Source organism: Pyrus communis, chromosome 2 (assembly GCF_963583255.1).
Source record: "Pyrus communis chromosome 2, drPyrComm1.1, whole genome shotgun sequence".
Taxonomy (NCBI): domain Eukaryota; kingdom Viridiplantae; phylum Streptophyta; class Magnoliopsida; order Rosales; family Rosaceae; genus Pyrus; species Pyrus communis.
Genome location: NC_084804.1, coordinates 307186 through 368133, shown reverse-complemented (window position 1 = coordinate 368133; position 60948 = coordinate 307186). Strand labels below are relative to the sequence as shown.

The window sequence follows — 60948 nt, the reverse complement described above, 5'->3', positions numbered from 1 at the left end:
TTCAAACATTTAAATGTTTTTTTATATTTTAATTTATTTGGTTTGATGGTTAAAAATTAAAAAAAAATGTATGAGATAAAAATAAAATAAAATAAATGAAAATTATTTGAAAACGTTGAGTTTTAACAATAAAGATAAAATAAAAAGTAAAATAAATGAACTTTCTATGTAAAAATATAATTTTTAATTAAAATAAAGAGAATTGTACGAAAAAAGAAAGTAAAAAAGAGGGGTTCCCAGCAGACACTACAGGCGGTCATATGCAGATGACATATGACAGAGACCCTTGAAAATAAATAAATCCCACTGCCCCTCTTCCATCTTCATCTTCTATCCACTCTCTCCTCCACTCTCTCCCAGACTCCCTCCCTCCCAATTCCACACTTTCCCACACCATGAATTCATTTACTACTCCACACTTGTCCTAATTCAAAACCCCAAATTCAAAATCCCAACAAAGTTCAAATCACTCTGAAAATTTCTGAAATTTGCTGTAAAGCTCCGAGCTTTGAGAATGGTTTCTCTACAAGATTCCCATTCCGGCTCCAGCCACCACTTCCCGCCTCACACACGCAACTTCTACTCTCCTTCCTCCACCAAAATCCACCGTCAAACCGGCCGCTCCATGCGCACCATCCGCTCCAACATCTACCAAGACGACCACTCCCGCACCTCCTTCGCCGCCGAAAGATCGCCTTTTGTCTCCGAGAACCTGACTGATTCGGTCGTCGACATGCGCCTCGGCGAGCTCGCCCTCCGCACCCACAGCTCCGCCAGCAAGTCTGCGTCTTCCGACGAGGAGTACCTCCAGCTCTCCCAAGCCTTCAGTGATTTCTCCGCCTGCAGCAGCGACATATCGGGAGAATTGCAACGGCTCGCAAGCTTGCCGTCGCCGGAAAACGCGCCGACCTCCGAATTATCCGAGGCTGCGCCGGAACCGGAGCCATGCCAGGGGTTTTTGCAGAGGGAGAACTTCTCCACTGAGATCATCGAGAGCATTTCGCCGGAGGATCTTCAGCCGACGGTCAAGATCTGCGTCGACGGCCTCCAATCGACGTCGCTTGCCGTGAAGCAATCTGCAGCGGCCAAGCTCAGGCTTTTAGCGAAGAATCGGGCTGATAATCGCGCCTTGATCGGCGAGTCCGGCGCCGTTCCCGCTCTAATTCCTCTACTGCGGTGCAGCGATCCATGGACGCAGGAGCACGCCGTCACGGCGCTGTTAAACCTCTCGCTGCACGAATCTAACAAGGCCATAATCACCAATGCCGGAGCTATAAAGTCGTTAGTGTACGTCCTCAAGACGGGGACGGAAACCTCGAAGCAAAACGCCGCCTGTGCGCTGCTGAGCTTGGCGCTAATTGAAGAGAACAAGAGCTCAATCGGAGCCTGCGGTGCAATTCCCCCGCTGGTTTCGCTGTTAATAAGTGAATCCATGAGGGGCAAAAAGGACGCTTTGACTACTCTGTACAAGCTCTGCTCGATAAAGCCCAACAAAGAGAGGGCGGTGAGCGCGGGAGCTGTGAAGCCGCTGGTGGCACTGGTGGCGGAGCAGGGAACGGGCTTGGCGGAGAAGGCGATGGTTGTGCTGAGTAGCTTGGCGGGAGTCGAGGAGGGGAAGGAGGCTATTGTGGAGGAAGGCGGGCTGGCGGCGCTTGTGGAGGCGGTTGAAGATGGGTCGGTGAAAGGAAAGGAGTTTGCGGTGTTGACACTGTTGCAGCTGTGCAGTGAGGGTGTGAAGAACAGAGGATTGCTTGTGAGGGAAGGAGGGATTCCGCCATTGGTTGCGCTTTCGCAGACTGGGACTGTTAAAGCTAAGCACAAGGTATCTTGATCATTTCATTACTTGGGTATTTGGTACCACAATCTTTTTATGTGTTAAATTGTGTATAATTGTGTAGACGAAATGGTGCTAATATTGTTTATATTGTAGACCGAAACCCCATCCCGCAGTTTAGATTAGATTAGAATATCGCTCGAATAAAAAAGAGATTGTTCGTTTTAAATTGGCAGCTGAAGCTGTTAGTTGAAGGAAGTATACAATGAAATGCGAATTGTCATGCATATTGTAATTCCAAGTCTGCATGTGGATGTTGCAAGTATGATCATGTTCTTAATGGAGCTCGCTTGGTTGGTTTATAATGGGGGTTTGGTTGTTTTTGCAGGCTGAAACGCTTCTTGGGTACTTGAGAGAACCGAGACAAGAAGCGTCCTCTTCGGCTCTTTAGAGAAGCGAAGGGAGGTACTTTCACTACTTAGAGAGGGAACTATACTATGTGTCTGTGTATGTAGTTTGAGTAGTGTTTGATTGCACTTGTATATAGGAAGTGTTGGTGTTTCATGGTTTGTAACTTTGTACAGTGTGGTTGAGAAGCTAGGAAGAAGAGTATGATATGATTGTAAGAAGGGAGAGAGATTATAGGAAGCTAGTGAGCAAGACACTACGGACTTCTTAGCAGTTTAGATGTATGAATTCAACTAGGGTTTTTTGGATGGGTATTTTCTTTCTTTCTTGCCCTCTTTTTCTGTCATTGACTTGGTTTTTTGTAGGAGTGGAATACTATTACTTGTTTGCCTTGTGGTTGTTTTGTGGTGTTCTGTATGCGTAAACCCGAATTTTGCTAAAAGGGTTTTACCGATTATCCGGTTTTAGTGATCTGCTTGCAAAAGTATCGTCTCTGTTCCTTCGTTATTGATTGTGTTCTAAGTTCTGTATGATGGAAAATTGGAAATTCATATGTTGTTGGAGATACTGTGGGAGGGAGGCTGAACAAAATGTTCTCTACTCCTTCAAAGCTCTGTGTTTAGTTTCTGTTGGTGGTACCTAAATTGGAATCTTGAACTCCGATGCCAAGGTGGCAGTTTTTCAAACCAATCATGCGGCGCCATATGGGAAAACTTAAAGAACGAAGTGACTCGTGATAGGTTAGGCGTTTCTATTTCATACAACTCTCCCTCCAACTTGTGGTGGTGTGTTCTGGACCCCCTATTCGTTGTCCGGTTATTCGTTGCTCATTAGAGAATGCAACTTTAATGCTTTATTCTCCACATCTTTTGTCAAATTTCTCGGCTACCAAACAGCAAGTGATACTACACCGTTTGGGAGCATTATAAAGCAGGTGAGCTGCCTTGGGTTACCCCATCACCTCTCTCTCTCTCCCACCCCCGCACCACCTGTCCAACTACATGCAATTCATCCAAGGCAAAGCCGAAGGCCACCAACCAAAAAGATTTTTCAAAAAATTGTCCCGCTGCTGATGTGTGCACTGCACAGTGTGTACATATATTATCTTTCTTCAAATTGATGATATTATGTGGTTTGTCGATACGTAGTAAAGAAATGGTGCATTAGCTGGCGGAGGAGCAGGTATTGTTTTGTCCCCCTGTCCGTTTGGATTGGATGGTTGCAATTTGCATTTCTTACATTGCAACGTCTGTCGGTGCGCCCTTTTTTGACAACTTTTTTTGAGCGTCACAAGTGCACACGCGTCCAAAAAGTGTGTGCTATTATTTTGCATGACTCATAATTGCATGACTCATAATTGCATGGCTCATCAATTGCATTGTTTTTCTCGTACAACCATGCTTGATTTGTCTGGAATATTACCCGCCTTCTGGGGTAAAATGAAAGGAGTTGGTGGGAATGCTTCTATAGAATGCCCTTTGTGCTCATAATTCGTAGTTGTTCTAAAAAGCAGTTTCAAATGCTTTGTTAATTCAGAAATACGCAATTTTTATGTTAAAACATTGCCAAAATTTTTAGTTATTCTTGAAACACTTTAAGCAAGCTCAAGAAGTAAAACCTAATAGAATATTGATATATAATAGACCATATTATAATGACATGACATGTACATATTAATTGTTTCGTGATATCAAAATACGGGCTCTGACAGTATGGTCATCAAAATATGGTAATTCCTCGCCAAATGTCCTAGGCTTAAAACACAAACGATCTAAAACATTGGTCCCTATTCGACTATACTATTCCTCAACTTTGGCTTTGCCTTTGGTGTCCTTGGGAGCAAATAGCTTAGGTCTGAAGCCTTTCTGCAGCAACTTCTCAACCTCTTCAAACTGCATTCCTTTGGTTTCAGGAACTAGCAAGTAAATGAATATGAGTCCAATAAGAGAAAACCCAGCAAAGAGGAGAAAGGTTCCCGCCGAACCCAGCGCTTTCGTCAGAGTCAAGTATGTCTCGCTCACTATGAGATTGGCCGTCCAGTTTGAAACTGCTGCGATTCCTCCACCCGTCCCTCTGTATCTCAGCGGGTATATTTCCGAGTTCACAATCCATGGCACTGTTCCCATTCCGGGTGCATACGTTATAATATACAATCCCAATAGTATCACCGCAAATATTCCGATTTTACTAGGGCAGCCTTTGCTGTACCATGTCCTGTGTTCTCCACGACATATGTCCCTGATACTATCACTGGCGGCCAAGCAAGCTCCCGGAGCGAGCTGACAACAATTAAGGGGGAAAACAGATTACTTAAGGTTAAATATTTAATTTCTAATGATTAAAGACTCATTAGTTATTTTGTAAACTTACATCCTTGACTTCACTAGCACAGAAGCCACATTCTTGTTTCAAACACGTCATGCAGTTCCATGCTGTAGGATTGACAGCCGATACATAAGTCGGACATGTTGAAGAGTTGCCGAATTTAGCAGATTCCAAATTACTAATCTTCGGAGAATGTTCCGCGGCATAGAAAAAAACCCCGGCTAACACCACAAGGCAAGCGATAATACCAAACATCGAAATGATCATCAGCCTTCTCCTTCCGTATCTATCTACAAAGCACATGCTCATTAGGGTTCCAACAACGTTGAGACCGGAGGTGATGAGAGAGAGTGCCATAGCGGTCTGGTTGGACGCAAAGCCAGCGAATTGAACAATGGTCGGGCTGTAATACATCACGGTATTAATGCCGACAAATTGCTGAGCTACTTGGACCGTGATGCCTGCGTAGAGTCCTCTTCGAACCACGGTGTTGCTCAAGGCACCCTTTAGTTTTTGGATCATGCCATTCCCAGCTGCTGAGTCCTCGGCCTTTTCAAATTCGACAGATTCATGCAAGGCTTTCAATTCATCCTCCACCTCTTCTTCAGGATAGATTTTCGCCAAAATTGCCCTAGCTTCATCCACCTTGTTCTGTTTAACATCAATACCAAGTTATAAGTGACATGTTCCCCCGTCAAATCTTACGTTAGACTGTGAATTTGAACGGTTGATTGGTCATGTCTGTGACATGCACCCTCAGATTCACAGTTTGACAACATAAGCATTTACGTCACATATAGCAATTAAATGACATGTAGCTAGCTACTATGATAATCTCACCTCTCTGTAGAGCCATCTTGGAGACTCTGGAAGCGACAACATCAATATGAACTGAACAAGGGCTGGAACTCCGGCCACTCCAAGCATCCAACGCCAGGTTCCCGGGGCTTTGGTGAAGGCGAGATTGATGAGGTATGACAAGAATTGTCCTCCTGTAATTAACATACCGTTGCAGCTAACAAGTGCTCCTCTGATTCTATGAGGAGAAGCTTCTGAGATGTAAAGGGGTGCAGTCATAGAAGCCATTCCAACTCCCAAACCAACTACAATTCTCCCAACTATGATCACCCACGGAGCTGGAGCCGCTCCCATAACTATTGCACCAATGAAGAAAACCACGTCCGCGATTAAAATTGATTTTTTCCGGCCGAGTGCGTCATTCATCCATCCACCAAGAGCAGCCCCAATGATGGCGCCAGCAACTGCCATGCTCACTATGGTCTCCTGCAGCCATGTTTTTTTGTCAACTTCGCGAAAGTCCTCCCGAATGTATAGCAATGCCCCGGAGATCACACCTGCAGCACCACACTGTTGAATAGTGGCCAAATTAATGGCCAACTTGGCATCCACTCTCGGTTAGTAAACAAAGGAAAAGAAAAAAGGTGGACATCATTCCTTGTTTTGGGGAAGAAAATATGGGTTGTTTTTTCTTTTGTCTACCACCCGTGAGTTTTGGCTAAAAGGAAAAGAAAAAGTTGCTTTAAGAAAGGGAGCTCATTATTCGGTTTTGAAAGAGAAGAAAGAGAGCCTTTTCTTTTTGGTATATAGGGAGAAGAGCTCATTGTTTTCGGGTGTGGGGGGAGCGGCAGATGAGAGAAACCAGGGAGAGCATTCGGCTCTCCCATTTGAATATGAGCTGCTCCTTCCCACCATTTGTAATAATCCCATTTTGTTAGTAATCACTCAATCAAAGATGTTGGTGCTACTTGTGTAGCTTTTGGGAGAGAAGGATTTTGATATGTGTTTCTTCTTCTCCATTTGTTTCTTAGTTTGAGTGAGAGCTATTGGTTGCATGTGGGATTTGGGTTTGAGAGTTAAAACTCTATTTGTAATCTCCTTTTGACATTAGTGGAATTTCCTCGCCGTCTCGGAACTGGATGTAGGCTTACGCCGAACCAGTATAAATCCTTGTGTTTTTTTGGATTATTTGTCTTGTCATATTTTGCCGTATTAGCTTTGGTTTCATATTTGAAGCTTCCGCACAACAAGTGGTATCAGAGCTCTAGGTTTTGACTTGGAGGCTTTGTACTAGTATGTCTATGAAATCTTCGAATGACGGTGAAATATGTTTTTTTGAAAAAATTCGACAGGAGGAATGACTTTGGCATTTGGTCAATTGGAGATGCTGGCTGCAAAATGCGTGGCGTTGAAGAAAGATAGTAAGGGACTATGTTGCAGTCACTAAGCTCGCAGATTGGATAATGGTTTCAGAAACAGCGTGTCTGCTGCAATGTTGCCGTCGATGTTGTTGAAGTGTTGGTGTTCGACAGCTGCAGGTGTAGTGTACTGCTTTTGGTGGGTTCTCCGTTGGTCATCGCTGCACCAGAGGTGTTTGTGGGCTGTTGTCGACGAGTTGAGTGGGAAGGAGAAAAGGTAGAAGCAGTTGAAAATTGAAAAGAAAATGTTGTTCTTTTTCTTTCGGCATTTGTTTAGGCAGAAGGACATCATGATGACAAATGATGTTGTTGGCTGGAAGAAAAGGGAAAAAGGCTAAGGCTAAGTTTTCTTTTCTTTGGCATTTTTCAACGGCAGAAATTTTTGGTTGTTTTTCCACTCCCATTGGTTGACTTTGGAGCAAGTTGCTGGAAACATTGGAGGAGTTTGTGAGGGCCAATTTGTTGAGTTCTGCAAGTTTGGATAGTGAGGCACCACACTATTTTGGATACACCACATGCACTGCAGAACATTTGTGTGGAACCCTCTTGTAGAAGGCAAGTTATATGCTTTCTAACTTTGGTCTATGGACATTTGGTTGGATTTGTTTGCCACTGCTATTTGGTCTGTTGGTCTCCATCATCTGCAATTAGTTTTCTTGAAGACTCCAGTTGAGGTATGGTTTTGGATCTCCTACTGATTATTTGAATTTGAAATTTTGGTTGTCCTGTTGGTGCTCATGTGATGATGGTAAACTTGAGTGAAGGGCATATTTTCGTATGTGGTATGTGAGACTATGTTGCCAAATTTGTAATCAGTTTTGACTTGGAGAATATGCCATGCTATGTGAATGAGTCTATTGGTGCAGTTTCAGACCATGGTGTTTGTGAGCAGGTGGAGTTCGTTGTGTGTCCAACTTTGGTATGGTGTGCTTGATCTTTTGTTGGTGATATTGAAGAATTTCAGTTCTTCGTTTGAATCACCTTTTGTTTTGATCAAGGCACTTATGGTTTGCAAATTTGGAGAAGACGGTAGAGAAATGTTCACTTTTGTTGGTTTTGGTACAATTTGGCCAAGGTGGAGATTGTTGAATAGTGGCCAAATTAATGGCCAACTTGGCATCCACTCTCGGTTAGTAAACAAAGGAAAAGAAAAAAGGTGGACATCATTCCTTGTTTTGGGGAAGAAAATATGGGTTGTTTTTTCTTTTGTCTACCACCCGTGAGTTTTGGCTAAAAGGAAAAGAAAAAGTTGCTTTAAGAAAGGGAGCTCATTATTCGGTTTTGAAAGAGAAGAAAGAGAGCCTTTTCTTTTTGGTATATAGGGAGAAGAGCTCATTGTTTTCGGGTGTGGGGGGAGCGGCAGATGAGAGAAACCAGGGAGAGCATTCGGCTCTCCCATTTGAATATGAGCTGCTCCTTCCCACCATTTGTAATAATCCCATTTTGTTAGTAATCACTCAATCAAAGATGTTGGTGCTACTTGTGTAGCTTTTGGGAGAGAAGGATTTTGATATGTGTTTCTTCTTCTCCATTTGTTTCTTAGTTTGAGTGAGAGCTATTGGTTGCATGTGGGATTTGGGTTTGAGAGTTAAAACTCTATTTGTAATCTCCTTTTGACATTAGTGGAATTTCCTCGCCGTCTCGGAACTGGATGTAGGCTTACGCCGAACCAGTATAAATCCTTGTGTTTTTTTGGATTATTTGTCTTGTCATATTTTGCCGTATTAGCTTTGGTTTCATATTTGAAGCTTCCGCACAACACACACCACCAACAACAACACATACAACTAATTAGCACAAAGAAAGTTTGTCATATAAAGTAATTAATTGTTCGTGTTAAGATATTGTTTGGAACCAATTTGCAGATATTTTTTTAGAACAATTTGCATCTATTAGTTACCTGTATCATATCCAAAAAGGAGGCCTCCGATGCCAGCTGTGAGCGCGAGGCGCATAATGTATGGCGTCCTCCATGTTGTCCTCCAACACTCCGTGAACTCAGTTCTGCTAGAAGGTGGGGCTCCCCCCTCCACCATTTTCTTCTTCTTCGTCTTCGTCCAAGCAACTCTACTTTCGCTGAGAACGAAATCAATGTATGCATGCACTCATTTACTTGCCAACGCACTCTTAGTTACATAACGAATGAATGGGCTCAGACATGTTCTTATTTGTCTTCAGTTTTTACCTCACAAAAATAACTATTCAATCTCCGTAACACTAATTTCTATTTGATTCGAAATTGAAAGCAATACATAACATTAACTTTCGAATGTTCCACCATATAGCAAAGTATATATATGCATGAATATATAAACCAAAAATTTTCTATGCAGCACATTCCTTAAGAACACGCGTAAATCCATATTGTAACAACAAAACGTGCCTTCCTAGCGAAGCGGCTAAGTTTTTGGCGTCGTTATGCACTTGTATCCTACGGTCTCTAACAACTTTCTGCATAAGTAACACCTAATAAGTTGTTTCTTCGACAATTACTGAAGTTAAATTTCGCCAACGAGATTGCTGATGTTGAAAGGCTTATAACAACTTTAGTAACGGTCGGACATGGAAGAAAAGGGGTTTGAAGGATGTTGCTAATCTTTATATACTCTTGACCTAGTCTTCTAAAAATGTGGAATTCTGTAGGCTCTACACTTTTTTCTCCATCGCCTCGCTCTTTGTTTTTCTTACACGTCCTAAAACGTAGCCGATTACTGACCACTGACCACTATATATACTGCTTTGACCGGTTTATACGTTTTTGATTCTCCATATGCATGCCAGATGTTATATAAGATAGCCATGTAGTTTTGATAAATATGCAGACGCATGCATGCGCAGCAAACCCTAAATCATACAGACAGATACAAATCAATCTTTTCTACTCACCACTCCCTGTCGTCAAATTTCAAGGATGAATTGCATTCCACCAGACTATAACATGTATTTATTTATTTATTTATTTTTTGCAGTAAGCATGGTCGTTTTGTAAATGTTTAAGCTCATCACAATTAGAAATACTGATTTCTCTTTCTGGTTAAATAGGTAGAAGCTAAAGAACAAAGCAGCTATAAAACAAAAAATAGATACAAATGTCAAGAATGGGATTCGAACCCATGCCCTTTCGGACCAGTACCTGAAACTGGCGCCTTAGACCAACTCGGCCATCTTGACTTTATATGATCTCAAACCAATGCAGGATTAAATCTCAAACCAATACGTTATAATATACAAGTGAATTTTTCTTTTTCATTTTCACGAAAAAATAGATGTGCGGAAATTTGACATACATTATTCAATTTAACAGATAGAAAAATGGGTTCGAATTAAGCTCAAATAAAATTGATTCTTACACTGTAAGTAACAAACACCAAAACTTTGAGTTTTCTTGGTAAAAAAACAGGAAATATAAATAAGCTCCCCTTTAACATGGTGGGATAATTAAAAAAAAAAGAAAAGAAGAAGCAATTGTGCAATCATGAATTATATGGATTACTTGGAGCTGATCAGTTAAAAAAATGAATAAATAAAACAAAAATTATTTACCAAAGGCTTTGTATAGACCGACTTTATTAAGAAAGAGAACAAAAATGTCTCTTTAGAACACCCACGAGTTTCAGAATTCATACAAGAAACTCAGGAAAGTTCAACATTTTTGCCGACTTGCTTGCCCTTTGAAGCAAATGGCTTGGGCCTAAATCCTTTCTGAAGCAACTTCTCAACCTCCTCAAACTGCATTCCTTTCGTTTCAGGAACTAGCATGTAAATCGCTATGAGTCCAATGACAGAAAACCCGGCAAAGAGGAGGAACGTGCCCGCAGAACCTAGAGCATGAGTCAAGGTCAAAAATGTCTCACTCACAATGAGATTGGCACTCCAATTTGCAACTGCAGCCATTCCTCCACATGTTCCTCTATATCTGAGAGGGTATATCTCCGAGTTCACGATCCACGGCACAGTTCCCATTCCAGGGGCATAGACAATGATGTATAATCCCAACAGGATCACTGCGAAGAATCCGACTTTGCTTGGACAACCTTTGGTGTACCACACACGATGTTCTCCCCGACATGAGCTCCTGATATTGTCATTGTAAGCCAAACAAGCGCCCGGGGCAAACTGGCAGTTGCAACAATAGAAAAAAAAAGTAAATTTATAACGTCACTCTTACAATTATATGTCAAGGAAACCGGGAAGAGACAGGGAAGTGAATTCTGCACTTCTCTTGTCTTCCCCTGCAATTCTGACATACGTAAATAGACATTTGTGAGATGGAAAAAGTGTGTTTGGATATCATTTCCCCAAAGTAAATGAGGTGGGCTTACATTGACTTTATCAGCACAGAATCCACACTCTGCTTTCAAACACGTCATGCAGTTCCATGATCCGGGATTAGGATCAGAAACATAAGCAGAGCATGTAGAATTGCCACCGAAATGTGTGGATTCCAAGTTACTGATGCGTGGAGCATGAGATGCTGCCTGGAAAAACACCCCGGATAACACCACCAAGCAAGTGATGATTCCAATCATGGAGATAATCATCAGCCTTCTCCTTCCGTATCTATCTATGAAGCACATGCTGATGACAGTGCCAACCACGTTGAGTCCAGAAGTGACCAGAGAGAGTGCCAACGCCGTCTGGTTGGATGCAAACCCGGCAAACTGAACAATAGTTGGGCTGTAGTACATGACAGTGTTGATACCGACAAATTGCTGTGCCACTTGAACAGTGATGCCTGCATAGAGTCCTCTTCGGACAACGGGGTTGCTGAAGGCACCCTTTAATCTTGCTAGCACACCTTCTCCAGCAGCTGCTCCCTCCTTTTCAGCTTGAACGGATTCATGCAAGGCTTGCATTTCACGCTCAACTTCTTCGGCAGGATAAATTTTCTCTAAGATGGCCCTAGCCTCATCTGCCTTATTCTGTTTAGCAGAAAATTATATGCGCCATGGAAATTGAATGATCATACAAAAATCTAATGGATGTAAAATTTCAGCATGTTGGAATAACTACGACCATGATCATACAAAAAATAGGACACAAGACTTCGATTATAGATCACCTCTCTGTAGAGCCATCTGGGAGACTCTGGGAGTGACAACATCAATACAAATTGTACCAAAGCCGGAACTCCTGCTACGCCGAGCATCCAACGCCATGTTCCTGGAACCTGAAGCAAATTAATTTACAACAACTAATTACGTCAAAATTTAGAGATAAGGAAATTGAAACCATGAAAATGCTATTGGACTAAAGCCTCAAATCTATTAGTTGGTACCTTGGTGAAAGCAAGATTTATAAGGTATGACAAGAACTGTCCTCCAGTGATTAGAAAACCATTTGTACTGACCAGGGCACCTCGGATTCTAGCAGGAGAAGCTTCTGAGATGTAGAGCGGTGATGTCATGGAAGCCATTCCAACTCCAAAACCGACCAGAATTCTCCCGATTATGATCACCCATGGAGCTGGTGCAACAGCCATTACTATTGCTCCAATGAAGAACACAAAATCTGCCGCTAGGATTGATTTTTTCCGGCCTAGGGCATCGTTCATCCATCCACCAATTGCAGCACCAATGATGGCTCCTGCAACTGCCATACTCACTATGGTTTCCTGCTCATCAATGTCAATGAAAAAACCACAAATTTAGCTGACATAAAGATAAAAATGAGCTTAATTATCCAGACTAATTAGTAATTAACATGAGGAGAGCAATGTAGATTAACTCACTTGCAGCCATGTTTTCTTGTCAACATCGTGAAAGTCCTCGCGAATGTACAGTAATGCACCAGAAATCACACCTATAGTACTCCAACAACAGACAGAAGAAAATGAACAAAATTAATCATGCATGGGAATTGTCCTTTGAATTACAAACTAATTTCTGGGTTTTAACTGTGATATGTATGATTTTATGTACCTGTATCGTATCCGAAAAGGAGGCCTCCAATGCCAGCAGAGAGAGCAAGACGCATAATGTAAGGCGTCTTCCATGTTGTCCTCCAACACTCTGTGAACTCTGTCTTGCTAGCAGGCGGGTGTCCTCCCTCCATATCATTCACTATTTCTTCCTACTAACTCTAACCCTGAAACGCTCAGGTTCGAAACCCCATCTCCGCAAATTAGAGTAGTTTAAAATATATCACTTAATTACATTTTCAATCATTAGCCAATCCTCTGTCTCTAAAATCCTCCAAATTTTCTTGCAACGAGTTAATACCATAAAACAAATAAGACATGTTTAATCCTTTCAAATTCTTTGGTCGCTCTTCAACACACAAGCAAAACAACAACAGAATAAGAAGAATGGCGGTGTTGAAAAAGCCATTACCTTATTAGTATGCCTAATGGGGGAGCTCCTTCTGCTGTTCTTCAGCCGCCTACTTTTGGCTTTTGGATGCTGCTTTTTTTTATCTGTATTTTGAATTTTGGTGATGAAAATTAAATAAATTTGGTTTTGTATTGAAATAAAACAATTTTGTAACAGATTCCTTTATTGTTTCAATTTTTGAGAGTTTCTATGCAAATGGAACAGAGACATTTAAGGAAGAGTGAGAGAAATTAGTAGTAAAGGATTCCAAATGGATAAAAGAAAAAAAAAGCATTGAGAAATCAGATTTTTCTGCAATTAATATATTTCCTGCACAAAGTCAGCAGAAAAAGGCTGACTCAAAATTTAGAACAATACTTTGACTACTTAAATATGAGTATGAATTCTTACTTAAAATTTCTTAAAATTGTTTGTTGTCAATTTATAGAATTTCGTGTATATAATCAGAACCGTTCATATTATAAATCACCCTATAAAGATCATCTCTGCAAAAAATCAATTAAAATTAAAGTCGTTTAGTCATCAAACTGTTTAAAAGCAATTGAACGGTATTGGTAAAAGCATTACGAACTGTCTATATATTTGCTACAATACATTGACTAAACGACCTTAGTTTTAATCTATTTTTTGCAAAGATGATCTTTATAGTGTGATTCATAGTATGAACAATTATGATCATAAGTACAAGACTCTGTGATTAAAATACTAAGAGTTTTGAGTAAGAATTCCTACTCATCTTTGAGTAGCCAATTATCGTTCCAAAATTTAAGGCCATTTTCTGTTAGTTTTTTTGTTTTCTCGTTTCTTTTTTCAGTACAATCAATGACTCAATTCGACCTCAAAATTTCAAAGCTGCAATCTTTGGTACCCGATTGAGAATACGATATAGGTATATGATATTTGATTCGATTTGGAAGATGACCTGACTTTTTTCAGTTTGTTCCCTTGTGTGACTATTTCCCCAAGTAGTAAAAGACGCTTCAAAGTTGTGACGAGTCTTTAGTTTTCGCCCAACTATGTATTTTTATGTTTATTTTTTTTTGGCAGGTTCCCAACTATTTTGTTCCAGGTGACTTTGCGGTGACAAGGCACAAGGATAAGGATGCTTGTAGATGGAAATAAGATTAACATGGCAAGAAAAGAAAAAACCGAATGAAATTATTTCATCATATATGTTAGCCGGCGCTAATATGATAGGAATTCGATGTGAAGAACAAAGTGTCGACTTTACCTATTCTTCCTTCATCTTTATTCAGATTTGGGACCGTCAACCTAAGATAAACATACACATGCAAAATTATTATAAATATTGTTATTATTTGTGAAAAAGGTACGTAATAGTATGAACATAAAAAAATGTTCGTCTTACCATGCATCTAGTACGCACAAGAAATAAAAATAGGGCATGAGTAGAGTACCGATAGTTTGGTTTGGTTGACATTCCATAGATTTGTAAAAACATCTGTAAATTTGAGTGCTACATACATTGAAATCATATCTGTAAATTTAACAATCACAAATATAACAAAGAAGTTTTTATCACCTAGTATAACAATCTGTAAATATAACAAAGAAGTTTTCTTTCCTAGAGGTGACGAGCCCGCTAGCCCAAATTCAGCATGAACCCGTCCCGTTTAAAAAAGTAAAAACTAAAAATAATTAAGTTAAAATAACACGAATCACTCGTATAAATAGAGCATAGAAAGGCTGCGTAGAGTTTTGAGTTAAGAAGATTTGAACGCCTCTGATTCAGTCCGCAGATTGGGCCTCTCTGAAAATTTTACTTTATGCAAAATGCCTTTTTTATCTTGGCCCAGCATTGGACCATATAACTGTTTTACCGTTACTGTTTTCACGTTGAACTAAACGCTTAGACGAAAAAGCCCTCATGTGTTTTATCATATTCCGAAATTACCTTGGATATCGTCCTCCTGATCCCCGTCATTTGTCCGATGTGTGCTTCTGACGCTCTCTCTGTGCCCTTTCATCCTCTCACCTCTCTCTCTGCTGGCCCTCCCCTCTGTTATCACCGCCCTTCACCGCCGGTATCCACGGCTGATTGCCCTCCATCTCATCATCCACGGTCTCTCTCTCTCTCTCTCTCTCTCAACCTTGTACATTTTAGAATTGTATTCCTTACGAGTTACGGCTCGTTTGGATCTCCAAATTCCGATTTCGTGTATTTGTGAAATTTTCGATTGATTGTATATCATTTAATTTGTTTTGCGTATTGGGTTGATATTGAAAAGTGTTTTTATGGATCGGATTGTTGCAGGTTTGGACACGTCCAAGCTATTGATCCGTTGTTGACCCCCCAATCTGGTAATTTCTGGATTTTAAATTCATTATTTCTTTGTGTCGTACATATTATTGCCAATAAATGTACTAATTTACTGTGCAAGTTATTATCTTTCAATAGGATTTCGGGCCTGCGTGGTGGATATGACAAGTGATTGTTACTCGGTTTGGTTTTTAGGCTTCCACTGTATGATATTCAATTGGGTAGATTTTTAATAGAGATTCGATCAGTCGAAGCTATGATATTTTTTTTTCCCTCCTTTGACTTTCAGCTATATTCGAGAATTGGGTCCGAGTTATACAGTGATCATGCTGTTTTCTTAAATAGTGCAAATTTACTTTTACTCCCAAAAGGAAAAACTTATGTATATTGCCCCTCTGATTTTAGGATTGTTTTGGAGCGAATGGGGATCATTCGGTTTAGCTCTTGCTCGGGAAGTAGTTGATCAATGTGGTTCTTGGTTGGAGTCCCCCTTTTGTTTAATTGACTTTGAAGATTAACATAATGGTACTAAGTAGTTTACTTCGTGAGTTGGGTCTGTCAGTGTTTAATGGCAATTATTGCAGTATAAAGTTGATATTCTGAATAATGCAGCCTTGTGGACCTTTATGTTTGATCACACCATAATGTTTCACATTGGGAACTTTCTTGAAATCTCAAATTTCATGTTGTTTCATCATCATTACTTTTGCATTCTATTACAAGAATAACTGAATGAGGTAAATCATTGTCATTATTTCTAGGTTTCAGAGGGAAAGCTGGAGTGAGAGGAGGCTAAAATTAAGGCAAAGAAGGCATTGAGGTATTACTTATAGCCTGTGTGAGGATTAAACTTTTTGGAGAATACGGACTTATGTAGATTGCAATCACAAGGACATTTGCTTGCTGATTGGTTAAATTGTTTTTCTTTTACATCTTATGCTCTCGTTCCAGTCCCATAATTAAAATAATAGTTGTAAAAATCTTTACAGTGGAATAACTTGCCTTTTAACATTTCAAATCCAGGTCATTGTTAGAAGTCTGTAACTCCTGATGCTTTCTTGATGCTGCAGGATTTGCACTTTTTTCTGTACGGCTAGATTGTAATTTGAAAAGGAGAAAGCTTCCCAGATAGATTTACATATGTAGAAAGCATCTAAGAGAAGGCATAGAGGCCACAATCTGTAATCCTACGTTAGCTTTGTAAGGAAGTCTCGGATTCTGTAATTGCTGAAAAGCCTTTTTCCCATTATATACCTTTCCTGCCTTACACGGTTCATCTGCCAACTGTTTTTTCTTTTTGTCCAGAGAATCATTTGGAGAGGGAAAAGTAGATATTTTGTAGGTTATTAGTTTCTTAAAGATCCACCCTGGCTACTCATTATTAATATGGTTCATTAGCTTAAAAATCTGTGGAGTTTGGGCAATGGCTTTTTATTCCGAAGAGGAAAAGACCGAGGATTATCTGTTCAAGATTGTTTTAATTGGTGATTCAGCCGTTGGAAAATCCAATTTGCTTGCAAGATTTGCTAGAGATGAGTTCTACCCTAATTCGAAGTCAACTATAGGAGTAGAGTTCCAAACCCAAAAGGTGGATATCAATGGTAAAGAAGTCAAAGCACAGATCTGGGACACAGCCGGTCAAGAGCGGTTCAGGGCTGTCACCTCTGCATATTACAGAGGTGCCGTTGGTGCTCTTTTGGTATATGATATCAGTAGACACCAGACGTTTGATAGCATTGGCAGATGGCTTAACGAACTCCACAGTAAGTTCTTTGACAGTATTCCTAGAGTTTTTACGTATAATTTTCTTTTTGAGTACGTTTTTCTTCTGGGGCTGTTTGTTTGGTCAAGTGGAGACTTTTGTCAACATTATACAATATTTGGCTTACTTTCGAAGTAATCTCAATGAAGAATTCTCAATATTTGGATTGTTTAGTGGACTATCTTAAATGAAGTAATGGCTTTTAAATATTGATTCAATAGTCAATCTGTTCTTCCTAGACCCCTGTGGATTCAAAAGATTTCTTGCATTTGTCTCTAATTAATGTGATGAACTGAGGATTGATCAGGTGGATATACTGTTTAACAGCTCATTCTGACATGAACGTAGTTACGATACTTGTTGGCAACAAGTCCGATCTCAAGGATGCCAGGGAGGTACCCACTTCTGAGGGCAAAGCCTTGGCAGAAGCACAGGGTTTGTTTTTTATGGAAACATCTGCTCTTGATTCGTCCAATGTCTCTGCCGCTTTTCAGATGGTTGTGAAAGAGATCTATAACATACTAAGCCGCAAAGTTATGATATCTCAGGAGCTCAAGAAACAGGACCCCAGTTGGGTAGGGAGTGGAAAGACGGTGGTTTTGCAAGACGGGAGCCAAGAAGCAGCAGTTGCAGAGCCTAAAAAAGGTGGGTGCTGTTCATCTTAGGGATACACAACACGAGGTGTGGACGGATCATTTTGGCGGGTCCTGACAACCCTCTTCTTCTTTTTTTGTTTTGTTCCCACTAATGTTCCTTGCATTCCTTCTCCATGTGCTCTAATTTCTTGAATTTGTTTAAATGTTCACTCAAGAAACATGTTTTCACTCAATCGGTTGAAGATAAGAAATTGAGGTAGAAGATGTAAATGGCCTGAAAGGTGGATTAGAAAAGCTTATACAATGTTCAAAATCCAGTTATCAAAATGCACTGTACTTCTTAGCCAGTTTGTGTTTTTTCATTTATTGGTTCCTTATTCTTAATGCAAGATAAGATGGTGTTTCCCTCCGTTGTGCTTGCCTAGGTTTGTTTTCTTGACCTTAATGGCTCATTTGGTGCCTAGAATTGGAGCAGATTGGATAATTCACTGTATTCAAGGTACGTTGCTGCCTTTAAAATGCAAAATCATTCGCTACCTTAACATTCCTTTACTATAATGATGACTAATGACTTAACCAATCCGATCCTAGGCACCAATTGACCCCCTAAACCTAAACGTCTGCTTTTTTCTTGTGACTTAATGTTGATACAAGATGGGTATTTATCAAATATAGCCAAAATTTAGTCCTTAATTTCAAATGTCAATTTTTATAAATACTTTCAGATATATCCAAAACTCACATAAATAGACACAAACACTCTCAAATTTAAAAACCAAATAAACAAAGGAACCAAAACCCTATTAGATGAAGATTACAAAATCTGACAGCAAAACCCTAAACGTAAGAAATGGTGGAGACCTGTGCATAAGAGAGTGAAGGCATCGGTTACTATTAGGAAACTGTGGAAACTTTTGCAGCCGTAAACGATGGTGAGTGTAGATGGTTAGTTATTCCTTACGTTGAATATTTATTAAAGAATGAACTCCCAATTCTTGTTTATGTTTTCTCTTTGCCAGACGTTGTACCACAACACTTGCAGATAAATTTTTGGAACCCTTTGGACTTTGTACTTGTCTGTGTTTGCTTTAGATGTGTGGTAGACCTCATGGAGTAATTCATAGCCCTCCATGTGTATTATGGTGTCTATGAATTTTGTTAGTGCAAGTTGAGCATGATCATCCCAGTTTTTTCATGCCCTAAGAATAAATCACCACCATAGTCCTTAATTTCATGGATCAGCAACACTTTGATTGTAGCACAAGAAGTCTTTCAGTCAATAACTAATTATTCAAACAAATTGAGGGCATTTGTGTCTATTTAAGTAGAATTTGGAATATATTTAAAAGTTTTTATAAAAATTATCATTTATGAAATTAAGGATCGATTTTTGGCATCTTCATCAAAATTTATTGCTCTTTCGTCTTTTGGACTGAACAAGTACACATTGTAGTGAAATAAGGCAATTGGCATTAATATGTTTGGGTGTATTTTATACATGAAAATTTTGGCCATTATATCCTGATCATTAAATTCTTAACCAAGGATCTGATGGCCGAAAACCCTGCATACTAGCAAATCCGGTGGTGGTACTTCAAATCTTATGACACAATTGATTAGGAATACTAGCACCCTGGTCCGTCCGAATGGCAGGCAGAAATGTTACCAGTCGAGATATCAGTTGAAATGATGTTTTGGTGGACTAAAAATAATTTGGATTGGAGGAAACCATCCCATCCCATCCCATCCCGTGATCCCAGGCCCCACAGCCGCTACTCTTTAACTCACTGCTTAGTTTTTGAAAACTAATAATTAAAAAATAATAATGATAAAAAAATGTTCGAGAAATGTCCCATATAGTACGACGTGGTGATATTTTATTGCCTCGTATCGTACGTACCCGGCCGATCCAGTTTCCACTTCCGAACCCCCACAAACACCATTTTACTCATTTTCTCGGACAGAAGCGGATCAAATATAATCCCTGTGGGTTTTGTTTGTTCAAATTTCTCGCCTCTCCTCTCTTGATAAAATATATATATAAAAAAAAAAATTATAAAAAAAAATTGAATCTCCGGAATTATGATTCTATGAAGAAAACAACTCCATCCTCTCAACTCATCCGATGCAACAAGGTAAATACAGTCTCTTATTCTTGTTAATTTCCTAAATGTTTAAGTTTACCTGAGGCTGACGGTGACTGACTGGTATGGTGGTCTGATTTGTATGAAGATGCCGTTTTTCTTTTTTCCCAGATATCAAATTAGCATCAAAATTGCACCTTTTTCTCTATAAAAATCGCGGCTGCTTTATGTTTTTCCACGGATCTTTCTTTCTTGTACAAATTACAGTTGCCCCGTTTTCTATCCATGATGTAAAACTGCTTTGTTTTGGTTGATTTCCTTACAGTTAGCAGCCATTGTTCATATTTGTTGATAGTGCTTTTTGTAAACCAACTGATTTTTTTTTTTGCCTTTTGGATCAACGTAAATTACGCTAATTGTATAATCGTATCATGAAATTGAACAGAGATGAAGTTCGATTCTCACTTTTTGTGCTAAAGGGAGCAGCAGCCCTTACTAGAAGCCTTTATAGTTTATAGACAAGGGAGACGCTGGCCAAAAAGAATGATGAATACTAAGGGCGGCGAGTGTAACTTGGTGGACAGAATTAGTAAGTTGCCAGAAGAAATTCTCTTTACTATTGTGTCCCTCTTGCCACTAAAAGAAGCAGGAGCTACCAGTATTCTTTCCAAGCGATGGCAATATGTGTGGGCGTCGACTGTGACTCTCGATTTTGATCCTAAACATGAGCTGGGTGAACATTATTGCCGCCTGCTGCGTGTAGAACCAGAACAAAAAGACCTGCTAAGACAGAGATATGTCGATTGGGTAAACACTGTGGTGGAACAACATAGAGGCCCTGTTATCGAACAATTCCGGGCTTACTTTGACATAGATGGTCATTTTACGAGTTCCATTGATAAGTGGATTCAGTTTGCAATGAATAAGAGAGTTCAAATACTTGAGCTGGTGTTTTGCAATGAATTGAGACGTAACTATAACGATGTCTATCCCTTTCCTGTCCAACTAATAGGTCTCCAAAATGATTCTACCTTGAAGCTAAATCCCACCCATTCTGACATTTCAAGTCTACATTCTTCTGGATACAATGTTGGATTTAAGTTCCTCAGAGTTCTTCATTTCAATTACGTTGACGTGTCGGGAAAAGTTCTTGAATACTTACTGTCAAATTGTCCAGTTCTTGAAAGATTAAAAGTGGAGAGTGCTAACAATAAGTTGGTTAATTTAAGAGTCGTTGGTTCGTCGTTGGCATTGAAATATTTAGATATTCAATTTTGTTTTGCCCTCAGAAGCATTGAGATTCGTGATGCAAACCTTGTTTCATTCATGTATGCGGGACGTCGGGTAAACTTGCTTCTCAGTAACGTACCTTTACTTGTAGAGGTATGCGTGGATGAGCGTATTAAACCTTTCTTGTTTGAGGGTCGTATCTACCATCGATCCATAGAGCTTCCCTTCACCCAACTGTCATGCTGTCTTTCTCAGCTAGAGGTCCTCATGCTAGCCATCGATGGAGCGGTTAGTATATGCAATTATAATGTGCTGGTTTTCTTTTCTTCTGTTTTGGTTATGTAGTTTACTTAATCCTTGTTCGGCTTGCAGATGTACTATCAGAACCATGTATTTCCTATATTATCAAATCTCAAGCATTTGGAATTAATGGTTTGTGCAAATGATTATTGGGTTCTTTGTCATTTAAGTGAGTTCATCAAGGCATCTCCTTACCTGGAGAGACTTGTGTTAAAGGTATATAGTCGTGCTTGGGAGATTACATTATAAAAATTAGGTGCCGTTTAGTAGATAATTGTGCACTTTGTTGTTCTGTTCATCCTTTGTTGATTCCAGTACCAATACCCAAGCAAGAAAAGTGTGAACAGATAATATTTCCATAGCATTTACAGAAGATGATAATTAATCGACTTGATGGTCCTTGTTGTGTGTACAATGATAGTTTTCATTTTGCAGTTCTATTTTCCATCCTCTGAATTAGGAGAAGAGAAAGAGAAAGCTGCCAAATGCTCCCCCCATCCTAACCTCAAGGTGGTGGAAGTAGTAGGGTATCGTGCTCATCCACCTGTTGGTGAACTTGTCATGCACCTTGTGAAGAACGTTGCTGCACTGGAGAAAATAGTTATCGATCCTATCCGGCGTTGGTGGTGTCCTATTAGATCACATCCTAACGAAACGGTTAGGGGAGTTGAAGAGGTCAAAGAGGAAGTGCAAGGAAGAGCTCATGCTATGCAGCACCTTAAAGAAAATGTTCCTTCAACTATTGAATTTGTATGCCTCTAGTATCAGCAGTTGCTGTGCTGAAATTATACAGACATTGTATTCGGTTGGAATTCTCAAAGACTAGCTAGGCTTATATTAATGGTGGTTAAGTGTGGTGTGAGCAATCAAAATTGAACCAAGACTTGGTTTGTCTTTCTTTGCTTATATTTATTAATCTTTTTCCATTCTATGTTTCTGATAAATAAAGTCAGAAATCAGCTCTGAATAAGCAGGAGTTTGTGCAGGGCTGGTCCTGAGACTCTCAAAAATGTGCCATAACTTCATATAAGAAAAATTATTTGTTTTCACACGTAAGATTTCGATAAAATTATAATTAGAAAGACACTTCAAACTTAATAATTTAATCACGGAAAAAAACTAACTTATTTTGTATTGAGAGAAGGGAACCAAAGAACCCGGGGCTTACAAGTAGATACAAAATGAGTTTTGTTTTCTTTCTATCTCGAACCTTTAAAGTGTTTTTGTACAACTCATGAGATGTTTTTTCTTATTTACTAACCTTGGCAATATGGGAATAAAAAAAAAAAAAATTATATCCACACACACCTCAGATTACTTCTTCCACACCTTTTAAAATTTAGGAAAACTAATAAAAATTGATTGAAAACTTTGAGTTTCAACAAAAATAACAAAAATGTGTTGTAAGTGAATAGTATCAGGAGTGATTTTTTAAAGTAAAAATGTCTTTAACATTAAAAATAAATATTATCAAAACTGTCTATACGAGCATATGTTACTAGTAAATTCACCATAATTAAAATACACGACAAAAAGACATATAAAATGTGTGATAAGTAAAATATAATATCACATCTCTTTAATAATCTGTATTTTCCCTATTTTAGAATTTTAAAACCTAAAATTGACTATGAAGAGAAACAAAAACCAAAGTAAAAGGGTAGTTTTGATTAGTAATCTCGAAAGCTAAGAAGATATACTTTACCCAAATCGAGCCGTCGCCCATTGATGTTGTTTTATGATCGCACTGAACGATATTTTTTAGAATTTATTATGTTATCTAAATATTATATGGATTTTATATTCAGACGGCTTCGAGGTTGAACTTTGCATTTTGTTTTATATTCCAAAAACTAAAATTAATTGTAAACATTCAGAATAAAAACAAATGTTGGTCTCATGGCCCGCCAAAACGGTGGAGGCAGTGATACCGCATCACCACAAGGCAACAGGATATGACACCACCGTCGACGGAGGAGCTCCCAAGCCGAAGCCGGAAGGACCATCAACGTCGACGATAATCTTTATGCGACGTTAACTTTACTTTTGGAATGTACAGGCACCGATTTTGCCTGCTCCTTTCAGTAAGAGACGGATCAATGTCCCCCGTCACAACACAACAAACAAAAAAGCATCAAAATTTTGAACAGAAAAGGGAAAATCTAACTGGAAGATCGAAATGCACTAAATAAATTGAAAGAAAGTCGACCCAGACTTCGCAGATAAACCCTAAAAACCCAGAACAGGGGCGCAGACTAGAACCCTAGCACTAGCAGATGAAAATAAGAGACTGATTAATTAAGCACATGGAGAGGAGGCTTTATAATGTCAGCACATTACGTCAATACCGTCCGATGTGTATCGCGCAGCTAGGAATGAGTGATAGTTAATACGGCAGCCCACAAACAAAATTAGGGTTTGGCTCTATTCTGTTTTGGGCCCAAGGGTCTTTGGTACGTAGGCCCCGCAATTGAGAGCATATGTAAGACTTTGCACAACAAGTGCAATAGCAATATGAATCAACAAAGACGAGCATTTCTTTTTTTTTTTTTTTTACTTAAACAAACGATATTATATACATTCAAATGCAAGTAAAGTAGCATTAAACCTCAGCCCACACATGTAGGAGACATCAAACAAACTACCATTCTGCCTGCAGTTTATAGTGGAGTCGATGATCAAGTCCTTGTAATTCAACAACTTCTTGTCATAACTTGCATATAAAATTGGAAAACTATCAATCAAGAGAAACATTAACATATCTTATTAATATTTTGAGGTACATCCATTAGACGCACGGTTCCGAAACCTACCGGACTCAAACGACATACATTGCTGCAGATGCACTAGTATCAGAAGAACACCAACTTAGCAGACACAATACATGAGCACCCAGCCCTCCTATATTTTCCACTCTGATTCAGTGTACAAATTATATTATACTAGATCCACTCATCCCCTCTTTGAGTTCAATTCGCGGCTTTTCAACAGAATAACAAACAAAATATATGCAAATGTTCAACAACATCATCGTCAACCGGCTGTTGATCAACCATTCACAATTACTACTCTAGGGGGATCCCTTTGTCAATGATGCTCAGCACTTTCCTTCCAAACCCAACCATGAGTTCACTTCGATCTTTGTTGAGCTTTTCTAGAAGCATTTGATGAAGGGGGCTATTTTTGCGCTTTGTGGCCTTCAATGCTGTTTGGATCACGTAATTTCCATACTGATCTCGCGCAACTTGCCAGAGTTTGTCATACTTTAGAAGAACATTCACTACAACTTCCATTCCCAAAGAGTTTAAGCACATCTCTACAACGTGACTCCCGCCTTTTTGCAATGAGAGTTGTATGTAAAGATTTCGAAGCTCAAAGCATATCTTTGCAGAGAAGACTGGGTTATATAGCGTGAAGATGTGCTGGACAACATAGTTCCTGAAAAATAACAAAGTTGCTGAACACTTAACCCGAGAAAAGAAATGATGACATTATACAAAATGTAAACAATAAGATGAAAGAGGGATTTTCTGTACCCTGAAGGATCCTGAGAAAGGAATTTTGAGTTGCTCGAGACTTTGTCCATGAGTTTCTCTCTGTATGGAGTTTTACTGTTGGTGATGAACTCATTCAAGTGTATGCATCCCCTTTCGTGCTGAGCCAGTCGGACACAAAGCCTCACAACAGCTTCATATATTTTCTGCAATCAAATCAACCAAATGTTGAACTTTTCAGAAAAGCGCTTAAAATATGTGTCCAAAACAGAAACATAAAGTAACCCTAGCTACCTTATTTTTCTCAATGTCAAGTTGGTTTAAGCACTTCAAGATGACACAGGATCCTGTACGATTGGTCATCAGTTCTTCGACAACACAAGATAGAGCTGATGTCAAAGTGTATATCAGGGACGATTTCTCGAGCACCTTGATCAGCGTTTGAATTGATTTTGAGCTGCAGAAACAAGTTAAGCAACCAGTCCTTCACAACTATGAAGCATAAAACGCAGATATATTTCTCCAAAGCAAACTGTTTTCTTGAGGGTTAAGGAATAAGGATTAGATGGATACCCATAATTGCAGACTGATACGTTGATGAGTGGTTCAGAATTCAAAGTTATCTTAGCCACAATGAGTCTCAACCGACTGTGATTGCATGATTCAACAAGCTTCCGAAAAACATAGTGTCCATGAAAGTCACACATCACCTCGAATAAGGAACCAAAAACCCCTTCGAGTACCATACTCTTTGCTAATGGGTCGCCGGGAGTTATCATTCTCTGTACCAAGGCCTGCGATCCGAGTTGAGTCATAGCGAGTCGAGCTATCTCACTAGGTATTCCTGAACTTTGGGCCCAATTATTATCATTGAAATAATATAATCCAGTCCTTTCAACATTGCCTCTGTAATTTTGTCCTCCATAATTTTGGTTCCAATCGCTATTACCAAAAGGGCTCAGCTGGTGTGCCCAACTGCCCAAAGATGTAGACGTTGCTCCAACACTCCAATTTGCTCTTGTCCCTTGTTCTGTCGCCGGATTGCCAATTAGTTGATGGACATTCAGATTGTTTGAGCCCATAAAGTTTCCTAGAAAATCAAGAACATAAATTACATAGGCTCATAACCTATACACACATAAAATTGAGGTAACACTTTTGATATCAGTATTATTTAGGGTGTAGAGTAGTCTGTCTTCGACTTTAGGGTTTAAGCATAGAAAGGACCATAAAGTCCAAGACTTAAAAAGATCTGTTCTAAACAAGTATCAGATTTTGAAACCAATCCGAGACTAAAACCCTAAAGTTTAATCCCTAAGCAAGGATTCTACCCTTGGAAGATCAAAGTCGAAAAAAAATCCTATCATGTTAAAGAAAATTCTGCAGTTAAATGTTTTCCAAACGCGTCATGTCTTTAAGAAGGACGGTAAAAGTCTTGCATACGAAACTATACATTTCACATGAATTGGGAGAGTAAATACGAAGATTACCTCCAGCGCTCACACTATTGCCTCCCCATATACTCTGTGAATACAATGCCATTGGAGCTCTCGGACAATTTCTGAACCCGCTTTCGTGTCTTGAATAAAAATCAGATTGCGCTTGTTGGATTTTGGTGGGAGTAGCATATGAAGACGAACCCGGAGAACTAGTGCTGCTTTGGTCCACTGTTACCCGAACGTTGCCGAAATAATGGCAGAGGTCGGCTTCTTGCTGTCGTCGAAGAGAGTAAGAAGGAGGCACGCAAGGAGTCTCTGGATTGGGAGGGTCGGAAGCAGAGTAACATGAAGTCGCCATTGTTACAGAGAGAGCAAGAACTTCAAGAACCAGAAGACGAGAAAGAAATCAGAATTCAAAAAAAAAAAGAAGCAGAGTCTTGGTTAAATATGGAGTGCGGTGATCCCAGTTTAGGTAGGATTCTAATCCTTGGTTGATATGGTTTTTATTACACTTATGATTAGGCTTTTTTTAAGATAATATAATTAGGAAATACCGTTAATATTAATTAGAAAAGTGTTGGAGGTAAAATAAAGGGGGAAATAACAAGAGGAATTATTGTTAATTCAAGAAGGATTTGTGTAAAGGACGGACGAAACCTGGGAGGTTTATAGGGAAGCTTGCAGATAAAGTTTTGCGAAAACAAATCGGTGACTTGGAAAACAAGTTCAAAAAGTACACAATATTTCTCATCCTTCCGGTTTGGTCTAGTCCGGTTCAAAACGGTATGGCCGATTGACGTTGTTAGAAAATTATTCTAGTCAATGCGGTTTGAATTAATAACTCAAACAAAATAAAGGGCATGCAATTTACATGCATAGAAATCTGCAAAGTGTGTTTTCAAGACCACACCCCACAGGAGAAGTTCTTGGGTATAAAAAAATGGGTGTGAGAGGCAAGGTGGGGCAAGGTGGGGTAAGGTTAACATGACAAATCAAGGGGTGCAATATGTGGTTTTTATGTGTCGGGGTCCGTATTGACCCGTGGTCCGAGTGTTGGGTCTTACAATTTATTTATCTTATAAAATTAAGTACTATTAACCAAGTAAAAATGATAAACACACATAATTTTTCTTCTTTTGTACATCGTGTTAATTTTATCTAGTTTAATCCGATGACCAAAAATATTGAGGAATGTGTGAGGGACTAAAAAGTGGGGTGTAAAACCTGCTCCGTTAACTGAATTGAGCTCCAATTTTGAAGAAAAACTTCTAGTGCCTAGGATGATATTATGCAGTATACAAAGTCAATCATGCGGTGGAATATGGGCAACATTAGGCCGGTCGCAGTATATGATTGACTTCAAATGCCACCAAGAATGAAATATGCAGTGCAATATGAGAAATCCTTGTTTCATACTTGACCCAACGAGAAAATGCGACAGGTTGGCAATATATATGATGCAGAGAAAACAAATTGTGGAGTGCAACCTGAAACAGAAAAAACACAATGAACAGTAAAACTTGACCAAAATTTCGACAAGAAGCTAGAATTCATTGACAATGCGGTCTACAAGTATAGTCCTAATTCAAGGCCTTCATGAATATTTTCTCTTCCCCTGATCAAAATCTGCCAGCAGCAGCGCAGCAAAACGTAACTCCAGCTCCTGGATTTTCCGACTACGAGTAATTGTTTGAAGAAATAGGCGAGTCTTGCCAACAAGTTTTCTGAATCCAACAAGCTTTCGTCATCGGTTAGCTTCCTCTGTCATACAATCTTGAAATATAAAGGAGAAGTTAAAACAAACGATCAGCACTACATAAAGATTTCCTAACACTAATTTTTCTTGTTTTGCTTCCAAAACATGTTAGATGAAACAAAAGACAAAAGTACAAGCTAGGAAGCCTAAAAATAATGTAGCTTCCAAAACATGTTAGATGAAACTCTCAGAAGTTCGTTGCAATGGACATGGTGCTTCCTAAAGAACTCTAAATAGCTATACCGTGGGTGGTGAAGGCGTTACAATGGGATGATAGGGGTGAAAACTCGAACTAAGTTGCTTGGAAACGACAATCAGCCATTACTATAAAGCATCAATCAACTACAATAAAGGCTCAATTTCTATCGACTTCATTATTTAATGTGTTGATCATCAATGGCTCGCTCCCGGCAAGTCCACTGCCTAGTTATCTCATGTTGACTGAGACAAATGTGCGTGTGGTCTACATGCCTTAAATTTTACATCTTCGACTAAAAAAATGGTAATCAATCTTAATGTCACACTTCAACTGACCCTTTGTTTTTTAAGTAACAAGAGAAGAGATAATAACAACTTGACGATGAAGTAACATATCCTGCAGATGTGCACCAATGATAACAGACACAGAATACATACACCCGTGTTCTTGTTGTGTGAGAATTAATCTCCATTTCATCTTCTAAAGTTAAAGTTAAATCTTTTATCGATGACAAATAGACGTGAATCCAAGAAAAAACAGATTAACAGTTCCAACTTACTGGTCTTCAGTAAAAAACCTGTAGAGAAGAGCTGCATAAAGTCCATTTCTTGTGCATGATTAAAGTTCATGTCCTGACATTAGTACACGAGGGAGTGTTTATCCTGAAACGGGACACCAACATCTCACGGGGCACATCAATGAGGAATTCTCTGGTACACAATTAAAAAAAAAAAAAAAAGGCAGATGAAAACACCAACCATTGCTTTACGCACATGGAAAATGCAGCTGAGAATTACCATCCACGTTAGGTCGTTCTGCTTCTCCTCTAACATCAATAGTTTGTCCAAATTTAGGCTTATCATCACTGATCACTCGAATCTCTTCCACAGACATTCTGTTCGACTGGACCAGAGGTGCAATACTCAGTAACAAGTACATGGACAAAGCAAACGTTGCGTGTTCCTAACATGCATTAGGCTACTAAAAATGAATGACTGACTTTCATCTACTTTTTCTTTAGTACCTTTCGGGCCATTAACAGAAGCCTCATTTGTAGAAGTATTTATTGACCGCGCAAGACGTTTAACACGACTGAAACGCAGTCCATTTGGAAGCTTCCCAGATCCAAAATCTCCAATTCGGAAACCTATTTGATATTAAAACTAAAGCTCATAAACAATTAAGTTCTTGCTTAACTACAATCATGAATTACATTTAACACTATCAAGCTTACAAGAAGAATTACTAGCATCACCCTTTGGAATCACCTGTGCTACGATTTGGTGATTACCAATAACCTCGCCATCTAAATTATTCAACCAACGCGCAAGCCGCCTTATATGACTCAAACGCAACCGCTTTGGGAAATTAGCCGATTTAGAAGCTACAGCCTCCAAACCTGTAAGACATTTCACGCAACATGACAAACTTTTGAGTCCCCAATAACTTTGAACATGCGAAATGACAATGCAGTTATACAAACACACTTACATTCGGAGTGCTGCAGACGTTCCGCGGTTGTTTTTTCGAGCTGAGTAACTTCCCAAACGTCATTGTTCCCTCCTGATGCTGCCGCTTCACGTTCATTGCTTATTTGCTGTACATGTGATGGGAAATCCCCTGCTTTAGCATTTTCAACTCTTAGTCGTCGAAGTTGATAGTTCCTACGACAGCGTGCCAGATGCCGTTCTCTCTGCTCAACGGTCATAGACTGCCTCCTCTGCCTGTCCCTTACGCGACGTAGTTCTCGCTCTTGCTCTCTTTGCATTCCGCGCAACTCCGACCTATCTTACGACAACTCCTCCATTGTTGTTCAAATCCGTCGGTAACGGACTCCCCAATTCTTCAAGCAAATTTTGTTACTTGTTCTGAAATCCACAAGAAAACCAAATCTGCACGATTCATTCTTACCCCTCAATTATTTTCCATAATTTTTCTTCGTTTAATATGAATGACAATTAAACTATAGACCTAAAGTTCTACCTTGAGCGAAACTGATATGTGTGCGAGAAAAGCGTTGTGAGGGAGTACCTGGAGTTTCATCGTGATCAGAATTCAGAAAGCAGCAATTCATGCATTTGCTTTTATCATGCATGGAGTTCGAATCGCAGTGCGGGTGTTTTTCTTTTATTTTATTTTTTATTTTTTACAAAATGTTTTCGGTTTTCACGGGGTTAATTGCCGTATTTTCCGGGAAGTTATCAAGTAAGTGGTCGAGTTTCACCGTGTGATCATGATCCGACCCATTTCGTTTCTAAAGCATGAACCCGAGTCTCGACCACTAGGACTTATTTCTCTAGTTTTGACTCCGCATAAATGACGAGTTCAGAGGCATAACTTTTACAGTTAGTTTATTGTTTAGTTTAGTTCGATTTCGCCTCTTAAAGTAAAACAGACTCATTGATAGATGTGGTCTCAAATTTAAATCACATATTCCTCATAGTTTAGATGATTTTAAAGTAGAATTGATTCAAACAACAATAAAACATAAATCCTGCTGCAAGGAGCATATAGCTGTTGTGGTTACTCATTTTCGGGAATTCAGTGTTCAAAATCTCTCTAGCCTACAACAATTGACAACGTATGGGGTAGCTTAACCACATGACACAATCTCAATTCCCACGTGTGGTGAAACTCAAGTCAAACACATTGAGTGACATCCAGCTCCTAATAAGCACGTGGATAACTTTTCGATGTGCTATACAGACAAGCAGCTTCGTCCTTTCCAAGTTTTAAAAGCCTTGGTAGGGAATGCCCAAACATCTCACTTGAGGTCAGCACTGCTCCTGAGTTTAACTACTGAGATATTTAACTACAAGTCAAGATAAAGGTACTTTTTGTTTGGTGAAAAGCCAAAGACAAAAAGGGTAAAACAGCAGTAAAAGCGAGAGCTATTCTCTTTCTTTGCAAGGCCGACATTTTTACATCACTAAATTTCGAGATTCGGGTTTGGGACTACAGCTAGGAACTCTTCCTACCAAAATTTACACAATCAACCTGCCATGCTCTAAGCGTCATAAAACAACACGAAATTAGAAATTTTACAGGTTTTGCAGTCACCCTCTGGTTCACCTCCATGCAGAAGACGTTGCCATAGCTCTTTGCATCCAACTAAGGTAGAGAGCCCCATTTGCCTCTTGAATTCTAAAATTCCCGTGATATTCCTTCAACAGAACCCTGATAGCCTCCGTCACTTTAGGACTCAGCGGGTATGGAGTAAATCCATCCATCACTAGCCTTGACCTCCACTTCCCGAAAAGTTCATGGCGTTCCACCCTCTCGGCTCCTTCACAAGCAACCATGTTCACGATGTCTCTAGCCACACAGTGCATCTCTGCGCTGATCCGCTCTTTGTCATCTCTTGGGCGAGCCACATCAATTGATTCAAACATTGCTGTATAATAATCTACCATTTCAACAAACCTTGAGTAGAATGGGGAAGTGTTGGTGTTGGATTCTTGTTCCACAAGTGTCATAACTTTGGGCGATAAACTCTTAACCAGCCTTAACAAACGATCTCTGTGATTTTCAGTGCTCACACTCTCATCTGGCATGTGGTGCAACACGTATGGAAAATTAACGGCTATGGCTTCACCAGGTTGAATCCTGAGATTATGAAGTTCAACCTCAGAACCACACATTGCAGCAGCATTAAACTCAAATGGCACATTGCATGATGCAGCAAGCTCTGAAAGCCTCTTACCCACGATCTGAAGTCCCCCACCACGAGCATGCTTTGATTGGGTATCATCAACGCCTGTGATTCGGATACGTGGGGGGCCACCAGGCTGACAAGCTAGATCTTGGATGAGGGGAATCCACTGGCTGCCCTGTGCAATCTGAAAATCAATTATGTGGATTCTTGGCTCATTCTCCAACGCTTCCCGAATGACAACGTTTGCAGACAGGTAAGCAAACCTCCAATATGGGCAGATCCGATAGAGGACAGACATGTATGACATAAGTTGCGAGCTCGTTGGAACTTCACATTTTAGGGTTTTGTAGATTGAACTCCCTGATCCTTCCAACCTTGCTCTGAGACCTTCCAACATGTAAGCCCCCAATCTCTGCATTGGCTCCCCAGAGACTGACACCATTTGCCCCAAAACTTCCATCAAGCTTATTGCATTGTCAAATTCGGTTTCGGATATCGCACGTGCACAGTCAATGAGAACATTTTTTAGGTTTAACTTAGGTATCGTTTCGGCTATTTGACTATGGCTCCACCTTGCCATACCACTCCTGTGGGAACAAAAGTGGCTGTCAACAATATCCGAATCAGGTCCTAGCAATGAAACTTCCATTTCCCTGAGCTTGGACTTGAAGTCATCATCCACAATTATGGAGCACCCACTTATTGGTGATCCATAGTTGTTGCCAGAGGAATGGTGCTGATCAGAAAAGCACGAGTGAGAACCTTGCGGAGAAAATGGACTCCTGTTAGACAAGCCACTAATAGCAGATGGGGAATCGCAGGTTAGAAAGGCAGTGGCTGGAGATGAATCCAGGGTAAAGAACTGCTCCTTGTCATCCTTGTAGTTTTGAAAGGAAAGATTGTTTCCTTGGCTACCAGTATCCGGATACATGCTGTTTTCCAAAATTTGGAAACCACAGCGATCAATCTGCTGCACAGGCTGATGATACAACGCCACACCTCGGTGCTGCTGAGATGCTTTCATATAAAGAAATGAAATGTTGAACCAATCCAGAGAAGGATTCTCACCTAATATATGTTCCTAAAACTTTACTCGATCGCCCGTCAATTAGATCTTAAACTGAATCTCAATAAAAGTGACAAACTGCTTCAACTGTGGAAGAAAAATCACAAGAGAACCACCAAATCTGCACATAGGAAACAAGTTTATGTTAACCAAACAACCAATAAAAGCCACCTTTACATCAGAAGCTTGATCACAAGAAATTTTTAATCTTAGATGAAAGATTAAGGTCACGAGAAGCGAGATTGATCACCAATCAGAACCTCACAACAACAAAATTGAATACAATACAAGCAAAATATGATCCTTCAAACCACTAAAACAATAAAATTCGCCCCTCTATTTAGAAACTCGGAAAGTCAGAACCTGAAAACTCACCTACCAAACACGTAACTCCGCCATAGATAACTTGGGATTCTATATATTTTATCTACCCAAAGAAGAAAAAGCACTCGGCAGGTGAAACCTAACCAGCACAGCCCCCACTACTTACCTACTAATTTCTCCTCCAACATCCCCAGACAATAACAGCAAAACGTGTAATTTTTTAAGCACACGAATGTTGAAACGCGTTTTTCTGTCTAATTATTATTTAATTCCACCCCTCCATCTTTTCTTATGAATTCTAATAAAAGTAACTAATTAATTACCGCAAAAAAAAAAGTACTTTAACATCTAAATTCCGGAATTGTTTGATTTCTTCAAATAAATTGGTCTCAGATCAACAAAAAATGGCATTAAAACAACATAATTTCACAAATTATTGAACATAAAACAATTCAGATATACAATAGCGATAAAAACATGGCAAAAAATATTAATTCCCATATGCAGACGCCAAATTAGAATTCGAGTCAGTGAAAACAATCCACCTTCAAAAAAATCCAACAGAAACTCATGTTCCCAGTTCATGAAATCATCCAAAAAAACAAGGTTAAATCTTTACTTTAAAATCCTCAAAACAACAAACACCCCAAGTCACAACAAACCTTCTTAATCCGAACCCAGGATTAAAAAAAAATACTAATCGAAATTAACGAAAGCTTACCTTAATCACAGAGAAGACAAGTCGGCTGAATTAGCGAGCTCAGGTCAGCTGGGATTGGTGGGTTGGCAAAACCTTAACTTTCAGATTCCCTCTTCTTCAGGAGTCAGGAGTCAGGAGCCCGAAGCCAGAAGCCAGAGAGTAATCCTTCTGTCATGTCTAGAACTATGTGTTGCGACTTAGTAGGTTTTTATAGTTGTACCTGAGAAAATGCCACCGCTGTTACAGAGAATTACAATGTCGCCCCCTTAGTATTCAAATTTTGGAGGACCGTAGACACGCAAAGAGTTGTGGTCCGAAATGACGAAATTAACCTTATTCCAATGAACGACGTCACGACGTGTGATCAGCAATCATGACTACTGACTGTACTTTACTTTTCGTTGAGAGTCAAAGCGTTCTTGTTCATTTATTTAAAAGAAAACTAATGAAAATGATTTGAAAATTTTGAATTTTAACGATAAGATTAAAACAAAGGGTAAAGTGAATAGTGACATGTTTGACTTTTTAGTGTAAAAATGTGATTTTCCGTTAAAATGAACAGTACTGCGAACTTTTCATTCAAACTCCCTTTATTCAATGCGTTCTTGTTCTTCTTCTTTGGTCGCCATATATATATATATACATATATAATCCATGCATACGCGCTTCATCAATTCATATATTCACAGGTCAATTATTATGATCTTGGATTACTCTAATCCCATCATATTCTTTCTTCATTTCATAAACTTAAATCATTGATCGAACAAGCGGTTTAACCATCTTAAAAATGATCTTAGGGAAATGATCCTATATAATTTGGTCTCCTTCGTTTGGTCTTGTTGTTAATTATGAATCAACTATATCAACAATTGGAAATTAAACATCTTAAAGACATAACTTGGTTTCAACAATATATGTCAAAAATATAAATGTAAATTAATATGAAACAAGAAAGATAATTAGCAAGGGTTTTAGTCCATCATGAAAGTTGAAAGAAGACGAGAGAGGGTGCTTTGAATTTTTCTACCATGTACCAGAGCATAGTCTACATTAGAATTTTAAACAGGTAAATTCTTCGTAACATGAAATGAATAAATTTAGTTATTGACTGTTTGGCAAACTAAAAACATACATATAACCAAAGTTTAATTAAGTAATAGTTTGTTGTAGTCAAGCTTCGGTTAAATCAAAATTCAACCAGCTTAAGTGTTTGACCCTCTCATACATAGGGTCACTACTCGGTTCTTTCCTCTAATATTAACTGAGACAAGTGGGCTTTACTCTGTTATTCAAAGAAATAATATACAGGCTATTTGAGTCCGATATCTGTCTAATATTTGTTTATATATATATATATATATATATATATATATATAGAGAGAGAGAGAGAGTTGGAAAATAACACAGTTTAGTAAAGATAGACTAACAATTACCAATTTACCACGTTAGTGGCTAATCTAACAAAATTCATTATTTGACAAAAAAAAAAACAATTACCACGTAAATAAAAAATCAAATAATTTGGTCGTTGATGATTAAATTATTATTTGGTATTTATTTACATACTTATTTTCTATTGATGACACATTATTTAGTTTATAAATTTAGTTTACGTAATAATTAATATTACTCTTCAGTTGCCGAGCTACTTATCACTCACTCTCGACTGCAAACGGTCAGTCGTTTCGCCGTTCAAAGTAAATTGAGACAAAATGTCAAAAACCATGCGCGTTTCCAGTTGATTCGCTTGGTACGGATTGGAAAATTTTTGCACTCGGGAACCTGGGGACAAAGTGTAAAATGGTATTCTCGTAATATAGTGGGCGGAGAAGGGCCTTCTTTTAAGCAGGGCCTGGAGGCTGCCACGCGGCCACGCCTCACGTTCTTGGAGCTTCCCCCAAAATTTAGAAATTATTAAAATATGCGATAACGTGGAAATCAGCGTCTTCTTCGCTCCGGGGAACACAAGATCTGGTGCTAAACGTGAAGCCTCCAAAACCCTAATTATAATTTTTCAAGAAAAACAAATTAAATACACAATTAGGCTTGGATTTTCTTAACGCTTGCAAGTCTTGACTCTTGTATATATAAATAATTCAAATTTAATTAATTTGGAACACAAAAATAACCCTAGACAGGGCTGAGACATATGCAGCAGCAAACAAAATTTAAGTGATTAAATCAAACTAATTACGAAAAAACAAAAGCAAGTATAGTCGTCAAGATAATGCTTTTTATCGAACCCAGTTGATGAAACCTATATGATTAGGAATATCTATATAAGACTACCTAATTATGGGAGTTGCATAAAAATATACACAACTTGTATTCTTCATGAAATAATATGAGAATATATATATATAGCTACATGGTATTGGTGGTTAAAAAAATCCATTATGCATGGCTCTTAAGCGCATTTTTATTTTTAATTATTTAAAGTTTGGAATGCACACTAATTTTTTTTGTAAATTCTCAGTAACATATATATCCCTATGTAAATGTCGTCTTTACATAAACTTTTCAAACTTCTCAATGAATAATCATTTCAACTTAATCAACTACCCTTATGTGAGAATATGTGAATGCTAAATTAAAATACGTCAGTGCTACAAATTCACTTATGTTATCACACTTAATATTTTTATAAAATATAATTCTATTATATCCTCATATATAATAGGATAATATGTGGGTCCTGAACGTTCAAAACCCAGGATATTGATTGTTCTACGTGGCCTAACTAGATAATTAATTAACGACACTTATCCATCATTTAACTCTCTAATCAAATGTCTTCTGCTCTCCCCCATCAACCACTTGCACCACCGTCCACTCCCACCAGCCAAACGTCCTTCATTGGAGTTCTTCTCAAACCTTGAATCGGACCATTCATACCTAATTAATTACAAAGTATCCGTTGATAACATCCACGTCTCTTTCTCCTATCTTTCTCTTCCGTCGACCCCTTACTCAATCTACCCTCTTTTTGGTGACGCAACCATGGCAACAAGGAGAGGAAGGTGGCGCGAGTCGTGGCCAGTGACTCAGTGAATGGGTAGTGCAAAGGTCCTTCTATGGCGGAGGAATATTGTTCTATATAAATAATAACATGTGCTTCGATAACTTTTCCAAACTAGTACATAATTAGAATGGTAATGAACATCATATACTCTAATGAAATCTTAGATAAATTTTTTATGGCGCTTCAAATAAGATAATGCTAGACATATCAAAAATTTAAACCAAATTTGTAAACTAAATGATGTGTCCACAATAGAAAATAAACACATGAATCAACGTTTAAGTAATGATTCAATCATCAACAATCACATTATTTGATTTGCAAATTTAATTTTAAATTTTTTGATCTCCTTAACATTATCCCTTCAAATATCATATTGCAGAATTGACAGTTTTACTTCATTCGTGTAAATGATTGTAATCGGGGGGACCAATCATTACATCACGTTAAGATTCTAAATTTGGATTTTGAGTCGTAAGATAAGGATGTGCCAACGACCATGGCCTTCTTTACCCTACCATGTGATTGTGGTGATGATATGCATGCGTACGTACCTACGTGTAACGCGCTCTAAGACAATTGACATAACTTTTTTTTTTTTTAATATAAAAAAAAAAAAAAAAAAAACTATTCTGTTTGTCCAACATGTTCATGGTCATTGACAGTACTAGTAGTGGCCATACAGAAAAATATCGGCATATATTCTTTCCTCGTTTTGCAAGCTACTGTTTATATCTGTTCATTATTATTATTTTTTGGTTTATTTAAACTTAATTTAAGATTAAAAAATAAACAACGGTGTGTAAGTTACATTCGGAGATAACATAATTGACGAGATTCATTTTAGCTGATAGAAATCATATGCAAGGATTAACATAATAGAATTAATGTGCCATTTAAGATAATCTCACTCAGCTAGCTAACTCTTGCCTTCATTAATAATATAAGAATTGTGTTACCATTAGTTGCATAACTCTCCGGGAGAAATTCTTAAATACAACACATAATTGTTCAATCCACGAAAAAGGCACCCAAACTCTAACTTGTTTTGGTCACTCAACACTCATACAGTCCCGCCCCTAATATTAGTGCTTTATATGAACGTCGGAAGTCGGAACACACAAGACTTCCTCCCTCGCCCCTTATATCTAGTGCTTTATATGAACGTCGGAATACACACAAGACTTTCTCCTTATATAATAACTAAGACCCACGCAACTGATAATATTAATATGATAAATGCTAAGAAGATTTTCTTAAAATAGAATTCTTCTTGGACTTTTTGCCATCTCAGAGTTTAGCATCTATTTTCATGCCAAAATTATGAGATGTTTATGGAAAGTCTCACTTAAAAAAAAAAAAAAAAAAAAAAAATCTCCTTAGCACTTTGATATTCTAATAATATGGCTAATGTTGCAGATATAAAAGATGACATAAAAGGCACCAAGGATCATCGAAGCTAATTAGCGCTTTAATGTTGTTTACATGTTTTAAAGGGGAATTTTACGGAATTGGATCCTCTACGAGGCAAAGTCTTTGGATCCTCTTAATCCATTAATACGGGACCGTTGAATTTTGATCAAATGACTAAATTTATTATAACTTTTAAAGAAGTTCCCTGTTTGTAGCCGTTTAATCAAAATCCAACTGTCCTTATTATTGGGTCAGAAGAATCCGAAGATTTTGCCTCGGAGAGAATTCAATTTCGAATTTTACTCCCACCCCACCCCATCCCACGTAATTGATCTGATAGATAGGTCATATCATAGGTGGTGCTAATTTGTGGGGGAAGTGAGATGTGCTAAATGATGATGGTAAAGATCGATCGATGTTGATTATAAAATCTTAAAGGAGAATCTTGGAGTTTGGTTTGGCTTGCTTTCCTTTCCTTCCAAAGGAAAAGATAGATCTGTTTTTATAATTATTATGTGGCATATATGGCTTACATTGCACCCACTTTCTTATCTTATTACATCACCATGACATTACATTACATTACATGAAAGTAAGTGCCGGTCAAAGTTAATTTTCATCAATGAAATGATGCTATCAATATCATCCCACGTGATTATCTCCACCACTTCACCATGAAAGTAACTTGGAGAATCGGACGGACATGAACAACTTTTATAGCTTATACCCGATACAGTCAGTAATATATATATATATATATATATATATATATATATATATCTCATTCTAATCTTCATATACATAAATACTAAGGAAATTGTAATGAAATCTTTTTATAAACTCTTACCCTTTTTAGTTTAATGTTTATTTTCGTTTCAATATTATGAAACATTTGATCAAAAATATTAAGTTCTAATTTTGAAAGAGCCTCTTAAAATTTCTCTCCTTTATATACATATACATATATATATATATAATGTGACAACCCGTTCCAAATTTTACGTTTTGTTTTATTTTAAAAGCGTGAATTTACGAAATTGCCCTAGAGGTAAGGGCTTTAACTTATGTTGACCATCGTCTAGAGAGACGTATGACTTATTCTTTTAACATATTCTCGTAATACTCGTGGATGTGAACGCATAGGCGAAAGTCGTTTGCAAGTCCGGATTATAACGGTATAGTTACGGACGTTCGAAATTGGTTATTGAAGGTTTAGTGTTTATTTAAATTAAATCCCCACTTTGTGGGGGAAGCCCAATCAGAATTGGAGGAAAGAAAGAAAAAAAAAATGAGGGAAAAAGGAAGTGGCTTTCCGTCCACCTGCACCCACCGCGAGTCCATTTTCCAAGGCCGATTTCGGCCAACTCCGGTGGAGTTTTTTGATGCCACCACCACCATTTTGAAGCTCTCATTCTCCTCTACAAAACCCACCCAAGAACCACCTTGATTAACCATTGGATGTGACGGTTTGAGGTCACGAAAGTTGACGAAAATCAATAGTGCTCCGCCCACCCTTTACGATTTTCCGGCAAATCGGCAAAGCGATGGCCGATGCCACCACTTGGGCTTTGTAGCCCATCATCCCAGGAGCAAAACCCAACCAACCTTGACCCCCTTTGGACCACCGTAGACGACAAATCGACGTCGGAAAGTTTTAGGCACCCGCCGGCTTTGTGGGCAAAATTGACCATCTTCCATCCACTTTTGGACTTCGTGGCAGGGACCAATCATTCAAGACGTCTCAATGTGTGCGCTAGAAAATCATAGCGTGGACTCCAGGTGAATGGATCTTTTCCTTTTTATCGTACATATTGTTGAAAGTTCTGTCGACACTTTTAAATTGATTAGGTATATTACTTTCATATATAATTATTGTGAATACTTGAAGTACTATATGAACTACGAATGGCTTGATCCCTGTTTAGGGTACGTAGGCAGTCTAACGAGATGTTAGATGCAGCCATAATATATTTGAGACAAAAGCCTTATTTGAGAAATTGTGTAATGCGAAGGAAATTGGTAAAGACAAGTTTTAGTTTTGTGAATTAGTTAGTTAATTAGTGTTAATTGGGTTGTCATGGATAATTATCCCTGAAAATAAGTAGTTCGGGAGTAGGGCGTTATTGATTGTACACTTCACACCGTATTGTTTATAATTGAAAATGCTACGACATGGTTGAGTATTAGATTGCATTATGGTATATCCATATGTATATTACTTGCATGTAATTATTGGGAATGCTTTCAAGTGCAAAGGTGAACTCAGGACATCCAAGTAAGTTTAGGTGAGTTTATGGTATTAGTTGAATCGATTGTGTTATAGCATGACTACAATTATGTGTTAGGCAACTTCGATACTGTCGTACTAGTTGCCATGAGTTGCACATATTATATTGAGATGCATTGAGAGCTCATAAACCTGCACCCCGGTGTTAGTGCTCCCGCCCGTGGCCAGGGCACAGTCCTTCACGTGATGTTCACCTCCCGCACCTTACGCTCACCTTGGATCCAAGGTAGGTGCACAGTCCTGTCGTACAGACCACTTTAGGTGGTTCCGACTCGTAGGTGACCCCCAATTATTCGCACAGCCTTCACGTGATCGTAGCACTTGAGCGTATTTATTTACACCCAGTCTTGTCGTACATACCACTTTAGGTGGTTCCGACTCGTGTGCAGGTATACTTATTGAGCTATTTGCTAGCCATGATTGATGAGATATGGATAAGTCGTACATGTCACTATAGGTGACTCCGACTTATATGTTAGCTAGGATTGATGAGATATGGATAAGTCGTACATGTCACTATAGGTGACTCCGACTTATATTCTAGCCAGGATTGATGAGATATGGATAAGTCATGCAGGTCACTATAGGTGACTCCGACTTATATGCTAGCCAGGATTGATGAGATATGGATAAGTCGTACATGTCACTATAGGTGACTCCGACTTATATGCTAGTCATGATTGATGAGATATGGATAAGTTGTACATGTCATTTTAGATGACTCTGACTGATATATCACTTTGTATTGATTAAATTCATTTGGCCTACTTATTAATGTATGATAGAGTTGATGGCAAACCGTGGTTTTAGTCATTTCTGAGTATGGTTTGGATATATGTATATATGTTGTACTGTCCTATAGAAAACGATAAGGGAATTACAGTGAGGGGTTATTACTGTTAGAAAGGTAATAGTTTTGGGAAGCTTGGTTTTACTGCTTACTCACACTTTCTGTTTTGTACCCCTTCAGGTTTTAACTGTTGAGTTTGTATCGACGAGGATATATAGCTAATCTTAGTATTGGTGGCTACTTTTAAGGGTATGATTCTTACCCACACTACTGTACCTTACTTATGCTCTGACATCGCGTGTGAAATGGGTTCGCTCCCACTCGTAGCGCACTCTGGTATTTAGACACTTTTAGATTCAAATTTATTCACTTTTTATACACTATCACATTTTATGGCTTCGTCACCTTCCAGGTGTCGGCCAGAACAGCTCGATTCAGGGTCCAAGTGGACTTTCTGGGTTGGGGTGTGTCATATAATGTTGATTGTTGTTGCTGAGAAATTTCAGTCATTAGCAGCTCTTATAGTGACATAAATTCTTTAACTCGCTTTACCATATCACAATCACTAAAACCAGACTTACAATAAAAAATTAATTCTAATTTTTCTTGTTACAATATGTTAACTTACAACAAGAAATATGAATTGAAATCATTTTAATTCTTAATTTTTTTACATTGCTAAAATATACGTACACAAATAATTTCACTTCTTACCTTTTTAATGTGTTTACTAACACACATGAAATTAGAAAAGTATAAATTTCTCCTTAAAATTCATAATCAAATACTTAAAGATCATATATCAACTAGGAGCTAATTGATCCGTAGTTGATTCACTAAACTTCTTTATATTACTTCTCTCATATTTCTAAGTTCTCCAAATCATTTCTTCTCCAATTTTTGTTAAATACACATATTCTTAGAGTATACAAATATATATTATGGTGCACAATGTTTATCTTCTCCCGTGTTGCATGGTTGGACGAACCTCCATGTGTAGGACACTCGCACCTAAAATTGAGGATCCCACCATTAACACAAGTGACCTTACAATACAACTCAGAGACGACCAAAAATAAAATCGAAAGTAAACGCATGAGACGACGAGATGAAATTAATAAGGTTGATGTGTTCTCTATTCTATTTCAGTATTTCTCTATATATGCTGTAGCTGTATAATATATGCGAATTAAATTTCCGATATTGCTGTTGTGTGTCATTGTTACGTATATTTTGCCATATACTTACACGTTTCCACCCACCGCCAACAATAATATAATATATATATATATATTAAATTTCAAATAAACAACGTCACATGAATGGGGCCTACACATGTCATCATCGACGTCAGGTAATTGCCCTAGTGACGACCAGTTCAACTGAGAGCAGCTCCATTGTTGTGGATAGCCCGGTGGATCGGGGAGGTTTTCAATCCAATTACCTTCCCTCCTTACTTCAGCTCATGCGGACAATTGGGTTGAGGGGGGGCCCGAGTGGGAGGGCAAGCTTGAATGGTAGGCTCGAGTGCCTTAGGGCAATCTAATGCAAGGCTGACGTCAAGATGATGTCAGCCACATTATAAAATTAATAAAAAATATAAAAAATTAATAAAAAATGTAAACAATTAATTAAAAATCCGAAATTTTTTTTTAAAAAAAAAAAAGATTTAATTTTTCTATAAATATCTTATCATTATCTTTCATCTTACACCACAATTTTATATTTTCTTGAATACTTTGAGTTGTAATTTCTTATGTAATGAAACGTGGTACAACAAAACTAATTAAAAATCATATTCGAAATTTGAAATAAAATTATTTTTTTATTATTTTAAAAAATAAAAAATTACTAATATTTTATTGCATATTGCCATGACTATTCAGTTTAGGAGTGGAGATACAAAAGACAATTACTGTTTATTAAAAGTAGTTATTATTCACTGGAGGGAGTCAATAGGCAGTTATCCTCGGAGGCTTTTCCTACACTAGAGCTGCTCTTAATTGTATGCATGCTTGAGAGATTAATTATTTGATTGATTACTATTTATTATGATTAAGAAAGAAAATGAAAAAAACTCGTTGGCATTGGCTTATTGGGAGGGAAAAAAAAAAGGTATGTCAAAGTCATGGATTGAGATCCTTCCGAATTTTTGTGTTAACAGTGCGCCTTATACAAATTCAAAAATTTTAAAGGCCCGTACGCTTTCTCTTGAACTGTTCAAATCTTTCGGTCTACGAATTTCAGACATAGAGATTCAGAGTGAATTAAAATCTCAAAATTATAATGAACGTATAAATCAAATGAGAATGAAAGTGCAAGCATAATAAAAACAAAAAATAAAGTCGAGAAGAATAAAAAAGTGTGCACATCACGATTAACATTCAACAGGGAGCGATTATGTCTAGTAAATTAAGAATTTGTCCAATCTCAAAGTGGTCGTGACTCATGACGCACTATAGTAACATTCGGAAAAGGGAATTGGGTCCCCGTCTGACGCAAAATGCAAATATGTCATCTTAATTTAAAAGCAGGAGATTACCCTTTTGTAATTTGCAATCTTGTACGTTAGTCGGTGGAGCATATCTTTACTTTGCGCAAAGGGAGGATACAGGAATTAAGCAAAGCGAGGCCAAAAGCCTGCCATGCCTGGTGCGGGTGCTGCTGGGAAGTGGGATGAGATCAGCATTATCTTTAATCACAATTTATAATACCAATTAAGAAAATAAGACAGGGACACATCAAATAAAATAATGATCGATCAAATTAATTAACTGGCACTTATAAACTCTTGATTTACATCATTATTCAATTCGGCATGCAGCCATATGCTTTGAATTTGATGACTTGAAGTTGAAGGTTGAATCCTTCGAGGTTGGATTGGATGGATAAGTGCCGCCCACCGGATCCGAGGTGGGTCCAGACTCCAGCAGCGTTTCAAAACACAATTGAATTGAGATTTGAGATGTCAAATTTTCTTGGGGAAGTCTCAACACATCAAAATAAATCAAATTGCTAATTTTTCGGTTGGGGGATTGCGCAAATAATTCTTAATTCTAATCATCAGAGGCAAGGACTCTCTACTTGACGCCGCCCGGTGGTGGTGAGAATGGCGGAGAAAGGAAAATAAAAACTGGATATGGGGGCGGAGCGGCATCGCGTTACTGACCTTACTTTGCGGGTGATGATAATGATTTGTTAAATGATGATGGAGGAGGAGGAGGAGGAGGAGGAGGAGGAGGCGGCAGAGCCCTAGGGTTACCCATAGGTGGTGGGACGGCGGGTGAGAGGTCTGTTCACCACACTGCCACTCGTGTCCCTACTGAAAATTTCGGCTGTTACACTCGAAAACGTTAATTCTTTGAGGTTTGAACTCAATGTTGCCAGAAAACCCAAAATCACTGCTTCTTCAGGTGTCCAACTTGATGAATCTGAACCCCAAGGAGCTGCTACATACCCAACTGAATGCAACAAAGGTGCCTTAAAACCTACCTATAATTGTACTTAAACTTGCAAAGCCTAATCTCTATTTTTCTTTCGTTTTGCATAAAGTCAATAGCGCGTAAAAGTGTTTGCATTTTTAACTTTACAAAGCCTAATCTCCACCATTGATATTAAACTTGTACAAAATCCGCTAAACACACTTATTTTGTACACATTTTATCAACACAAATAACTACAAGTGACAAATCTAAGAAAAAAGACATAATGTGTGCTACAAGTTAACAATCGAACAACAGTATCTGCATTAGAAACGACGGCCTAACTTGTTATCATTAATCTTCAACACTTCACATGACAGTGTGTTAACCAAAGAGTAGATTTTTCAAGAAGGGGTAAAATAGCAAATATTATTGCATAAAAAAACCCCAAATGAGCTGGTCATTTCCCCCTCCCCCTCTTCCCCCATAAAAGCTCACTGCATATGTTATGACACAGCTCATTATCTATCCAAATCAGAAAATCATGCAGCAATCTTGTGGAGTCCTAACTTTACTCTATAACCCTTAGCAGTTTCGCAAAACCATCCTCACCCTGTTTTCTGTCTCCTCTCGAAGACTAGACATAGGTTCACAAGTTTCATAAACTAAAATCTATATCCGTAAGTAAAATCACATAACTAGCACTGTCAGAGTTTGACTGATCTCCAATGAATATGATGTTTTCATTATTGGAAGTTATATCCTTCTCATATGCCAATCACAAAAGCATATCAAGAGACATACTTTCTTACTACACAACCGCTAACATATAAATGTTCAATTCTAGTTTGACAACTATCACCAATTCGAGGCTATCATGAAAGAGCAAAAGACATAAATGATCAGGCTCCCGAACTTGTATACTACATTGCTGACTAAATATGGAGTGAGGGGAAGGGAAAGGGATGCTGGGGTTTAGAGTTCAAACCCCTAAAAGATCATCAGTGCGTGCATACAACGGTTCACAAGAAGTGCAAACCGGAGAATCTCTAATCAACAATCAAATAAAAGTAAGACAGTTCTGGAAACAACATGTTAAGCTTCACCCAATACAGTATAAATTCCCATGCTTCTAAATCATAGTGCTAACATCTTGTTAATTGGAACAAATCACAAATAAAATCAACTTGTTCAGAGCTAAAACTGCAACATAATCGACTACTTCGTGTAGCATCAGATCAGCAAAAGCAGCACGTTATTCAGTTGTATGACATTTCAAAACACACTTAAACGACAGCATTGACATCGAATCCAAAAACTGCAACTTTAGATTTCAGATCAAGTATCACATGAATGAATTCAGCACAAAAAGGACAATCTGATTATTAGAGAGAAACCCTAGAAATGTGGACACTGAATTTGCATTTTCATTTCTTGTAACGAGCTACCTCATCGTCGTTGGGGAAAAAGCCCATGAGGCGTCCCGCCGAGTTCTGATAAGCGTACATGAATCCGCCCATTACCCCAATCAGACCTCCGGTCACCATTGACGGCCCTCTAATCCCCGGCTTAATCCCTGTCAAATTCACACAAATTAGAATTCATCAATCAAGATTACTGCTTTAACTGAAGACAACGTGAAAATCGGAGGGCATGCGGATACCGGAGAGGTAGCCGACGGTGACGGATACGCCGGTGATGGTGGCGAAGCGGAAGTAATCGAGGGTGCCGAAGTTGCCGACAACGGTGGTGAATGGAGGGTTCCGATCTATGACCGGGTACTCGGGCTTCGTCGACGCTGTGATGTCTGTGTTCATCTTTGTTCTCTCCTTCCACTTCTACTTCGAAAACGACGCCGTGACACCCTTCAGGCTCTGGTTTTGTTGAGCTCAGCAGTTAAGCTTTCTCTTCTCGCCCGCTGGACGCAGTCACGCAGATGACGACTCCATTCGGTATTGTGTAGCGTGGGTCTGTCTTCTTCATTGCCTTTTGGGCCATCAAAAGTACTTTTATTCAAAATGGGCTTTTTTGAAAGCCCAAATTTAAATTGTGTAACATTTTGCGACACTTTCACGAAAGGAAAACAATGAGTCAATATTTTACACTTGATAAGTTGTCAATAACAAACGTGATTTTACATTATAAGTTAGGCATAATTGTAAGACTTGTGAATGTTTGAAATATAAATCCGTGTGTATGAATAAGCGGAAAAAAAATGAGATTATGAAAATCATTTAGAAAATTTAAGATGGAAATCCGAGTTCAATTTGTGAAAATAGTGACGTTGTGGAGCGTCTCGCTTTGTTTGTCGAAGAAAGCGAAGAAAGGGTTGGGGCATTTTTTGATAAATAATCGAAGGTGTGCGGCTGCTGGAGAAGAAAGGGTTGGCCCATTTTTTGATAAATAATTTTCTTTTGCACAATATTTATCACCCCATCACTTAACAGTCAATTTAACATATTATATAATTCATGTATGATATTGAAATAAAAGAATAAAAATGTATAAAATAAAATATTTTAAAGATGTAGTATGAGATTGCAATTGTACCGAAACTTGAGAGTTTAAATTGAAATTACCGTTTAAAAATATAAGAAACTTTTGATATTCTTTAGTTAGGTCAAATAAAAAATAATATATAAAGTATTCTCATTTAACTGACTGGGATCATCTCCGGATCCCTTTCCTGGAAATCCTCGGGATCCTCTAATCCTGAGCGTTCAACAAACAATTAACGGTCCAGATTCAAGTCTGGGTTGTGGTGACAGCAAAAGCGGATTGTCTGTGCTGGTATGGACGGATTTGTTAGGCTTACAAAAGAAAAGATATGGAGGCAGAGGCTTACAGAACGTGAGAGCTATCTCCAGAGTTCATGATATGAACTGGAAATTCCAGTGGCTCTATAATACCTGATTTCCCAAATTTAATCCATAATTTTACTTTCAATTTATCGAGTGGTTGCATTGGATTGCCGATATGGTCGGACGGTGATGCGGCGATGTGAGGCAGCAGGTAAATGCTACAGCGATGTTGGGCAACAGGTGGATGCAGGCAATTCTGGTGCTCCGACGACGTCGGTTTCTGTCGGATCTAGTTCAAATCCGAGAAGTCGACTGTGGAGTCGAGGTTCAAGCATGATGACAGTTACGGTGGTGGGATTCGACGGGCTGCCCACAAGATGAAAGCGTATTTGTTTGTACTTGAATCTTGATCGTTCATTATTTGTTGAACGCTCAGGATTAGAGGATCCCAGGAAAGGGATCCGGAGATGACCCCAACCCTTCTCGAATGAGCAGTCGTGGATTATCCTCAGAGCAACTCCAGCGTTGGAGCCCTTCCCCTAGGCTATGCACTATTCAATCCACCTAATGAACAGTAACTGCCCTTAATGAATAGTAATAGCCCTGGCAATAGCATTTGCATCTCCACCGTTACACTTCAATAGCTTTAGCAATAGGTAATAAAATATTAGTATTTTTTTTTTATTTATAAAATAATACAAAATAATTTTAATTGTAATATCGGATAAGATTTTTAATCGTTCTCGTTGCGCCACGTGTCATTATCCGAAGTATTATTAAATAATACAAAATAATTTTATTTGTAATTTCGGATAAGATTTTTAATCGTTGTCGTTGCGCCACTTATCATAAAATCTGAAAAGACAATTATTGGGGATGGATTTCCGATAAATTTTTTAATCGTACTCGTTATGCCACGTGTCATTATCTGAAAATACAATTATTGGTGATCGATTTCTGATAAAATTAGTAACCAATCACGTCGCGCCACATGTCATAATCTATTCACAATCTTTTAGGATAGATTTCCATCAGATTTTTAACGAATGACGACATGCCACGTGTCATAATCTGTTCACAATCTTTGAGGATAGATTTCCATCAGATTTGTAACGAATGATGGCATGCCACGTGGCATTATATACAACTTAATCCTTTCTGAATCCTCCATATAATTCACCATCCATCCTCACAAATCTCACACCAATTTTCTCAAGATCTCTATCATTATTCATAGTTTCTGCTTCCTTCTTCACAAAAATCTGTATTATTATTCATAGTTTCTGTTTCTTTCTTACAATGTCTTCTTCTTCCTCAAGGATGATGTGGGTACTCGATCAGGAAGAGGAAGAATTGTTTAACGAATCAGAAGCAATGTTCAATCACCAGGGGGCAAGAAATGAAAGGGAAGAGGATGAGGAGCGTAAAAGGAGAGATGACGAAGTAAGAATGGGTAGAGCCTCACATTCCCGTCGAGTCGTCCAAGCTACGGTTCAGATCTGCAGGCCCAGCCGTTCCGGAAACCTTGATAAGATCAGGCAACGACGAAGCAGCCAACGACTGGATATCGATTCTTTGGTTCTTTTCCCACCAATTTTCTCAAGATAATTGGTATGAATAAGACTCCACATTTCTCGTAACTGCATCTTATTACCCGTAAACGAACTATGAGTAACTTCAACCCAGCTAGTACACAACGCAACATCTTCAATAAGCGACCAATTCGTACCTACACCAGTGGTCATTTTGTTGAAAAAAAATGGATTCAAACTTTGAGACAAAGAAAGGAATGTGATTGAAAGTAGTTGAGAAAATATGAAATTGTTGTGTAAGGTAGATGATAATGAGAAGGTATTTATAGAAAAGTAAAAACAATTTTTTTTACAATTTTTTTCAGATTTTTCAGATTTTTTTCAAATTTTTTAGATTTTTTCAGACTTTTCAGATTTTTTTTTGAATTTTTTTGAATTTTTAAAATTTTTTTATTCAATTAATTAATCTCTGCCGTTGGATATAAAAAAATTTGAATTCCAACACTCCAGATTGTGCCACGTGTCACAATGGTAACTTTTCTTAATTTTAAAACTATTTTTTTTAAAATTTTTTTATTTATAAAGCATATTAATATCCACCGTTGATCTCAGATTGAACGGTGGATATGAAATAAGACTTTTTTATTTTTTTGATCGTTGAGATCGAACGGTCCAAATTAAATAACCGTTGAGATCTAACGGACCGTGGGAAGCCACGTGGCTTCCCAACGGTAACTGACAAAGTTTTTTTTTTCTTCTGATTTTGTGTCGGCGACGCGCCCCCACGCGCGAGTGGGGTGCATGCGCTTGACACAAAAAAAAAATTAAATATTGCCTGACGCCAGGTTGACGTCAGCGCTGACGTCACATGGCCTCAGGCTCTCAGGTTGGCAATTCCCCACGGGCCTGGAGCTCGGACCTCCACCTTCACTCGGGCTTGCCCACGCTGGAGCTGATCCACCGGACCTCGGGCCCTTGTTCTGTCCCCTGTACCCCGAGCTTGCGCCCACGCTGGGCTTGCTCTCAGCCCACTGGGTTTTTCCTTTTTTATTTTTTATTTTTTATTATTTTTTTAATAAAAAAAAAAAACTATACGTTTTTCACATCAATTTTACAAGTTTCCAAGCTCATGACCGACCAAGCAAATCACCGCCTCTGAGCTTTCGACCCACTTCCTTCTTCTTGTTCTCTGCCAATTCCAAACCTCCGAAAAAACCCCAACTTTCAGAACCTGATTAAATTCTTGGCTCATCGAATAAGGCCGCGGTCTCAATTTTCGGCTTCGAAGCGATGTCAGAGAAGTTCTCGGCGACGCTTCGAATCGGAGATCTCAACGATTTCATTGCACCGTCCCAGGGCTGCATAGTCTCAGGCCTCAAAGCCTCCTCGACCAAGCCCTCTGCCAAGCCTGAGGTAAATTTCTCTTCTTTTTTACTTTTCCGGTAAATAAAGAAGTAAAAATTGCTCCTTTTACTGATTGTTTTATCTGATTGCCTAATTGGGGCTGAATTAGTAATGTTTAAGCTTGTTGGTAAATTTCTCTTGGCAAAGGTTTCAACTTCTGGCAAGCAAGTGAAAACGGAACCGGTTAAAATTTCACTCAAAGATTGCTTAGCATGCAGGTAATTCATACATATGCTTATTGGGTTTATTTGTTGGTGATGCTATCAAGTTTAAGTTTTCATCTTTTATTTAAACTTCACTTATTGTTTTGCATAGCTTAATTGCCATGTTACTTATTGTTGTTATTTCAAATTGGTGTGTCGACTTTTTACCATCAATATATGGGTGTAATGATATTTACCATTTCAAAATTTCCAGTCGAAAATTGTCAGGGTGCGTAGAATCTGTATATTGCTATATTGTGCAAGGCTAGGTATTGTGAAGATAGAATAGCCGGCTTAAACTTTCCCAACTTCCAGCTAGATCAACCGAGTTAGAATTCCTTTTGCCGTGCAAAAAGGTTTCATAACTATGGTTTTATGGACTTTGCAGTGGTTGCGTAACTTCAGCGGAGACAGTTATGTTGGAGAAGCAAAGTTTGGATGAGTTTCTTCTCAATATTGAAAAAGGAAAAGCTGTCATTGTCTCCCTATCTCCCCAATCAAGAGCTTCACTTGCCGTTTATTTTGGAGTTTCGCCGCTTCAGGTTATCTGTAGTATTTGAACTCATTTCGTTTCACCCTACTTTTAATTGTTTGACTTCAGTTCAACTTTCTGTACAATCTCAGTAACTGTTCACTATTAATATATGCAATAAGTTAGTCGAGCACACTTGTTGGCATTGGATTTTAACATCTGCAGTTTATTTCAATTTTGGCAGGTTTTTAGGAAACTCACAACATTTTTTAAGTCCTTGGGTGTAAAGGCTATATTTGACACAAGTACCAGTAGGGATTTAACTCTTGTTGAATCTTGTAACGAGTTCGTCTCAAGGTACAAACAAAGCCAGTTATCTGATGATGAAAGGCATCAATCTTCCTTGCCTATGATTTCATCAGCATGCCCAGGTATATATATCTTAGCCTATAATATTTCGGTATTAGCATCTTTCTCTTTTCTGCTAACCCTCCCTCAATAAATTTAACTAATTTGCAGCAGGCTTTTTAATTGGTTAAAGATAATAGTTGACTAGCGCATTGACATTTTGGCCTTAGTGTTATAGAAATTTGGCAAATTGTTTCTACGATGCACTATAAAATAGTTCTGTTATTGCAGGTTGGATATGCTATGCCGAAAAACAACTTGGATCCTATGTTCTGCCTTATATTTCATCGGTGAAGAGTCCCCAGCAAACAATTGGAGTTATTGTTAAAAATCATGTATGCCAAAAAATGGGTCTTAGGTATGTTTTCTGTCCTTTGTTTCCTTTTTTGGTCGATAAGTGTGATGTGAATCATTCCTTCCGTACACTTGTGGCTGATAACTATTCATAACATTTGTAATAATTGATGCTCGATAATATGTACGTATAATTTGAGAAGTTTTGGCTTTAACATAGCTTGCTTTGTTGGACCATTCTATATCAGTGATGAAATTCTTGTGTGTAATTTGTTGTTATTCATGTCAAAATATTTTTGTTCCTCCCTCTTTCTTCTTTCTAAGTTTATTCTGTATCATTTGATAGCCTATCAATCGGGAAGATGTAAATCCTCTTTTACTTAGAAGCTTATTTAGTACAACTGAAATTGAGAAATTTCTACAAGATCCGAGCATATATTAGCACCATTAAATGTTTATGACAACTAGATGTTCTTGGATCATAGGCAGACTTGTTAACAGGTTCAGTCCACCTCGTCTGATTTTTGTGCTGCCTTTGGCTTATTTAGTGTCGAAAATTTGAAGTAGATAATTTTCTATGGGTGAAATTGAATGATTATACTGAAGTATTTACATATCCCTGAATGATTTTATTCGACAGGCCAGCTGATGTTTACCATGTAACTGTGATGCCTTGTTATGATAAAAAGCTTGAGGCTTCACGTGATGACTTCGTTTTTGAAGTCGATCAATCCGAAAATAATGAAAATGAAGGTCTTAGGGTTCCAGAGGTAGATTCGGTGTTGACATCCGGGGAAGTTTTAGATCTCATACAGGTGAGAAATACTTATTACCATCTCCACTTTAGTGGTTACCACTTTGAGCTTTCCAGATAGTGCTGACTTATATTCACTCTTTGTTTTCTTTCTTCCTTTTGGTGATTGCAGTTGAAGGGAGTAGATTTCAAGGGCTTAGAAGAGTCTCCCCTAGATAACATGTAAGAGCTGTAAAAGTTTCAATAAGGCTCCTTCCATCTGCTTTGATTATTCTAACAAACATGTTCTGCTAGGTTGACAAATTTTAATGAAGGGCATCTTTTTGGTGTCCATGGAAGCTCAGGGGGTTATGCGGAGACAATATTCAGTTATGGTGCTAAAGTGCTCTTTGGAAGAGAAATCAAGGGCCCTATTGATTTCAAAACAGTTAAAAATTCAGACTTCCAAGAAGTGACTTTGGAAGTGAGTCAAGTTCTTCTTATAGTTTTGAAGGATTATAATGTAGCTTTTTTGTAATTGTAACTCAAGCTTTGTCACATTGCATCCCTATAGGCTATAGTACTTGTAGAGCATATAGTTGGAAAAATCTAGGGGCTAATTGCTTGTATTAGCATTTTCTGTTCATTTTTATTTGGAGTATTGATGCCCTCTCATTTAGGTGGACGGGAAGACTCTGTTGAAATTTGCACTCTGTTATGGCTTCCGCAACCTGCAAAATGTTGTCAGGAAAATCAAAATTGGAAAATGCGATTATCATTTTCTAGAGATCATGGCATGCCCTTCAGGTATTTATTTGGTGGTTGTAAAATTTTCTACTCATTAATTCTTCAAATAATTATGTGGTTTAACATGTTGAATTATCCATTATGGGGATTTGGGATTTTGGGATTTTGGAAGTAATACTAACCTGAATTAAACAGGTTGCTTGAATGGTGGAGGACAGATTAAGTCACAGCCCGGACAATCCACAAAGGAGTTGATTCAGTTATTACAAGCAGCTTATATGGAAAATGTAAGTGCTGAACTTATCGTTAGTTATATTTATCGTTGGCCTGGGAATAGTGATGTTGTTTTGGCTTTGAATGGTAATCCTTTAATTTTGTACAGGTCTTGGTTGCTGATCCTTTTGGAAATCCTTTGGTGCGAAACTTATACGATGAGTGGCTTGAGCATCCTGGCTCAGAGAAAGCTAAGCGACTCTTTCACACAGAGTACCACCCTATCGTGAAAAGCCTAACTTCTCAGTTGCACAATTGGTAAATGCCACCTTCCAAACTCCAGTTTTCTCAACAACATGCGGACATCCCGTGACGGTCCATCTGAGTACCGAGGCTTGTCATCTTCTGGGAGTCGTCAAATTTTTGATATAGAGAACTAATATTTTGTTCACAGTTTTTTCCAAACTGATTTGTATAGTAAAATGACCTTAATAGAAAAAGAATCAATTACGTGCGGTTGTAAAAACCATATAGATCTTGCTTTCTATTGTATATTGTTTTTGGTACACAAATCTTGCGTTCTATCGTGTATCCATTTTTGTTTCAATCGTGCTCAACTGGGAGAGTTTCTGCATGATTTTTTTTCTTTTTGCGCACACACCTCTCTTTTTGTACGCCCTGTTTATTTTCGTTGTTGTTTTGTTCAAAAGAGAAAATAGGTGTACGGAAAGCACTTTCGTGAGTTTCTTCTGCCATTTTGAGATCAGGTAATCAATTGTATGTACGAGCGTGTGATATACGTCATACTATATAATGTGATATACGACGCATGAATAAGAATACGCACTACGCATCGTAGAAGCGTAGTTAGTAGTATTCATAATATAGAAAGCTATCTAACAGTAATACTACATTGATGCTGGAATACTGGAAGAAGTATAAGTTGGTTTACAGATGAAGAGAAGTATCTACATCAGAGTCAGAATTAGGATCCGAGTCTTCAAATTTGTTTGGACAAGTTTTTAACGAGGTGGTGTCTCTGAAAGTTGGCCATAAGTTGATCAAAAGCAGTGTCTCGGTCTTCCCATGAGGACAGTCCTCATGCTTGCTCTGCAATGTTGGCCACAGGGAAAGAGAAGCTCCGGATGCCGACGTCCCACGACCGTGGACAAGATGATCAAGGTGGAAAAACAACCTTGCCCTTGTCGGCTCGTTATGCATGGCGGGATTTCTATTCATCACCGTGAACTGCTTTGGTTCGGAGTCAGAGGATAGAGCTAGCATTCTAGAAATCTCTCTCTCCTCTCTCTCCTCTCTCATTGCCTTCACTCTCTGCAGCTCTCTAAACCTTTCCTGCAGTAGAGCTATGGAGGAATGAACGACAGTCGTTTCGTGGTTTTCTCTATCCATTTGATCAGAAAAGAGATGCACTTAGCTTCAAAATTAGGGCTGTGGGAAGTTGCCTCTAAGCTTTCATGTGTGTGTATATATAGGATTTTGGGGATAGTGACATGCATGATGCTTGCATGTTTTATAAGATTGTGTGCTCCAGTTAATTAATCTAATAAGTGGATTTAGTAATAGTTGCTGTATTTTTAAAGTAATTTCAGTAGGGAATGAGAATCGGCAGCCAAGCAGCAAAGTCCAAAAAGAAAAGGGTTGTGTGGCCAAATCTAAGGGAGTTTGTTTGTTTACTTTAGCTAGTGTGGGGGAAGAGGCAAGGGCACTGCTAAAGGAGAAAAGGGTTCGGAGAAAATTCCAAAGAGAATGTAACTTAGAAACAAGCACATGGAAGGGAGTGTTTGGAGGAATAATTGGTGGAATGATACTCTAGCTTTGAAGACGATGGAGCTTTTTATTAATGTTTTGGTGGCTCTTTGTTCTTTCTTTACATTATCAGTTCATTTTCATATATATTATTTGGTAATTAAAGATCATTTTTTCTTGTACATAAATCACATTGTGTACATAAATTTTTATTTTGTTGGTTTTAATTGATTATGTCATGTTATGTTAAACTGTAATAAAGAGCCACACACTTTTTATATATATTTTTCACGTATAATTTGTGTGTAGAGAAGAAAGGAAAAGAATGTAGGGGCGGTTTGGACAATAATATATGACAAAGACAAACGGACCAACATTCTTCTCTCGATGTATGTTTTGTCTTCGAGTATTTGGAATGGAATGGCATGCAGAAACGAAAGCTGCGGCTGCTCAAGGAGGTGGACTGGATATGGATTGGATGCTTCTTTTATGCAGCACAAAGGTCCCCTAGCTATAACACCCTCTATTATTTATTTTCAAATTTCGAAGCTCCAAACTCCAAGTCTCCAAAAGATTGCTAAGATGACGAAAACTAAATAATTATCTAGACAAGGCGTGCAACTAAAGTTTCTATACTCTGTACTTATCCATTACATTGTGTTTGGGTAAATGCGCATACAAATAAGGTGTTGCAAGCAAAATATATCACTCGGATTAAACTTTAGGTAAGAACCAACCGAAGGGAAGGTTGTGCAACATTTGTAATGTTGACAATATAAGGAGCAAAACCCTTTTTTTTTTTTTTGGGTAAAAAACAATATAAGGATCATAACTAAACATTTAGATTTGATTCTGGTTAATTTAGAGGGCCAACTAAATTGCTGGTGTAAAAGTTAACTCGATACAAGTTCCAGATAAAAGAAGTACCACAATCTAAGATGTGAATATATGTGGTTCACTCCTAATTATACCACCCGCGGTATTGGGTCTTCGGCATTTTAGTTATCTCACAATGACAAATGCAAATTAATGAAACAAAAAGTTGAAATTTTTTTAAAGAGCATATTTCTTCGAGTAATATTATTCATATCATGTTTTTATACCATATTTTCATATCATCTTAGGTGGCATTTGATGTTGACAACCACGAGTAATGCTATTCATACCATATTTGTATACCACATTTCTATACCATCTTAGGTGGCATATGATGTGGACAGTCACATCATTTAAAAAATTTGCAAAACCCAAGGAAATGAATGAGAAAGACTCCTCGTATACCACAATCATTATTTAATTAACTAGTTTTTCTTAATTATTAGTTTATTAAATAATGAACTAAATTTAAAAATATGATTAATTCAAATTATATGGCTGTCCACATCAAATGCCACCTAAGGTGGTATGAAAAGTGGTACAAAAATATGGTATGAATAGCCACATCATTTGAATTAATCATATTTTTAAATGGGAAGTGTTATTGGCACTCCAAAAATCTAATTCTACACTCCTCATAAATGTATTTTTCTTTCCAAATATAGAAAGTTTGGAGTGTAGAATGAGATTTTTGGAGTGCCAATAACAATTCCCTTTTAAATTTAGTTCATTATTTAATAAACTAATAATTAAGAAAAACTAGTTAATTAAATGATGATTGTGGTATACGATGAGTCTTTCTTCTTCATTTCCTTGGGTTTTGCAAATTTTTCAAATGATGTGGCTATTCAAATTAGATGCCACCTAAAGTGGTATAGAAATATGGTATAAAAACATGGTATAAATAGCATTACTCTATTTTTTCTTGACGACAGGCTTTGATAGCTGGATGGAATGAGTTCACATATGCCGTCCATTGCCAAGTGCTGTATATATGATATTTATAAGCATGCGAACTTCATATATGTAGTCACGTTGCTCCTGTTCATAAGGGATGGACAGACTTCACTTCCACGAGTGATGTTTAATTTTGGATTATATTTCACCGAAATTGAACAAAATTTATGGTGCATGCATGCATGCATTATTAACACACTTGGCATCAAGATAATTATTATAAATATTTCTGTTTATCCCAAATCGTCTACATGCATGATTACATCAGAACAATTATGAGTTCGTTTACTACAGATGAAGGGAAGTATCCAAATCACTGACAGCAGAGTCACAATTGGAATCTTCGAATTGATTCGAACTACGTACTATTACGTAGTACTGTCTAATGAATTAGGGTTTTCTGCTGTGACCGAGGGCCATAAGTTGATCAACAGCGGAGTCTCATTAATTAATGCTCCTAGATATATATGTAGTAGTCCTAGCTCCTCAGGCTTGCTCTTCAGTGATGGACACAAGAATGCTAATGATGACCGATGATCATCGTGAGGAAGGACAAGATGATGATGATCAGGGTGGTGGTGGTGGAAGAACAACCTTGCCCTTGCCGGCTCGTAATGCATGGTGGCAGGATTGCTAGCGCTATCGATCATCATCAACTGCTTATTATGCTTTCGTTCAGCTAGCATTCTCAATCTCTCTCGCTCCTCTCTCATTGCCTTCACTCTCTGAAGCCCTCTAAACCTTTCCTGCAATACAGCAATGGGGGAGGAATGAATGGCGGCTTTGGCACATGGCTTTCCCTCTCCATTATTTTCACAGTCAGAAAGTATTTATAAGAGGCTTCGTGTTCGTGTATGTATAGGACAGTGACAATATATATGTATGTATAAGATGTCTGCTTCAACAGTTATAAGTAGTTCTTATTAAGGATAATACTTGCAAGTATATATCCTTTAATAAGTGAAGTTATGAGCGGGCTCGAGTCGTTCGATGAAATTCCAAGTGATTTGAAAAGAAATGAGAATCGGCAGAGGGTTGTGTGACCAAATCTAAGGGAGCTTGTTTATGTCGGGTTTAGTTTAATTAGTGTATGTGGAGGGAGAGACAGAGAGGCATCTGCAAAGAAAAGTCCAAGTGAGAATGTTCAAACTAGCAAATGGAAGGGTGTGTTTGGACTTTGGATGAATAATTTGCTTTTCTTTTGTTCTTTTGTTCAACCTCCCCTCTGGTGAGCATGGCATAGAATCATGGATAGCCATTGGACCATTTTCTATGTTTGCACTCACTAAATTTTTGGGAAGAATGGAAGGGAAGAATGTGGGGCGGTGTGAACAATAATGTATGACAAAGACAAATACACCAAGATATTTAACATCTCTCTCTCTCTCTCTCTCTCTCTCTCTCTCTCTCTCTCTCTCTCTCTATATATATATATCTCTGTGTGTGTGTCAAAATATATGTTTTTTTTGTCAATGTCAAAATATATATGAGGATGTAATCGATGGCAGATCCCGGATTCTAATCTTGGATGGTCCTAGTCAAGGGAGGTTGGGCTCTATTTCGGAGGTAGGCTAGGGCACCTACGTGCCTAAAGTGGGTCTAGGCAAAGGCTTAGGCGGACTAGGCAAATTTAAGTAAACTTACTATATATTATATGAATAAGTACCTGTTTATATTTACAAAAAAATATACTTGTATTGAGAATTATGTGGTTTATTATTTTAATTAGGTTTATTGTTAAACATATAACATACAACAATATCAAAAATTTTGCTTTAGTATTTTAGTGAATTTGATGGTATGAGATGAAAGTGCAAGCAACTACGAGTTCGTAGTACTTTACGAAAACTTTTCAAAGGTTGTATAAATTTATAGGAAATTCTTTAAAAGTAACGGTGTCAAACATATAGTATAAAAATATTGGTTGAGCAATACATCATCCGTTTGCTAATTAAATGCTAGGGTTCCACAACCTGATTGGACAACAATTAAAAAAGAAAAGAAAAAGAGAGTTGTTCAAGTGGGAAATGGAAAGAAAAAGTTTTTCTTCTTCGTTGTAACCAAGGTCCAAGAACAACAAAGCTGCGATGGTCTTTTCTCTTTCACCACATGCCCACACCGTTGGATGGTCCTCAGAAGTTCTCATAGGCGCTTATTCGGACGTCAGGATGGTCCCGAAATCCCCCGGGTTCAAGAGTGGATCAGCCCTTGGATGTATATATGTTTTGTTTTGGAGTCTCTGGAATGTAATGGCATGCAGAAAAGAGAAAGCTGCGGATACAAGAGGAAGTAGTGGATTATGGGATGCTTCTTTATATTATGCAGCACACAAGGAGAATGTGATCATTAATTTTCATATTTCCTACTAGCATGAATGAGTGGCGAGATATTTAGTGATTATTCGGATTCTTGACTATTTATGAATTTTAGAATTACTTTGATTAGAATTTGATTAAACGAAGAAAAATCATGAATCGTAGTAGTGTAATACCATTCAAGGGGCAAGTGTTTCTCTCAAATGAGCCCAAGAGTTTTTTTTGTCTGAGAACCCAAGGGTATTGGACTAACATATACTTTGAACAATTTATAAATTCTAAATTAATAAGTTAGTTGCATGAAGTTAGAAATAATATTAGTGATGTTGATGGTGGTTGGTGAGTCGTGATGTGCTTAAAAAGTTTATCATCCATTCCCATTGCTTCTTTTTCCTTTCTTTGTCTATATACTTTCCTCAAATCTCAAACACAAAAAATTAAAGCCAAAATAAAAAACGAAATGATTATCAATGAGCCACTAGCTTTGGGGTTTTTTGATGAGAGCAAATGCTTGCAGCCCCATATCACAAAAACCCATTTTGAAAAAAAGAAATCATTTTCAAATAAAGTCGTAATTTTGATTAAGAATTGTTATTGATACTTTAAAAGTCTAATTGTATGCTTCAAAATTTATATATCTAGAAAGAAAAAAATCTCTATTGAAGTTTTTTGAAGTGCTAATAAAAATAATTCCCTTTTAGTGATATTTTTTTTTTTATAAATTTCAGAGGGATTAAGCTATAAATCAGAAACACTATTGCGATTGTCATTTGTCAATATCTATTACATGATCAGTTGGGAAAATGTTCTGCAGATGTTCATTGCAGGCACAGAGGCTAAGACTTAGGCCTTACTATTTTCAATAGAATCGACCTGAGCCGGATCGTTTAACCTTGGGTAAAAATTTTACGGCCAGACAGGGCCTTAGCAGCTACTCTTCCGGTCCGATCCGGCCCAACTTACAGGCCTACTTGAGGGATAAAAGAGTGTTTCATTTTTTTTTTAAACGATAAAAATTTCATTAAATACGAACAAAAGACTTAAAGTTTCATTAAATACAAACGAAAATGTTTACATCTGTTAGCAGATACCAAGCAATCTCTCCCCAGAACCTCACCTTCATAATAACTGAAACTCCAAAGTAGATATAATTCATCCGGAGAACAACCGCATAAAATGTAAACTCTACAAGAACGTAGCGAGCCCTCAATTTTATTTTAACATTCAAAGACAGCAAAGAGCCTACAGTTTCTCAATCATATATATATCGATCACATCATGACATCACACACAAGAACAAGGCCATCAATTTCCCAAGTAAAAGGAGACTAGTCTTTTAGTTACATGC

At 38.1% G+C, this 60948-nt stretch overlaps 11 protein-coding genes and 1 non-coding gene across 17 annotated transcripts in view; 4 read left to right on the top strand and 8 right to left on the bottom strand.

The window, feature by feature from the left end:
- Positions 1–371: 371 nt before the first annotated feature.
- LOC137725524 (U-box domain-containing protein 4-like) lies at positions 372–2574 on the top strand. Its single transcript, XM_068464243.1, has 2 exons — positions 372–1822; positions 2163–2574. The coding sequence occupies exons 1-2, from the start codon at positions 515–517 to the stop codon at positions 2223–2225; spliced, it is 1371 nt and encodes a 456-aa protein (XP_068320344.1). The 5' UTR covers positions 372–514; the 3' UTR covers positions 2226–2574.
- A 1316-nt stretch (positions 2575–3890) lies between these two features.
- LOC137725523 (inositol transporter 4-like) lies at positions 3891–8759 on the bottom strand. Its single transcript, XM_068464242.1, has 4 exons — positions 8624–8759; positions 5348–5862; positions 4553–5158; positions 3891–4461 (listed from the first exon to the last, which is right to left on the bottom strand). The coding sequence occupies exons 1-4, from the start codon at positions 8757–8759 to the stop codon at positions 3982–3984; spliced, it is 1737 nt and encodes a 578-aa protein (XP_068320343.1). The 3' UTR covers positions 3891–3981.
- A 1054-nt stretch (positions 8760–9813) lies between these two features.
- On the bottom strand, positions 9814–9894 carry TRNAL-CAG (transfer RNA leucine (anticodon CAG)). The gene has a single exon. It is a non-coding gene; the product is annotated as a tRNA-Leu (tRNA).
- A 336-nt stretch (positions 9895–10230) lies between these two features.
- LOC137725522 (inositol transporter 4-like) lies at positions 10231–12825 on the bottom strand. Its single transcript, XM_068464241.1, has 6 exons — positions 12645–12825; positions 12455–12525; positions 12002–12337; positions 11786–11893; positions 11046–11645; positions 10231–10839 (listed from the first exon to the last, which is right to left on the bottom strand). Exons 1-6 carry the CDS (start codon positions 12775–12777, stop codon positions 10357–10359), a joined length of 1731 nt encoding a protein of 576 aa, XP_068320342.1. The 5' UTR covers positions 12778–12825; the 3' UTR covers positions 10231–10356.
- Positions 12826–14975: 2150 nt separating this feature from the next.
- LOC137725521 (ras-related protein RABA5a-like) lies at positions 14976–18056 on the top strand. 6 transcript variants are annotated; one of them, XM_068464237.1, is made up of 6 exons: positions 14978–15138; positions 15331–15377; positions 16098–16156; positions 16407–16536; positions 16642–17099; positions 17426–18056. In XM_068464237.1, the coding sequence occupies exons 5-6, from the start codon at positions 16760–16762 to the stop codon at positions 17761–17763; spliced, it is 678 nt and encodes a 225-aa protein (XP_068320338.1). In that variant the 5' UTR covers positions 14978–15138; positions 15331–15377; positions 16098–16156; positions 16407–16536; positions 16642–16759; the 3' UTR covers positions 17764–18056. The 6 variants fall into 6 exon arrangements, with proteins under 6 accessions (XP_068320341.1, XP_068320338.1, XP_068320340.1 ...); XM_068464239.1 differs by having other exon boundaries at positions 16407–16544; XM_068464238.1 differs by adding an exon at positions 15742–15861 and having other exon boundaries at positions 16407–17099.
- Positions 18057–19592: 1536 nt separating this feature from the next.
- On the top strand, positions 19593–22259 carry LOC137725520 (FBD-associated F-box protein At5g38590-like). Its single transcript, XM_068464234.1, has 4 exons — positions 19593–19829; positions 20224–21296; positions 21381–21524; positions 21744–22259. The coding sequence occupies exons 2-4, from the start codon at positions 20322–20324 to the stop codon at positions 22068–22070; spliced, it is 1446 nt and encodes a 481-aa protein (XP_068320335.1). The 5' UTR covers positions 19593–19829; positions 20224–20321; the 3' UTR covers positions 22071–22259.
- Positions 22260–23879: 1620 nt separating this feature from the next.
- On the bottom strand, positions 23880–26599 carry LOC137726869 (putative pumilio homolog 8, chloroplastic). Its single transcript, XM_068465823.1, has 6 exons — positions 26293–26599; positions 25376–25892; positions 25097–25259; positions 24845–25008; positions 24140–24223; positions 23880–24042 (listed from the first exon to the last, which is right to left on the bottom strand). Exons 1-6 carry the CDS (start codon positions 26597–26599, stop codon positions 23880–23882), a joined length of 1398 nt encoding a protein of 465 aa, XP_068321924.1.
- Positions 26600–31064: 4465 nt separating this feature from the next.
- On the bottom strand, positions 31065–34106 carry LOC137725296 (scarecrow-like protein 13). Its single transcript, XM_068463935.1, has 2 exons — positions 33963–34106; positions 31065–33038 (listed from the first exon to the last, which is right to left on the bottom strand). The coding sequence occupies exon 2, from the start codon at positions 32873–32875 to the stop codon at positions 31265–31267; it is 1611 nt and encodes a 536-aa protein (XP_068320036.1). The 5' UTR covers positions 32876–33038; positions 33963–34106; the 3' UTR covers positions 31065–31264.
- A 12010-nt stretch (positions 34107–46116) lies between these two features.
- LOC137725667 (NADH-ubiquinone oxidoreductase 20.9 kDa subunit) lies at positions 46117–46829 on the bottom strand. The gene is made up of 2 exons (XM_068464436.1): positions 46542–46829; positions 46117–46454 (listed from the first exon to the last, which is right to left on the bottom strand). Exons 1-2 carry the CDS (start codon positions 46693–46695, stop codon positions 46306–46308), a joined length of 303 nt encoding a protein of 100 aa, XP_068320537.1. The 5' UTR covers positions 46696–46829; the 3' UTR covers positions 46117–46305.
- A 3474-nt stretch (positions 46830–50303) lies between these two features.
- LOC137725930 (protein NAR1) lies at positions 50304–54218 on the top strand. Its single transcript, XM_068464772.1, has 11 exons — positions 50304–50624; positions 50763–50833; positions 51207–51360; positions 51535–51721; positions 51930–52056; positions 52633–52807; positions 52919–52968; positions 53041–53209; positions 53406–53532; positions 53668–53759; positions 53855–54218. The coding sequence occupies exons 1-11, from the start codon at positions 50502–50504 to the stop codon at positions 54005–54007; spliced, it is 1428 nt and encodes a 475-aa protein (XP_068320873.1). The 5' UTR covers positions 50304–50501; the 3' UTR covers positions 54008–54218.
- Positions 54219–54633: 415 nt separating this feature from the next.
- LOC137726862 (uncharacterized) lies at positions 54634–55095 on the bottom strand. Its single transcript, XM_068465816.1, has one exon. It carries the CDS (start codon positions 55093–55095, stop codon positions 54634–54636), a length of 462 nt encoding a protein of 153 aa, XP_068321917.1.
- A 5531-nt stretch (positions 55096–60626) lies between these two features.
- The window catches only part of LOC137726921 (CASP-like protein 2B1), an 8864-nt gene continuing 8542 nt past the window's right edge, over positions 60627–60948 (bottom strand). The window contains exon 3 of the mRNA XM_068465873.1: positions 60627–60948. This exon is cut by the window's right edge and continues 303 nt beyond it. The gene's annotated coding sequence lies outside the window, so the exon portion shown is untranslated.

Bases quoted from the DNA above. Each gene is read 5' to 3' on its own strand.
- LOC137725524 (XM_068464243.1), top strand. From the start codon at position 515: ATGGTTTCTCTACAAGATTCCCATTCCGGCTCCAGCCACCACTTCCCG. The intron at 1,823-2,162 runs GTATCTTGATCA...TTGTTTTTGCAG, and splicing joins CTGTTAAAGCTAAGCACAAG to GCTGAAACGCTTCTTGGGTA.
- LOC137725523 (XM_068464242.1), bottom strand. From the start codon at position 8,759: ATGGTGGAGGGGGGAGCCCCACCTTCTAGCAGAACTGAGTTCACGGAG. The intron at 5,863-8,623 runs GTAACTAATAGA...GTGGTGCTGCAG, and splicing joins CCTTTTTGGATATGATACAG to GTGTGATCTCCGGGGCATTG. The intron at 5,159-5,347 runs GTGAGATTATCA...GATGTTAAACAG, and splicing joins CAAGATGGCTCTACAGAGAG to AACAAGGTGGATGAAGCTAG.
- LOC137725522 (XM_068464241.1), bottom strand. From the start codon at position 12,777: ATGGAGGGAGGACACCCGCCTGCTAGCAAGACAGAGTTCACAGAGTGT. The intron at 12,526-12,644 runs GTACATAAAATC...GGAGTACTATAG, and splicing joins CCTTTTCGGATACGATACAG to GTGTGATTTCTGGTGCATTA. The intron at 12,338-12,454 runs GTGAGTTAATCT...ATTGATGAGCAG, and splicing joins ACAAGAAAACATGGCTGCAA to GAAACCATAGTGAGTATGGC.
- LOC137725521 (XM_068464237.1), top strand. From the start codon at position 16,760: ATGGCTTTTTATTCCGAAGAGGAAAAGACCGAGGATTATCTGTTCAAG. The intron at 17,100-17,425 runs GTAAGTTCTTTG...ACTGTTTAACAG, and splicing joins ATGGCTTAACGAACTCCACA to CTCATTCTGACATGAACGTA.
- LOC137725520 (XM_068464234.1), top strand. From the start codon at position 20,322: ATGATGAATACTAAGGGCGGCGAGTGTAACTTGGTGGACAGAATTAGT. The intron at 21,297-21,380 runs GTTAGTATATGC...TTCGGCTTGCAG, and splicing joins TGCTAGCCATCGATGGAGCG to ATGTACTATCAGAACCATGT. The intron at 21,525-21,743 runs GTATATAGTCGT...TTCATTTTGCAG, and splicing joins TGGAGAGACTTGTGTTAAAG to TTCTATTTTCCATCCTCTGA.
- LOC137726869 (XM_068465823.1), bottom strand. From the start codon at position 26,599: ATGGCGACTTCATGTTACTCTGCTTCCGACCCTCCCAATCCAGAGACT. The intron at 25,893-26,292 runs GTAATCTTCGTA...TTGATTTTCTAG, and splicing joins CAATAGTGTGAGCGCTGGAG to GAAACTTTATGGGCTCAAAC. The intron at 25,260-25,375 runs GTATCCATCTAA...TTGTTTCTGCAG, and splicing joins GTATCAGTCTGCAATTATGG to CTCAAAATCAATTCAAACGC.
- LOC137725296 (XM_068463935.1), bottom strand. From the start codon at position 32,875: ATGAAAGCATCTCAGCAGCACCGAGGTGTGGCGTTGTATCATCAGCCT.
- LOC137725667 (XM_068464436.1), bottom strand. From the start codon at position 46,695: ATGAACACAGACATCACAGCGTCGACGAAGCCCGAGTACCCGGTCATA. The intron at 46,455-46,541 runs GTATCCGCATGC...TGAATTTGACAG, and splicing joins CACCGTCGGCTACCTCTCCG to GGATTAAGCCGGGGATTAGA.
- LOC137725930 (XM_068464772.1), top strand. From the start codon at position 50,502: ATGTCAGAGAAGTTCTCGGCGACGCTTCGAATCGGAGATCTCAACGAT. The intron at 52,969-53,040 runs GTAAGAGCTGTA...ATGTTCTGCTAG, and splicing joins GAGTCTCCCCTAGATAACAT to GTTGACAAATTTTAATGAAG. The intron at 53,210-53,405 runs GTGAGTCAAGTT...CCTCTCATTTAG, and splicing joins TCCAAGAAGTGACTTTGGAA to GTGGACGGGAAGACTCTGTT.
- LOC137726862 (XM_068465816.1), bottom strand. From the start codon at position 55,095: ATGGATAGAGAAAACCACGAAACGACTGTCGTTCATTCCTCCATAGCT.